We start from the raw sequence: 72,089 nt of genomic DNA on the forward strand, positions 1-72,089 counted from the left end.
AATTAGCCTTACTAAAAAGTTGCTTTTATGTTTTAAAATAAATACAACTTAAATCTGCAAAGTAAGCACTTGGTTTATGAGACATTCAAAGAATTATTAGCTTTTATTTAAAATGTGTTGGAAGTGAACTATATTAAGTTTTAAAAAGACATGAGGGGATATCCACTTATGCAGTCAAAGTTTTAGGAGGTGTATTTTTTATACTCGATGACTTAAAAAAATATTTAGGGCTCAAATTCAATTGGAGAAGTTTTTTATCCAAAGGCTAATTTGCATGATCTAAAATGTACTTCTTTCAGGTGCAGATTCAGTTTGAGAACGTTTATATCTAGAAGCTAATTTGCATAATCTAAAAGAGTCTTTGGATTAGTTGTTGTGTTAAATTTACACACAGTATTGCTTCTGTTTAGAATTTAAGCATGCTTAAGCTCGCAACTTCTGGAGAATTTATAGCTATTTGGCGCTGAGTTTTTGTTCTCAATTTAAGAACTGGCTAATTTATTTCATCGAGTAATATGTATGGCATGAGGTATGATTGAAATAATTGTTCAAAATTTGATTATAGCTTTTGAATTTATTGAATATATTCCATTTAAATGTTAAAATTTGTAATTTAAAATAAAATTTCTTTGATACTCAAAGAAAATTGCAACTGATATTGCATCTGATATAAAAGAAATGTGGTTGAATTTCTTATTTTAGATTATATTTTAGAAGCATCCATGTAATAAATACTGAAATTTGGCAATAAAATCAAAATTGTTGGAAATGCACAGGACTAGGCATAGGCTAGGCATAGCTCAAATACCATCTACAAATTTGCTGACAATACAACTATTCTTGGTAGAATCTCAGGTGGTGAGGAGAGGGTGACGAGAGGGTGTAGAGGAGTGAGATATGCCAACTAGTGGAATGATGCCTCAGCAACAACCTGGCACTCAACGTCAGTAAGACGAAAGAGCTGATTGTGGACTTCAGGAAGAGAAAGACAAAGGAACACATACCAATCCTCGTAGAGGGATCAGAAGTAGAGAGAGTGAGCAGCTTCAAGTTCCTGGGTATCAAGATCTCTGAGGATCTAACCTGGTCCCAACATATTGATGTAGTCATAAAGAAGGCAAGACAGCAGCTATACTTTATTAGGATTTGGCATGTCAACAAATACACTCAAAAACTTCTATAGTTGTACCTTGGAGAGCATTCTGACAGGCTGCATCACTGTCTGGTATGGACGGGCTACTACACAGGACTGAAAGAAGCTGCAGAAGGTTGTAAATCTAGTCAGCTCCATCTTGGGCACTAGCTACAAACTACCCAGGATATCTTTAGGGAATGTTGTCTCAGAAAGGCAGCATCCATTATTAAGGACCTCCAGAACCCAGGGCATGCCCTTTTCTCACTGTTACCATCAGGTAGGAGATACAGAAGCCCGAAGGCACACACTCAGCGATCCAGGAACAGCTTCTTCCCCTCTGCCATCCGATTCCTAAATGGACTTTGAAGCTTTGGATGCTACCTGACTTTTTTTAATATACAGTATTTCTGTTTTTGCACATTTTTAAATAATCTATTCAATATACGTAATTGATTTACTTGTTTATTGATTATTATGTTTTATTTTATTTATTATTATTTTTTTTTTCTCTCTGCTAGATTATGTATTGCATTGAACTGCTGCTGCTAAGTTAACAAATTTCATGTCACATGCCGATGATAATAAACCTGATTCTGATTCTGATTCTGACATGTTCCCTTACTAGATTTTAGTGGACTGGTTTCAATGCATGTCAATCTGTGGTGTTACTAAACCCTCCTCATTTTTGTCGCAAACCTCTCGTAAATGTGCATGATATTTTAAAGGCAGGAAAAAACGACATTTATTGGCTTACTCTGTGAGCATATGGGAGAACAAAATTGTGGTGTAGGCTTTGAGTAATACTACAAAGAGTCAATATGGTTGTCAAAGCAAAGAGCCACCAGCTATGGGAGATGTGGAATGTGTTCGCTGTTGATAGTCCTTCAGATTTGCTATTGAGAAATATTTGTAGTAGGAAGTACCATCTCATCGACCCTTAAAAATGGGATTCTCTAGGTAGAATACTGGAGAGAATTGGTGGCTAGAAATCATAGAGACCCCAACCACTTTAAGTAGTACATCAGAAGCATTCTGACCGATAAAATATTATTGATTTTTCTTTCCCACAGACACTACTTTACCAGTTTCTTTTGTTGTTATATAAAATGTCCAGCATTGCAGTTTTATGAATTTCAATGAAAAATTTTCGATGCCCTCAACAGAGTGGTCCAAGATCTTGTGCTAATTTTCACCCTTTAAATCTCATTTTGGCTCTCTCAGTTCTACATCCAATGTACCTCGGTGACAAAAAAATCTCACTACTCCACAGAGACACCTTTTCAAATCTTTCTATCTATTCACTTTACCTCCCATAAAAGATTTTGCTGTTTAGTGAGGATCTAGTATGCATAATGATGGGAGACATTTTAACAATTTAAGCAGGAGTGTGAGGAAGTGGTAGACTTTGTGTATTTATATAATGATGGAGCTGGGAAGGGCAGTAAACAGCAAGTATGAAATAGCTATGTTTGTTGCATTAATCATTGTAGAAATTTCTGGACTCACATGGTGTGTTTTCTCTGACAGTCCCTCTTCTGATTCCCTTCAATTTTGTGCAACATTCATATCCAAAGTGAATGTCAAGTCATCTTGATCTGTTAATTCTGGTGAATGTATATGGAAGATAAATCTTTAGAGCCTAAAATTTGACCATTTATCCTCCTTCATGAAAAACAATCAATATTTCCATAGGTAGCAACTGAAGTTCTGATTCATATCTAAGGTATTAAATGAGTCATTATGCAGACCAACTACATCAGCCTCTAATATCAGAACACAAAATGGTTTCCTCACTGTAGTATCAAGGTAGATGCTGTAGTTCTTATGAGTAGCGAGAACTGGGTCAAATAAAGAATTATATCTTGTTACTATAATGGTATATAAAATGAATTATCTACTAAATATCTACATAATTCTAATGGGATTTTAATACAAAAATGCTTTATGATTTAATTTGGAGGGTTTGCGAGTGAAATAGTGGTATAATTAATTTGTGGACTCTTTCACAGTATAAAATGTGATGTCACTCTCCAGAGTCCAAAAGTTGGGCTTTGTTGCCTCTTTAATTAGTCATAAAAGTTAATTGAACAATGTCAAAGAAAGATTGTTTATAAGGATTACAAGTAAAATTGCTCTTTTTGTGATCAACCATTGTTCAAATGTTAAGATAAAGAAAGAATTGCACAAAGGATTAGGGAAAGTGTTTTTTAAAGGCCAAATATCTTGTAAGTTTTAAGTTCTCAAAACACCGAGGCATAAATGACACATGAACACGGATCATGACTATGAATAAAATACATGAATCATATATTGCATGTACAATAAGAGCATTCAGTGCCTGTTACTGCTGGGGTAAATGTTTTAAAGTGGACTAAGGATACTTTAAACCTGATGCCTTTCTTGCAGAGGTTTCAGACCTGGAATGTTAACCTACAGTATGTGTTCTCTCTACAAATGCAAGTCAGCCTGTTTTAATCTTCGAACAGTGTTTGAGTTTGTTTTGGAATTTTGAAATTTGTATTCTTTTTGCTTTTTATTTTTATTTTAAACCTAATCTTCTGAAGCGAGCAATGTATTTTACACCATGATATACATATATATAAAATCACAAAATGAGGCCATTCAGCCTGTCAGCCACATGTGTGCTCTCAGTAGAGCAATCCTACCAATGTCTTTCCCCTCATCTTATTTCCCAGCACTGAACTCTCTCCTACACATGTGCTACAACTCCCTTTTGACTCTTTTTTTTTAACCAATAACCTCCAGCAAATATAATTTACAGTCACAAATTAACCTAGCACACATTTAAGCCTGTGTATATAAGTGGATGGGGTGTCAGGGAGGGGTAGCACCTCTGGTGGGGGAACATGTCACGTCCTTTTCAAGGCGGTTAGTCCACCTCTGGTCCCCAACCGGCACTCAGCTCTCACCTATGGCTCCCCGTAGCTGTTTGCATGTGACAGTGGCCGCACCCCGGGCAACAGCTTCGACAAGCCAGCTAAAACAGGTGAGGGTAGCCGACAGGTCTCAAACCCTCGGTGAGATAGGGAGTTGTCTATCCCAACATGCGAAGACAGACTCCGACGGATTGAGCGGACGAGACCAATGGAAGGTTCAACGGTCAAGAAGGCGGTCTCTGCAAGCGGCGTGGAACATGTAGAGCACGACAAAACACAGAAGACGTCCTGGTCATCCACTGCACCTAGTCCCATCTCCAGCCATCTCGACTCTTGTCTTGCCACTGAATCCAGGTGGGAATTGGGAAGAGAGAGTGAGGCTGACACTGCGCAACTCTCCCTCACTTAATTCCAAATGAAGCGCTAGTCTCGACACCATCAATGGTGTCAAGGTCTTCATCGACGACGACGATAGACAAACATGGATATAAGTAGAATATCTGGACCATTTTACAGCTATTTTCAATCGAGGTATAAAGGAAATTATTCAATTTTGTACAATATTTGACAGCTACTTGTCAATAGTCTTTGAGGTGGGGAGGGGGTTAGGGAGGAAAGCATACCTGCAGAGAATGATGAGATTTTTTTCCACTTTCCACAGACGCTCTCTTTAAGTACGATAGTCATAGCCATAACTGCTGGCAATAATACAGTACTTAATCTATGAACTGCAAAGTATGAATTTCAGTCATATACTTGAATTGTGGCTAGGCTGCACACAGAGTAACCTTGAGTGTTTTTCATCTGTCTGAGTTAATTTTAATGATTGCTCTTTTTCTTGCAAGAATACATCCAAATCTAAAAATGCTTCATTTCTATCCAAGATGAGGTTCATGCCACATTTTGCAACCAGTCCGATTAGCATTTATTATTAGGGGGTGAAACTTTCTTGGTTACACATTTATTTATTTATATTAGACCATAAAACATAGGAGCAGAATTGGGCTATTCGGCCTATTGTGTCTGCGTCACCATTCCATCATGGCTGATTTATTATCCCTCTCAATCCCGTTCTCCTTCTTTGTGTAACTTCGGATGCCTTTACTAATCAAGAACCCTTTAACCCCTGCTTTAAATATACCCAATGATTTGGCCTCCACAACCATCTATGGCATTGAATTCCACAGACTCTGCCCTCTGGCTAAAGAAATTCCTACTCATCTCTGTTCTAAAGGGATGTCCTTATATTCTGTGGCTGTGCCCACTGTTCGTAGACTCCCCAATATAGAAAACATCCTCTCAGCATTCTATGTAGGCCTTTCATTATTTGATGGGTTTCAAAGAGACCCCCCTCCCATTCTTCTAAACTTCAGAGTACACAGGCCTAGAGCCATCAAACACTTTTCATATGTTAAACCTTTCCTCTCCAGGTCATTCTTATGATCCTCCTCTTAATTCTCTTCAATGCTACCACATCCTTTCTTAGATAAGGACCCCAAAACTGCTCACGTTCTCGGACCGCATTTTCATAATATTAAATAATAAGAATAAATTGTCTCAGATTTCTGCTTTATCAAGTTAATCAATAACTGTATCAGTGATCATTATTATGACAAAGAGAATACAATTTTAAAATATATTATTTCTAAAATAGATAGAAAACTTTAAAGCAGAGAAAGCTTTCCCATGAACTCAAATTACTGACCTGATGATAATAGTAGATGCTTTGTAAAGATTAATTTCATGTTAACTGGATGGTTTTCTAATTGAGGAGGGAAATTACCTTGGAATGCTGACATTATTTATTCTGCATGGCTCGGAACTTTAAGCCCCGGTGCTGATCGAGGATCATATCGCAGGAAGCTATTGGGGGAGGTTAAAAATAACTTCAGTATAACCTTTACCATACGAGTGTTATAATCAGTAATAACTGATCTATGTTATCATAAAATAATCAGTATAAGCACGTGAGAGGTTTAAGTGTTTTGTTTAAATCAATTTATAATCAATTCATCTACAGATACTGAGATCGGCACTGACTTTTTTAAATTTAAAAGAACATGTTCCTTTAGTAAGAAGTATCATGCAATTAGGTTCAACATAAATAAAATTTGATTAAAGAAGATATTAAAAATAGGATTATACAACTATTCAATTATGCCCTGATGTAATGCGAACTCAGCTCAATTGCCTCTTCTGCTTTCAAACATAGTTTTAATGAAGTCAATCCTTTAAAGAGGTTTGTGTTATTTATCACAGATTAACTTTGCATTCTCCTGCAGCTGCTGTTTCAGTAAATAAAAATAGTTATAGATTCATAAGTTTGAGACAAACCCTTTTGTAACTTAGGCTCTTGATGGAGGTTCTGGTGCATTTAATACAGGGTTCCACACCCTGCACGGGAATGAGGTCAGGTTTCAGGTAGATGTAAATACCTACATTTGGTGTAATTGATTTACAATGTCAAACACAGGTGTAGCAATAATCCAGTTAGTAATACTCTAAAATTGGTGGCAGAATATTAACGTTCCTATTGTCAATAATGGCTAGTTAAGGCATGATGCTCCCTTCAAAATACCGATTTAGAAAGTTTATTTGATCTTGCAACTGAAAGGGGTAAGGTTTAAAATGTTACAGAAGCTCTTGTTAAATTGCTGACATAACATTGGTGTCAAGCCCTAGCAATGAGGGTAAATAAAATCTATCATTGATCAGAATCCCACTTAAACGAAACACTGATTTTCTAAATTCCTTTTATGTCAAGCAATTACTTTTGAAATAAGTACTCGGAGCTTGAGATAATATCAGTATTACTGGATGATAAAAGTTTCTTACCTTGTTCTGTTTGTCAGAACTATTTTTAAATCTGTGGAGGAGTTGGGTCTCTTTTACTGTTTCACTTACCTCTTTAGGAGTGAGACTTGAAATTATTTTCTGCATGTTCATGCCTCATGGACAGAAGCTTGCGGACGTCACTGTGACATAAACAGAGTCAGACAGCTGATTACTCCATCTCAGCTGATGCAGCCGCAGTGCTGTAAATAGGTCTTTGCTTTCCATCTTAAGTGCCCCTACTTTAATCAGAATCCAGACTTTTAATAACTCACATTGTAACTGTCTGTGGATGGAAGTATCATTGGGGAGATGACAGGCTGTTAATTTTCAAGGATGTTTTAATGGGACCTAATGCTCCACTGTATCATAGAATGAAGATGCATAACTCTTTTGCAGGAATCACTGTATTCCTCAGCCAGCGCTGACTCTATAGATTAAAGCTATCATGTCTGAGCTGGTCAGCAGTTGCAGGGCACTAACTACGACCTTTTTTAATGAAAAGAAACACTCCCACTGACAGCTATTTGCAATAATCCTACTGTCAGTTTGATTCTGGCAAGTGACTTCTGTAAGAAGCTGTAATCTCACAATACAATGACAGCAAGCAACTGTTTCTTTACATGCTTTTTTAAAAATGCACTTCGTTATAATGTACCTGCTGGCATATTGACAGTGCTTTCCATCACTTAACATGGTGAAGCTCCATTAAACAATTCGCTGACTCCTTGTGAAACTACTGAGCATATTCCTTCCCCACCCCCCACCCCCGCACTGCTTCCTTGCTGTGAGTTTGAAGCATCGTTTGCCTTGCAAATTAATCATTTTTCTTGTAGATCCCAATTCATAACCTTCTTTGCATTATGTAACCTGGTAAAGGGCAACACTGTTCTCCATGCTCTTAGTTCTCTAGGTAGGGTAACTAGGTTACAACCTATTCTACAGCAACTCTTGAAGTTATTCTTCCTCTTCCGTAAAATAGGGGAATTTCAAGTCAAATATCAAGTCAACATCACCATACATCTGACATCAACTGATATGGTTTGGGTCCTGCTAGTTAGTTAATTAATTAATTAATACATACATACATACATACATACATACATACTGAAGTTACTAAACAGGTAAGATTGTGAGCTATCAGGTTCAGTTTCAAAATTTACCTTCAGATATTGTTTTGCTGCCCTGTGAAAGAAAATTGAAAACCTGAGAGCAACACACATCAAAGTTGCTGGTGAACGCAGCAGGCCAGGCAGCATCTCTAGGAAGAGGTACAGTCCTCGTGTTTGCGTGAAAACCTGAGAGTTAGGTTCCTTGTAAAGTTTTCATTCTTCTAATTGCTAACTGGCTTGATTTGTGTTTCTGATGTTTATTATTAACCAGCTATAATCTTCCTAATAATCTATTGGTTTCCTGTAAAACAATGCCTCTTTTTAAAAAAGTTTTCAACCTTGTTTTCAATTCGATTCCAGGATCTCATTCTTTCCTACATCATAGTCTCCTGCATCCTTGTATCCTGTGAATATCAGTATCCTCAAATATTAGCCTTTTGGATATCATTTCTGGTATTATGTGCCCTCAATCATTGGAACTGTTTTCTTGGAGTCTATCTGAGCCTTCTATTTTGATTTCTCCTTTAGCACACAAACCTGCCCCTTTACCAAATATTCAGATAGCTAATGATAGGTCAGTACCAGTTTTTGCCTATAATGTACAGGCAAATTTTGATTTTTTGAGTGATCAGTCTTTTTTTAATTTTATTGAGATACTATGTTAGTTACGTCATTAATATTTGTGGTCTTGGTGTGTGTATTTTGAATGTTACATTGGCCCACATCACAAGTGTCAACTTTTAAAAATCTAATTTACTAGAAAATACTTAGGAATACCATAACAGCTACAATAGATATGTAGTTTTTTCCCCTCTAAATGTTTTACAAGAAAGGAACACACTTATCGACGTGCAGAAGGCAAAGAAACAATTTAAAAAAACAGTTTACTTAATTCTCTCTTGTGAGATTTGTCAAACACTTTCTATGCTTTTCCAGTGGTGATATGCATGCATCCTGCAACCACTGACTCACTCTGTTATGCCACAGAAGATCTTTTCAGGATGTGAAACATTACTAAACAAGGCAGCATTTACAGACTTGATGGTTAAATCCCTCCATTGACTTCTCTTTTATCAATAGTGCAGCCTGAGTGAGCTAACAGGAAACAGGACAGCTGCAAGCAGGCAGTCAGGAAGTGTGTTGTTGTCATTACTCTGTTGTTTTCCTTTGTGATGGTGAGAACAGACTGGAATATTATGGTTTACCTTCCCTTCCCATTCAAATGCACAGTTTTTTATTGGTGTTGTTCCCGAGCTCTATCACTGTGAGTGATAACAGTCATGTAGATTCCATGTGATATGTGGACACAGCACTATTCATGGTCTAAATAACTTGATGTAAAATATTACTTATTCATGCTCATGTAAAATGTTGATAATCTGACTTTTCACGTGACCTGTAATCTTTTTCAAATCAATCCTGATGCACCACACCACAATTACTTTTTAATTTATTTAGAGATGGAACAGGCCTTTGCAGTCCAATCAGTTACACCACCCAGCAGCCCACCAACCTTACCCTAGCCTAAACACAGGGCAATTTACAATGGCCAATTAACTTACTGATCGGGATGTCTTTGCACAGTGGAAGGAAACTGGAGCAGCTGGTGAAAACCCACATGTTTTCGGGGAGGACGTACAAACTCCTCGCAGAGTATGACAGAATCGATCTCCGAACTCTGGCATCGTGAGCTGTGAAGTGTCATGCTACTGTGGCACCTGTACTTGCTGGAATTCCGAAGAATTGGGTGGGGGGGGGGGTGGTAGTGTATTTAATATTTGAGTAATATTCTAAATATACTGTTTGACTAAGCATTCTTTGTTTACATAATTCATTACAATTTCTATGTAAAAGTATGCAAATGGCATACATCATTAGGCCACCGCGTCATATGTGAACACCTCAGTAAAGAAGAACTAAATACACTAGTATTCCAGGGGTCCCATGTGTTTCTTTCACTTAGTTTCTGGAGCTACAAAACAAAACAATGGCAATGAGGAAGTTTCAAAATGAACCCGAGATGTACAAAACCTAACAGCGGTGATGAGGAAGTTTTAAAACAAAACTACCTGTCGAAGCAAGTTTTTGTTTTCTTCACAGGGGAGAGAGGAAGATGTTTGAGATGAGAAAAAGGCAGAAAATGAATGAAATTCGTGGAGTCATAAACAGGGAATACTGGGTAATAATAATAAAGAACTAAAAGCAGAGATGGCTGGCTACTCTGGAAAGACAGACATCTTCAGTTGCACAACAGATAACTGGATGTCGTATATTGAAAGAATTGAGCAATATTTTGAACCAAATGGAATCGCCAAAGGAAAATAGGTGTCATTGTTGCTGAGTGCAATAGATGGAAGAGCATACAGTTTGCATAGAGGTTTAACTGCTCCAGCCAAACCAGCCAAAATGAGCATTGCTGACATCCTGAACGTAATGCAGGGACATTTAGAACCGAAACCAATGTTGATTGTCAAAACAACACACATAAAAATTGCTGGTGAATGCAGCAGGCCAGGCAGCATCTATAGGAAGAGGTACAGTCGATGTTGCTGGCCAAGACCCTTCATCAGGACTAACTGAAAGAAGAGGTAGTAAGAGATTTGAAAGTGGCAGGGGTACTTACAGAAAGTGATGGAAGAAGATTCTAAGGTGTTTCTCACCATAAGTACTCACAAAGGGCTTTATCGCTTTAATAGGTTTTTTTTGGAGCAACATTTGCACCTGCACTCTGGCAGAAAGCTATGGACCAGGAGTTGTGAGGCTGCCCAGGCACCCAGTGTTACCTGGATGACATCATTGTTACCAGTGACGGTGACAAAGAACATCTCCAAACTCTCAAGACTGTGTTAAAAAGATAAGAAGATTGTGGGCTCACAGCATGATGCAAAAAGTGTGAACTCTTTAAACCAAGCATCACTGACTGGGTTACACCGTTGACGCACACGCGTGCTGAGAAAATTCAAGCAGTGGTGGATGCCCTGAGCCCAAAGAACATGTCACAGTTATGGTCCTTTTTAGGATTTGTCAATTACTGTAATAGGTTCTTGCCAAACCTGGCTGCTGTGCTCCACCACTTGAACTCATTACTACAGACCGAGGAAAAATAGTAAGTGACGTGGCTTTCCAAAGGCAAAGGAAATGGTGATCTCAGACACTGTACTCACAGATTGTGATCCTCATCGCCCAGTGAAGCTTGCCTGTGACGCTTCACATTGTAGTGTTGCTGCAGTCATGTCACATCCTATGAGTGATGGAAGTGAAAGCCTTTGCATCACATTCCTTTAATGCTGCAGAGAAATATTACACATATTTTTGACAGAGAGGCCTTGAATCTGGTTTGGGATGTAAAATGCTTCAACCAGTACCTGTATGGAAGAGAGTTTACCCTCACTACTGATCATCAACAACCAGTGTCTATTTCCAATTCACAGACGGGAATTCCACTAACAGCAGTTGCAGGAAAGCAGAGATGGACTTTGTTTCTTGGAGCACACAATTACAAGATCAAATTCGAGAGGACAGCTAATCATGGAAATGCTGATGGTTTGTCCTGTTTACCCTTGTAAGAGGAAATACCCGAAAAATTTACAAATGAGGTACTCCTCTTGACCAATTCTCCCTAATGCAAATCAAAAGTCTCTCCATTACGGCAGAGATGATCCAAAGGGAAACCAGAAAGCACCCCAGACTCTCTCAAGTCTATATGGCAACTCAAAATGGCTGGAATGTTCAGTAGAAATTCCAGTTCCCCCCATTTTTATCACAACCAATGATCTCACTTTAAGGACTCTTTATCTTGTTATGTCATGCTCTTGTTATTTATTGCTATTTATTTATATTTGCATTTGCACAGTTTGTTGTTCATTGATCCTGTTTACAGTTACTGTTCTATAATTTGCTGAATATACCTTCAGGAAAAGGAATCTCAGGGTTGTATGTGGTGACTCTGATAATAAGCTGAACTTTACCAGTGCCGGAATGAACTTGTCCTTGACGGGGTTGCCTTATGTGGGGATTGAGGATTCTTGTAACATCGAAGCTGAGAGCTAATGTGTTGGAGGAGTTATTGGCTGGTCATCTAGGCATGGTCAAAATCACAGCCTTGGCTCAAAGCATTGTCTTGTGGCCTGAGATAGATCCACAGATCAAGTAGCCTGCCATGCACTGTTCGGGATGCCAGCACATCCAGAAGATGCCAAGGGCAGCACCTCTCCATCCCTGGGAATGACCTGCATTGCCCTGGCAGAGGATGTGGATTTGCCAGATTATTCATGGGCATAAATTTCTTGGTAATCATGGATGCAGCTACAAATTGGCCAGAAATGTTTCCAATAGCCTTCACTACAGCCTCTGTTGATGTGTTGAGAAGCCTCTTCTCAAGGGCTGGTGTTCCAGACACTTAATCAGTGACTATGGACCACAGTTTGCTGTGGAAGATGGTCAGTCATTCTTGAAAGTGAATGGAATAAGAAATATTACACTCAGCTACAAATGGCTTGGCGGGCAAGTTTGTCCAGAATCTAAACAATACACTGCGAGCAATGTCAGCAGAACACAACAGGCAAACACTGAATCAGCAGCCCGCCATTTTCCTCCTTGCATATCGCACACTCTACAACCAACAACTCACCTGCTATGCTGTTCTTGGGTCGTCCCTTACGCACACTCTTGGGTCTCCTCAAACCCGGTCTCAGAAGGAGTATGCAGGACAAACAGCTGAGACATATTGAGGAGTTTTGATGTTTGACTCCTGGACGAGCAGCCCTGGTGAGGGATGACAGAGGTGATCAAAAGTTGGGTACTTGGAAAGGCTAAGGACAGAACAGCACCTCTCTCCAATACAGTGGAGATTGCCACTGGAGTCATCTGGAGACAACGCATCGAGCAATTGAAGAGAGCAGAGTCAATTGTTAGTGAAGAAAGGTGTGCAGAGGTGTCAGAACCACTTCCTGCAGTCCCAGAGTCAACTCCTACAACCCCATGGAGAGGCCTCAGTGGAGGAGGCCTCAAAATTTGAGATTGTTTCACAGCCACAAATGTCACCTACCAAACAGAGTGACCACTCCACCTTGTCAGAAAAGATGCTATCCCACAAGAGCCAGAAATCCTCCACAGTGAATAAATCTATAGCCTGAATGGTACAATTTAAGATTTACTATGCCATGGATATCTGTATATAGTAGTTGCATTATATAGAATACAACTATATATACTGTACTGTGTATATAGTTGAGATGTATTCTATATTAAGTTGGAGCTTATAGCTAAGCAGGGAGGAGTGTACTGTATTTAATATTTTAGTAATATTTGAATGATATTGTAAATATATTGTTTGATTAAGCATTCTTTGTTGGAGTACGTAATTCATTATTGGTTATATGTAAGAAGTACCATACATGAATGGCACATGACATTATGCCACCAGGTCATATGTGAGCACCTCACTAGTAGAAAAATGAACTTTACTTTTTTCCCAGCTCTTGTGTTTTTCTTTCAATTCATTTCTGGAATTACAAAACATAGCTGCAAGGAGCACTTAAGTATCTAGCCGTTTGCTGCAGACCCTAGGCATTCATATTATTAGGTGGCACAAGAGGGGCAAGAAGGGACAGCACTTTTAAAAATGTTCATAATAAGTATGTAGAAGTTTTGAGTGGGACAGGAAAACAAAACTCTCAGAAATGTAATGTGGTTGAAGAAGTTTAAAATCTCTTCTGTGGACCTCTAAATAGTGAGGGGTATAGTTAGTTCTTATTATCACTAAGAGCTGGGTGCATACAGTTTCTGTGTTTAATCAATAAAAAAACATATTCCACTAATGTCCCTTGTAGACTCATTAAATAATCAAATATTCCCTATAATAATTTTTAAATATTTACATGCCTTACTTAATAAGTAAATGTTTAAAAACCTGAAGGCAAATGATATTAATTAATGGAACAGTACATGATAAGTACTGCAGATGTTTTGGGTAATGGAGCAAATTTTTGTGGATGCTTAAAAATGCCAGAAAAACTGTAAATCAGCAACCACTGACCTGCAAGCAGAAAGTATGAATCCAATGAAGCATGTTCTTGCCTGGATGACAGTGAATACAAGCTAAGTTAAGAGCAAAAAGGGTGTTTATTATTAGTGCCACATTCAGAATAAATCAAAAATAAAGAATGTAGAGAAAATTCAAGGAAGAATATAGGATAATATGGTAACTTACATAAAAAGGAACTCAAAACCTTTTACAAACAGATAAAAAGGCAGTTCAATGATTGCTGTGAACTATTAGGAACAAATATTAATAGAAGTACAGGAAAATGATTCATGAATGAATAATTCCTTCTCGACAAAAGAAGCAGATGAAGTTAATGAAAGTAGGAAAGGGGAGCAATGGGAGTGGTAGATGCAGATACACAGTAGATTGTGGTTACTTGGACCATTGGTTAATTGAGGCAGCCACTTATTTGAGACAAAGAACAAAGACATTATCAAGAAAATAGCCTGGATTCCCTTTGTTTATTAGGGCTGCATAAATGAAGCAGGAGGTTGTTGCCGAATAGTTTCAACATAGCATCAGAAACATGCATTTGTGTGACTGTTAAATACTACACCATGCTTAAAGTAAACAGTTTCTAAATAGCGTCAGTTGTGTGTGCTTGTGCTCAAAAAGCAATGACTTTTGTCACTGATAGTTGGCGAGAAATAAGCAGTAAGACAATGCAGAACTGTCTTGCTTCCTGTGGTTTCAAGCATTCAGGCTTGGAGATGCCAGAAACAGCTGGGAGTGAAAATGAAATCATCTCACTACTTAAACAAGTTATGAACTATAAAGAATTTGAAAGTATTGACAATCATCTTGAATGTTACAATGAAAATGAAGATTTGGAGGATGCAATCATCGATAGCATTGTATGAAGGCAGTCCAATATCTACACTAGGTGTCTGCGCTGATTTTGTTCATCTACATTAAATCAAAAGAACACTGGATGAATTCCTCCATCAAAAACTATTAGGAGATAACATTTTATAGTGCTGAATTGTATTGATAGTGTCATAATTTGTTTTGTATTTCACTTAAGTACATAATTCATTACTTAGTTAAATGGTAGTTTGTCTTTTGTATATCTTTCTTAACTATTTCCATGAAATTTCGGCTAATTGGGAGAACTGCTTACTTGGGCCAAAATATACTGGTCCCAATGTGTCCCAGTTTACTGGAATCCACTGTATTTGAAAGGACACAACTGATGAAAAAGAGGAACTAAAAGGTTGGAACCATTTGAAATGAATACTCACCTGGCGCAAAGCAATTATCTGAGGAATCTAGGGAAAATTAAGATGGACATAGCTGCAGTTCTCATGCAATTTTAGTATTTATTTTGGTTATTATAGAGATGCTAAAAACTTGAAAATTATAATGTGGTTTAAGAAGGGAGAGAGATATAATACATAACTACAGTGTCTGTTGTGGGAATACTAATAGAGATGATTATTAAGAACAATTAATTTTCTGTTAGAGATTCATAAAGGGGAAATGCTAGCAAAATTTGTACAGTAATATTAGACATGTATGTCTTCAAAAGGCCTTTGATGATGTACATATAATCAGTTTATGTCAAAAATAGATGCATAATCTGTTAACTGGGAGTTGCATAATTGTCTCAAAGATTAACTTTTCTGACTGGGGAGAACGATACACTGTTGGAACATTAAAAGTTGCTATTGAAATCATTGTTCATTCTGACATGTAATAACGATGGTCAGGTATAGGGAATACAAACCTTGGCAGTTTGTATACGGTTTTTCCAGTATAAAATTTAAGCAGAATAGTATATTGTAGCTGCAAATGCTAAGATTATAAGCTTATTTTAGTGTGTCATTCCTTGTTATAAATAGCTTGGGATTTGTTTTTCATTGTTTAAGGCATATAATACTGTAATACAATTATAATAAAAATAGAAAATGTTGGAAATACTTAACAGGTCAAAATCTTGAAACTCTAACTCCTTTTCTCCTTGTGAATGTGCTGCCTGACCTGCTCAGTATTTTCAGAATTTCCAGCTTCTGAAGGATTTAATGATGGATTCCACTTTCTTGAGGATATCTTCGATGGTGGGGAGGGTAGTGCCAGTGATAGAGCTGGTTGAATCTGTAACCCTCTGCAGCTTTTTGCGAAGTGCTTTGGAGGCTCCATACCCGCCTGTAATGCAACCAGTCAGAATGCTCACCATCATACATTTGTGGATATTTGTAAGGGATATTTGTAAATCTCCTCAAACTCTTAAATTTGATCAGAGACTCTACATGTATGATTCTCTCCTCACTGAAAGTTAGTGAGTGAAAACCCTAAAACTAAGTGAAAACTGTGCTTTAAATCGGTGGCACAACGGCATAGTAGAGCCATTGATTCACAGAGACTCAATCCTGACCTCAACGGCTGTCTGTGTGGAATTTGCCAATTCTACTTGTGAAAGTATAAGTTCCCTCTACACCAATGAAGTGCAGGCTGGTGGGTTAACTGGCTGCTGTTAATTAGCCCCAGTGGGCAGTTAAGTGTTAGATTCTCAGAGAGAGTTGATGAGAAGGTGGTGTTGTTACATGAACAAAGTCACCGGTGAGACACTGAAGCTAATAGATATAGAAGTGTTTTATTCAGCAAAAAGAGCCACAGGCATGATATTGAGACACACTTGGAAGAGGCAGCCTGCCCAACCCAATATTACGTGACATTTTTATATGCTAAAGATCAAAGGTAACAGCAGGACAATTTTATAGTTACAATGTAGCTATAATGCTTCCTTTAAATCACATACAGTTTTCAAACACCTCCTTTTTCGCATCTACACTCTAGCCACGCAAAATGAATGTTAACTCCCACCGATTTCGAGCCTCATTCATGCACTTGCAGGCTTCTGCAGTCAAATGGAAGGTCATCGCTCATGGAGTTGTTATTTAAGTTCAATCTACAATCCACATTCAGACCTGGAGAAGTGCTGGTGTAATCAATGCACACTGAAGATCGATCAAAACTTTACATGGTTGCAATTTGCTCATTGTTTAGCCAGAAACACTAATGTCCCTGTCATAATGAAGCCATGGTGAAATTGCAATTCACCATGTTTCAAGGAAAAGTCGAAAGATTTTGTGAAGCTGTACCGCCACAGGGGAAACTTTGCAGTTGCCAGAACATACTGAGATCTGAGCTCGCATTACTAAATAGTTGAAACATTAAACGTACAGTGCAAACTGAGTTTCTGATAGATACTGCCAACTAGCAGTGTTCGATGCCAGCAATATCCACTCATAAAATTCACCATTATATCTTTTATGTGGGATTTCAGCTCTGCTGAAGCTGCCAAATTTGAACCAATTTCTTTAACTGCTGACTGCATGGATCCAATTTTGTATTTGATTGCAAGAATTGTGCATGTGTTTTGAATAAATACTCCCCATTGTAACCATAAGCATTCAAGGTTGATTAATTTCTGTTAACTATTAGAGAAAAATAATCTTATCCTTAGCTTGTATATAGAAATAAGTACCTTGCTGTGATATATACTTGGTGGCAACTTCATTAGGGACACCTGTACACCAGCTCATTAATGCAAATATCTTATCAACCAATCATGTGGAGGTATCTCAATGCATAAAAACGTGCAGACATTGTTCAGTTGGCGTTCAGACCAAATATCAGAAGGGGAAGAAATGTAATCTAAGTGACTTTGATCATGGAATGATTTCTGGTCCTTATGTACTGGAAATAACATTAAACAATCCTGTGAACTTGATTATCTCAGAAACTTTTGATCTCCAGGGATTTTCACACATAACAGGCTCTAGAATTTATGGAAAATGGTGTGAAAAACAAAAAAAAAATCCAGTGAGCAGCATCTCTGTGGGTGAAAACACCTTGTTAATGAGAAAGGTCAGAGGAGAATGGACAGACTGGTTCAAGTTGACAGGAAGCAACAGTAACTCAAATAGCCACACGTTACAACAGTGGTGTGCAGAAGAGCATCTCAGACTACGCAACATGTTGGACCTTAAAGTGGATACTACTACGTCGACTCAGGCCTAGGGGGCTGGCATCAGGCATGATGACGGACTCTCCACTTCTCCCTCTCCCTCATCAGTGTGTTCAGTTCATCTATATTAGCCGTGCTGCTGTCTTCTAGGAGCGTGTTGACCATAGTCTTGGGAGGGCACCCAGGGTTCATCCTTCCATGCCTGGGCTCCCATATGATGACTAGGCTGGCAGGTAGCTCGGGGTGGTGTAGACGGTGCCCCGCTAGTTGCAGTCTTCTCACCTCGATTTTAGTGGTGAGCATCAGTAGGTCGTTATAGAGCTCGACGTTTGTCATGTGCTGTTGCCAGCTCACGTCAAGAGCCATCCGGAGCATTCGTGTATAGCAACCATCTAGAGACCTTCGCATAGTCTTGGCGAGTGTCCACGTCTTGCATCGGTACGTGAGAATGGACTCTATGATTGCTATGAAAATCCTCTTTTTAAGCCCTCTGGTCAGGTTCAACTTCCAGATTTCTTTCATGTCGTTCATAGCCCTCCACGCCAGCGCCTTCCGTATCTTTACGTCCTTCTCTGAACTCATCATTCTTGACCCAAGGTACTTGAAGTCAAAGAATTTCTTAATGGTATCATTCTTTACGGTCTTGAGAGTACCTTTGTCGCAGTTAAACGCCATGTACTGGGTGGGCACAGGAGTACATTCAGCCAGAGACTCATTCCACCGAGATGCAGCACAGAGCATCATAGGAAATCATTCCTGCCTGTGGCCATCAAACTTTACAACTCCTCCCTTGGAGGGTCAGACACCCTGAGCCAATAGGCTGGTCCTGGACTTATTTCATAATTTACTGGCATAATTTACATATTACTATTTAACTATTTATGGTTCTATTACTATTTATTATTTATGGTGCAACTGTAATGAAAACCAATTTCCCCCGGATCAATAAAGTATGACTATGACTATGACTATGTACTCGGTCTTTTTAGTGTTCAGGTGAAGTCCAACTTTATTGCACACAATTTCCACTTTTGTCAGTAGCTGCTGTGCTTCCTCCATCTGGTCAGAGAGCAGGACTATGTCATCTGCAAAATCGAGATCTGTGAGCGTAACTGGTCTGACCCTTTTGGTTTGTCCTGGTTTTATGGTAAAACCAAGCTTGTCATGATCTTTGATAGCTTGACGTAGAGCGTAATCAAGGACGATTGTAAAGATGCCAGAGTGTCTCCTTGCAGCACTCCAGCTAGGAGCTCGAACACTGCTGTTTCTCCATCTGGTGATAAACTTTCACCATGGTTTTGGTATAGCCGGACTCTATTGCTCTCAGTAAATGGTCTGGCACTCCGTAAGCTTTCAGGATCTTCAGCATCTTACCTTGGTGATTGGAGTCAAACGCTTTGCAAAAATCGATGTAAGTAATCACGGCTGGTAGGTTGTTCTTCTTGACTTCCTCGATGATCCTACGGAGAGCAAGTATTTGCATTACTGTTATGCGCTTCTGCCGAAAATCATTCTGATTGACTCCTAGCTGGAGTGCTGCAAGGAGACACTCTGGCACCCTACATCTTTATAATCGTCCTTGATTACGCTCTGCGTCAAGCTACCAAAGATCATGACAAGCTTGGTTTTACCATAAAACCAGGACGAACCAAAAGGGTCAGACCAGTTACGCTCACAGATCTCGATTTTGCAGATGACATAGTCCTGCTCTCTGACCAGATGGAGGAAGCACAGCAGCTACTGACAAAAGTGGAAATTGAGTGCAATAAAGTTGGACTTCACCTGAACACTAAAAAGACCGAGTACAATGGCGGTGCGAATCTGGTTCAAGATCATCCGATTGTAAAGCTTTGCTAAGATACAGGTCAAGCTGATACCACAGTAGTTATCTGTCTTCGTGAGGGATCCAGGCTTGGGGACTGGGATAATGTTTAAGACTGACCACTGTTCTGGTTTGTCGCCTTTCATCAGTGCCATATTACATATGTCCAGCAGGATGTCGTCCAGGTCGCAGTTCTTCAGGACATCTGGTGGTATCCCATCTGGACCAGCACTCCTGCCCTGTTTGAGTGCATATTTGGCCTTCTTCAGTTCCTCAATGGTGAATGGGCCGTCATCGATGTTGACTTGCGTTAGTATCATGGGTTTGTCCTCTTCTTCTTCCATGATCGTTGGAGGGCTTCCCAGCAGGTTCTTAAAGTGGATAAACCATGTCAGGACACAGTCCTCTGCTGTTTTACCACTTATTTGACCTGATGGGGACTTCTTCCGTCTACTGATCTCGTTGACTAGGCGCCATGCTTCTCCATGCTGCTTGTCTTCATTAGCAGCCCCTACCTCTCTAATCCTCTCAGCTAGTTCCTCTTCATTCGGTTGGTCGTAGGTGGCAAAGAGATTCTTCTTTGCTGTCTTGAACTTGTCTCTTAGCTGTTCTGTTTCACTCCTTCTAAGTTCGGCATGCATGATAAGCATGGACCACACTTCTTGCTGCAACGACGTCAGGATGTTTCGAGATTCGACTCTTCTTGATTCGCTTCACAGTAGGCAAACTCTTTGTTGCATCTGTGTGTGTGTCTATGAGCCGTTGTTAGCGGTCGGTGGCAGTCTCTTCCTCCCCCCTTTCCAGTGGGCCAAAGCGATTTCTCACCTCCACTGTGTACTGGGCTTGAAGAATAGTTTGTGAGGAGAATGCCTTCCAGTCTACCTTCTCCTTGGGACCTGTGGCTTTGGGTTGCCGCAGGCTCAGTCTCACTTGCTCTGTGGTCAGAACTGACCGAGTTGAAGGTGCTGTAGGCTTCTGTGTTGATCACACAATTACGCCATTTTGTTCTTACGAGGATGTAATCGAGCTGTTTCCAGTAGATGGAGGCTCTTTTTTCGTATGTCCACAGTTTACCAGCTCGCTTCTTGAATTGTGTGTTGGTGACAATGAGACTGTGTTCCTGGATGAAATCAACTAGATATTGTCCATTTCTGTTGGTAAAGTCTTGGTATGAGTATGGAACATCTTCCAGTCCGACCTGGGCATTAAAATCGCCGAGCACAGCCAGGAAGTTATGTGCCGGTATTGAAGTGACAGCTTTGTGAAGTTTACTGTAGAAGCCTCCACCTCCTTCTCTTCACTGCAGTTGTGCGAGGAGTAACAGATGATGACAGAGGTCGCTGGGTTTCCGTCAAATTCCGCAGTAAGGATTCTGTCACTGACTGAGACTACGCCCCTCAGTGCCTCCTTCGCCTTGCGGCTCAACATCAGCCCTACTCCACCTTGTGCTGACATCGTCGTCGGCTGTCTCCACGCGGACGAGGTGATGAGGTGCATCCCCTCTACCTCTGTGAACCTTATCTCTTTGTCAGGGTGTACATGACGGTGTTCTTGGATCCCCAGGATGGAGATCTCGTAGCTGCTCGCCTGTGATGTCAACTCTGTGCATCGAGGCAAGAGGCGGATGGAGTTTGCGTTGAAGGTTGAGATGATCGTTTTTACCTTACAACGCAAAAGATGTGCAGTTCACTCGGCCCCCTTGTCGGACTCAACCATCCCCGTGTGGTTTGAGGTTGCATCTTCATACTGCCTGTCTCGGCCAGGGTCTGGACGTTCCGCAGAGTTCCTGAGCACTCCCGGCTCTGGAAGTACAGGGTTTGTTGGGTTGTCTGTCATTGTAATGCCTTACAAGGTGCAAAACGAAAGTCTGTATGGCACGCCACTCCTCACACAGACAGTAGGTGGCCGTTGACTCACAAAGAGTTCATCCGCCCTTTGACGGGTTTTGTTTTTAGTCCTGCTGGGTGCCTACACACCCTCCTCCCTGGTTAACCGAAGTGCACCAGGGGGTGTGCCAGCTGAGTCGCTGACAACCCGACCTGAGACAGGTAATACTGGGCTGCGTGGCACCTGTAGCAAGGCAAGGCCCTGACCTGACCTAATAGGATACAGCAACAGAAGACCATGAATGTACACTTGGTGGCCAATTTATTAGTTATGGGAAGTACTTCATAAAATGGCCACTGAGTGTATTTGCCATAGCAGTTAAAACAATGATGGTTTCATTGGTTACTAAACAACATGGTTACAGGAGGGGTGTGATTGGTAACTAAATAATCCCGGATTTAATTGCTTCAGGAGTGATAGAATCGGAGGGACAAGAGGGGGAGGAGTTGCATTGCTTGTCAGAGAAAATATTACAGTGCTGCTCTGGCAGGATAGATTAGAGGGCTCGTCTAGGGAGGCTATTTGGGTGGAATTGAGGAATGGGAAAGGTGCAGTAACTCTTATGGGGTGTATTATAGACCACCAAATGGGGAGTGAGAATTGGAGGAGCAAATTTGTAAGGAGATAGCAGATATTAGTAGTAGGCACAAGGTTGTGATTGTGGGAGATATTAATTTTCCACACATAGACTGGGAAGCCCATACTGTAAAAGGCCTGGATAGTTTGGAGTTCGTAAAATGTGTGCAAGATAGGTTTTTGCAGCAATACATAGAGGTACCAATGAGAGAAGGGGCAGTGTTGGATCTCCTTTTAGGGAATGAGATAGGTCAGGTGATGGAGGTTTGTGTTGGGGAGCACTTTGGGTCCAGTGATCACAATGCCATTAGCTTCAATATAATTATGCAGAAGGATAGATCTGCACCCAGGGTTGAGATTTTTGATTGGAGAAAGGCTTACTTTGAGGAGATGCGAAAGGATTTGGAAGGAATGGATTGGGACAATTTGTTTTATGGGAAGGATATAATAGAGAACTGGAAGTCATTTAAAGGTGAAATTTTGAGAGTACAGAATCTTTATGTTCCTGTTAGGTTGAAAGGAAAGGTTAAAAGTTTGAGAGAGCCATGGTTTTCAAGGGATATTGGAAACTTGGTTTGGGAAAAAAGAGAGATCTACAATAAATATAGACAGCATGGAGTAAATGAGGTGCTCAGGGAATATAAAGAATGTAAAAAGAATCTTAAGAAAGAAATTAGAAAAGCTAAAAGAAGATATGAGGTTGCTTTGGCAAGTAAGGTGAAAATAAATCCCAAGGGTTTCTGCTGTTATATAAATAGCAAAAGGATAGTGAGGGATAAAGTTGGTCCCTTAGAGAATCAGGGTGGACGTCTATGTGTGGAGCCAAAAGGGATAGGGGAGATTCTTAACGATTTCTTTTTTTTCGGTATTCACTAAGGAGAAGGATATTGAATTGTGTAAGATAAGAGAAACGGGTAGGGAAGTTATGGAAACTATGATGATTAAAGAAGAAGTAGTACTGGAGCTTTTAAGGAATATAAAAGTGGATAAGTCTCCGGGTCCTGACAGGATATTCCCTAGGACATTGAGGGAAGTTAGTGTGGAAATAGCAGGCGCTCTGATAGAAATATTTCAAATGTCATTAGAAACGGGGATGGTGCCGGAGGATTGGCGTATTGCTCATGTTGTTCCATTGTTTAAAAAGGGTTCTAAGAGTAAACCTAGCAATTATCGGCCTGTGAGTTTGACGTCAGTGGTGGGTAAATTGATGGAAAGTATTCTTAGAGATGGTATATATAATTATCTGGATAGACAAGGTCTGATTAGGAAGAGTAAACATGGATTTGTGCATGGAAGGTCATGTTTGACAAATCTTATTGAATTTTTTGAAGAGGTTACTAGGAATGTTGACAATGGTAAAGCAGTGGTTGTTGTCTATATGGACTTCAGTAAGGCCTTTGACAAAGTCCCACATGGAAGGTTGGTTAGAAAGATTCAATCATTGGGTATTAATATCGAAGTAGTAAAATGGATTCAACAGTGGCTGGATGGGAGACGCCAGAGAGTCGTGGTGGAAAACTGTCTGTCAGATTGGAGGCTGGGACTAGCAGTGTGCCTCAGGGATCTGTACTGGGTCCAGTGTTATTTATCATTTACATTAATGATCTGGATGATGGGGTGGCAAATTGGATGAGTAAGTATGCAGATGATACTAAGATAGGTGGAGTTGTGGATAATGAAGTAGGTTTTCAAAGCTTGCAGAGAGATTTAGGCCAGTTAGAAGAGTGGGCTGAAAGATGGCAGATGGAGTTTAATGCTGATAAGTGTGAGGTGCTACACTTTGGTAGGACTAATCAAAATAGGACATACATGGTAAATGGTAGGGCATTGAAGAACGCAGTAGAACAGAGGGATCTAGGAATAATGGTGCATAGTTCCCTGAAGGTGGAATCTCATGTGGATAGGGTGGTGAAGAAAGCCTTTGGTATGCTGGTCTTTATAAATCAGAGCATTGAGTATAGGAGTTGGGATGTAATGTTGAAATTGTACAAGGCATTGGTGAGGCCAAATTTGGAGTATTGTGTACAGTTTTGGTCACCAAATGATAGGAAAGATGTCAACAAAATAGAGAGAGTACAGAGAAGGTTTACTAGAATGTTACCTGGGTTTCATCACCCAAGTTACAGAGAAAGATCGAACAAGTTGGGTCTTTATTCTTTGGAATGTAGAAGGTTGAGGGGGGACTTGATAGATGTATTTAAAATTATGAGGGGGATAGATAGAGTTGACATGGATAGGCTTTTTCCATTGAGAGGGGGGGAGATTCAAACAAGAGGACATGAGTTGAGAGTTAAAGGGCAAAAGTTTAGGGGTAACATGAGGGGGAACTTCTTTACTCAGAGAGTGGTGGCTGTGTGGAACGAGCTTCCAGCAGAAGTGGTTGAGGCAGGTTCGATGTTATCGTTTAAAGTTAAACTGACAGCTATATGGACAGGAAAGGAATGGAGGGTTATGGGCTGAGTGCAGGTCAGTGGGACTAGGTGAGAGTAAGAGTTCGGCACGGACTAGAAGGGCCAAGATGGCCTGTTTCCATGCCGTAATTGTTATATGGTTATATGGTTAATGAAAAGTGCATTTAATTTTAACTTTTTGCCAATGTAAAATGGGTGAAGCTGCCCATTATATATCTGGGCAACATTTCATTTAACATTTATAAAGGCAAAACAGTCTGAAAGCAGAATTCAGCCAATAATATGGGATATCTGGTTGACCAAGATGGCGCCGGCGTACTTTGGCGATACTCTGTGGGCTACAGAAAATTGTACCAGTTTTCCTCTTAAATATACTATTTTTGAACTACTTTCACTGCAATCTGCAGCAAGTAAATTTCCTCTTAACAACAGACTATGAAACTGCATCAATGATCTTCAGATCTCATGTTCAATGGTTAAATGCGGAGCAGTTAAGCACAACTCCTTTAAGAGTCAACGCCGTGGCCAAAAATGCGGCAGGAGAGGTAGAATTTGAACCAGGTGGAAGTGCAGGGAGATGAGGCCTCCTCTACACACCAACTTGTTGGCAAACGTACAGACACTTGAAAATAAGATTGATCATCTCAGGGCAGGGTTGCTGAATTAGATGCAGATGAAGCAGATCTCAATTGCTTTTTGAATTGTGACTTGGTTAACAGCAAACATGCCAGAAGCCCCAGAAGGTTTTACGGTTTTCAGAATGGATTGAACCTCAAATTCTGGTAAGGAAAAAGGCGGCGACATATGCTTTTTAGTCAATTTTTGTTGGTGCACGGACATTGGGATTATGTCAACTTCTTGTTCCCTTGACCTAGAACAAATAATAGTTAAAAGTGGACTATTCTACTTGCCTCACAAGTTCTCATCTGTGATCCTGACCGCAGTTTACATAATTCCAGCAGCCGTTTATAAACAAGCACTGACAAAACTGCACCGTGCTTTCTGTAAACAAGAAATGGCCCATCCTGACGCATTTCAAGTCATAGTCAGCAATTTTAAACATGCCTGTTTGAAGAAAACCCTACCCAATTATCACCAGCACATAACCTGTTGCACCAGAGGTCCTAATTTACTAGACCACTACTACACTACGATAAGGAATGCCTGTTGTTTCTTCGTATGACCACATTTTGGCAAATTGGACCATTTGGCTATACTCCTACTACCTGCATACAAACAGAGCCTAAAGAGCAAGACTTCAGAGATCAAGACAACCAAGAGGTGGTTGCGGGAAGCTGAGGATTGCCTTGAGTCAGTGGTCTGAGCCATGTTCAAGATCTCATCTGAGGGCCTGAATGACTACACCAGGGTCATTACAGACTTCATTAAAACAGCTGTGAATGAGTGTGTCCCCATGAAATTGTTCAGGGTTTTCCCCAATCAGAAACGCTGAATGTACAATGAAATCTGGATCCTTCTGAGAGCCAGATGAGAGGTATTCAAGTCTGAAGATCAAAGACGCTACAAGAGGTGCAGGTATGATCTCCGGAAAGCAATCTCTTGGCCGAGGTGGAGATTCCGGACCAGACTGGAATCAACAAGGGATGCTCAACAGCCGTGGCAGCATTTGAATGCCATAACCTCCTACAAAGCTAAACCTTGCGACATAGGGGACAGCAGAGCTTCACCTCCAGATGAGCTCAACGCCTTCTACGCTTGTTTTGAGCACCAGAACAGGAAGGAACCATCGCGCACCCCCTTGTTTCCCAATGATTCTTTGGCCTCAGTGTCCGAAGGTGACATGCAGGCTGCCCTCACGAGAGTGAATCCAAGGGAAGCATCTGGTCTGGACAGAGTACTTGGCCAAGTACTGAAGACCTGTGCTGATGAGCTGGCTGGTGTATTGAAGAGATCTTCAACCTCTTACTCCAGCAGTGTGTGGTACCCACCTGCTTCAAACAGGCTTCAATCATACCATTGCCCAAGAAGAGCATGATAACCTGTCTAAATGACTGTTGCTCAGTGGCACTTACATCCACAGTGATGAAGTGTTTTGAGAGGCTGGTGGTGAAGCACATCAGCTCCTGTCTGAGTGGCCACTTGGATCCACTCCAGTTCACCTACGGAAGCAAAAGATCCACAGCAGATGCTGTCTTGTTGGCTCTTCACACAGCCCTGGAACATCTGGACAGCAGAGATGCATACATCAGGATGCTCTTTATCGATTACAGCTCAGCATTTGACACCATCATCCTCTCATCCCCTCAAGACCTGGGCCTCAATATCCCCTTGCATAACTGGATTCTAGATTTCCTCACTTGCAGACCTCAATCGGTTCAGATTTGCAAAAACGTCTCCTCCACAATCTCCAACCGCACAGGAGCACCACAGGGATGTGTGCTTAGCCCCCAGCTCTACTCACTTTACACCTATGTCTGTAGCTAAGTACAACTCCAACACCATATACAAGTTTGCTGATGACACTACTGTGGTGGGCTGTATCAAAGGAGGTGATGAATCAGTATACAGGAGGGAGTTGAAAACTTGGCTGAGTGGTGTAATAACAACAACCCCTCACTCAATGTCAATAAGACCAAGGAACTGATTGTAGACTTAACGAGAGGGAAACCAGAGGTCCATGAGCCAGTAATCAGAGGTGGAGAGGGTCAGTAACTTTAAATTCCTGGGTGTCACTATCTCAGAAGACCTGCCCTGGACCCATCGTATAATTGCAAAAAAAAGCACAACAGTGTCTCTACATGTCAGGAGTCTGCAGAGATTTGGCATGTCATCAGAAACCTTGTCAAACTTCCATAGATATGTGGTGGAAAGTGTGACGACTGGCTGCATTACGTCTGGTATGGGCACGTCAATGCCTTTGAATGGAAAATCCTACAAAAAGTAGTGGATTCAGCTCGGTACATCAAAGGTAAAACCCCCTCTACCATTGTGTACATCTACATGAAACATTGCCGTAGAAAAGCAGCATCCATCATCAAAAATCTTCACCATCCAGGCCATGCTCTTTTCTCGCTACTGCCATCAGGTAGAAGGTACAAGTGCCTCAGAACTTGCACCACCAGGTTCAAGAACAGTTACTACCCCTCAACCATTAGGCTCTTGAACAAAAGGGGATAACAACACTCACTTAAGAAACCTGTTATATTGTTATTTAATACTTTTTATTTATTTATTATCTACATATGCACACTTAATTTACAGTTTACAGTACCTGATGTTTACAGTTACTGATCTATAGATTTGCTAAGTATGCCTGCAGAAAAAGAATCTCAGGGTTGTATGTAGTGACATATATGTACTCTGATCATAAATTTTACTTTGAACTTTGAACGAAGCAGAGTGTGTATGGAAATCAACAGGATGAGCAAAATCTGCTGCATAATGTATGCTATGTCATTTGAATCCAGGGACATCCTAATAAAGGCAGTAACTTTCTGTAGGCCAGCAGTAATCCCTATATTTCACCTTTCCCAAACTACAGATTTAGCAATATGTAGATTAAAATAAGGATATAAGAGATAAAGATAAGGATTAGCTTTATTTTTCACATGTACGTCCAAAAATACAGCAAAATGCATTGTTTGTTTCAAAACTAGTCAGCAAGGTTTATGTTGGCAGCCCACAAGTGTCACCGTGCTTCACACACCAACAAAGCATGCCCGCAGCTTACTAACCCTAACTGTATGTCTTTGGAATTTGGGAGGAAATCGGAGCACCCAGAGGAAACTCATGCTGTCACAGGAAAAGCTCTTACTGACAGTGGCGGGAATTGAACACTGATCTTATAGCTGGCAGTGTAATAGCAAGCGTTACACTAACAACTACTCTTCTGTGCCACCCTACCAGGTAAGAGCAGGGATAAGCCTTGTACCCTTCCAAACTGCTCTGCCATTAAATAAGTTATATTTGATCTTGGCCTCAGGTCTACCTTCCTGCTTGTCCCTTATAATCATTGCCTCTCCTATAGACCCATAGTCTATCTCAGTCCTAAGTATGTTCATCGAAGGGAATTCTGAAGACTCTTGGCAAACTGATGAAAGAAATCCCTCCTGAATCAATCATCTCTTGTTTCCCTCCCCCTCCCCAAATCAAGGGGAAATATCTTCTGAACAAATACAGTACCATGACAAGGCACCTCAAAATGTTATAAATTTCTCACTCCTCCAATTTCCAATGATTATAGGGAGATGTTCAATCTCTCCTCAGAAGATAACCCTTTCCTTCCTAGGAATCTACCCAGTTTATCAGAACGTCCACCATTGAAGGTAGTTAAGAGTCATAAATTGTGTGCAGTAAACCAGGAATGATTTCGCTAACGCCTCTACAGTTGTTGTAAGATTAGTTTTCTATTGTACACCATCACCTTTGCTATAAATGCTGACATCACATTTCCCTTTCTAATTATTACCATAAGGCCATATATAATATGTTTATGAAAGACAAAATCCTTTGAAAGAGCTTCAAGTTGTTACTGAAGCACTCCCAGATCCTTGAATACAATAGCTTCAAAGTCGAACCGAGCTATCGTGCAAAGCGCTATACTTGGAAACTGTGGTGTTGATCATTTATTGAATATCAAACTGAATTGTCTGCCATTTTGCTGCTTGCGTAGTTAATTGTCCAGCATTCCTATCATTTAGTTAAGATCATCTAAAAATGAACAGAGACTGCAGGCTGTTTTAAAGCTAGATAAAAGCCGCAGCCTCTGAAACAACTGTGTCAGCCGTTTTATGTCTTCATCTGACTAGTGCGTAAATGATGACTAAGTTGAATACAACCTATGGTACATTCCTTTCTAAAGACTGGTTACTAAATTAATACTGGATTGAAATATATAATGGTCATCTGAAATGTCAGGCAGAGAAGGAAGACCACTCCCCCCTCCCCCCCACAAATCTTTTAAATAATGCTTTCTTCCTAAAATATACCTTATGTAATGTTATGTTATTGTGTAATTAAGATATTACACAAGCCTTTAGCCTTTATTTTGCATATGAGCTTATTACACAATTTGCCATCTGTGGCACATACAGGGAAATCATTTTATAACTTGGATTGTAAAAAAAAAACCAACTTATTGTTTTTGTGTCAGAGTTGATGCAAATATTTGAGCGGCTGCCATTTATTTAACACTTTTATGACTACAGTTGTGAAAAGGTATTGACTCTTCAGTAAAATTCAAATGATTCAGATTTGTTTTGTCAGATTTTGTATTTATGTATTTGGTTTATTTCAGTAAATGTCTGTGCTTTAACATGTATGAAGGAGAGAGCTCCAAACTACAATTGAGTAATGGAACCCATTTATAAACCGTATCATTAAAGGTTATTTTTCTATGCATGCCAGAGACATTTATTAACCCCTCAGAAATCATATCTTGGAGATGACCTTTGACCTGCAATCCTGACAGTGTGCAACAACGTTCTCTGTGCACATCACTCTCACTCATCTGTGTATGAACTTCCTCCCACTCCTTGAGATACTGCCACTTCCAACACTGGATGTACATAATTAACACCTCTGTATTCTCATCTCAGCCGTTTTCTCTCACTTTCTATTCACTACCACAGCTACCACCTCGTCACCCAGGACAGGAATTATTTTCCCCACTCTGCTGCTTGGTTTCCATATCTGGAAAACAAGCATGGCTGCATGAAAAGGTGGTAGTAAACTGACTTGTATTTAAAATACTCAATCAGTACAGTTTTGTCAGAATCCAGCGTATTGACCTGTAATAATGAACGAACACCAATAGTTAAAATTGAGTGAATTTGGCTTCTGCAGTTCATGAAATCCCAAACATCTCAGTTCAAAGGTGGTGAGTTTGCAAGATGCTGTTGAAAAAGCTTGGATGATTTGGTGCCGTGCATTTCCTAGTTGTTACAGTGATGTGTTTGGTGCTAGTGGGTGCCAAGTTTAAACTGGAGGATTGGGTGTGAATTAAGTGGGCTGCTATCTGTATAGAATTGAGCTTTTTCAGTACTTTTGAAGCTGGTCCTAAGCAGCCAAGTGGAAGTATTCCATCAGATCTCTCCCTTGCTGAAGATATGTAGGGAGCAGTTCAAAGGAACATCTGTATCAATGTCTTGGGGGCTAAGATGATGAACCTCCAGCAACCTCAACCACCTCAACTTGTTTGAGTGTCTCATTCTGAGCTTTCCCCTTGATATCCAATGGCTCCAGTTTGACATACATTCTGTAGTGTTTACTCCAAATGAATTTGTACAATTTTTTGTGGACAGTATATATCAGAGAAATGTTCCACATATCTAGATGCACTTCAGTATTACTGGAATAGCTTAACTAGAGGTATGATCTGTTGGCACACTAAGAAAACGGAAAATTGGAGGACTTTACATCCATTGAAAGGAAAGGTAATTGTTATATTTGGAGCACATTTGTGGAAGAATCTACAGTAGGCTATATTGGCCTGTTCAGAACCCACAAACACAGAGTGGAAACAGGTCATCCTCAAAGCTGATGGATTACCTAAGAAGAAAGAGCCTGGAGCATAAATTTTCAGTATTACAGCCATATGGTCCTATATCCAGCTGTTTCATGATATTATGTGAATATAATGAATCAAACTGGGAGAAAACTGGATTTTTCCATTGTAAGGGCCTTATGGGAATGCGATGAGGTGGATTGTGGATCATCTACTCTACAATTCCGGCTAAAGATGGCTGCAAGCACTGCACTCATGTTTAATAGGATTATCATATAACTGGAAAATAGAAGATCAAACACATTGTAACAAATCTTGGGTCTGCACATGAATATGAATTTGATATTTGTGGTTCACTTGCTCTGTGGAAAATGTTGCATTTTGTTCTTCGTTACTTCTTCCCCTCAAATAGTCGCCAATTTCAAAACTATTCTGCGCAAATTAACTTATTTTGCTGCATTTTACACTTTTTCATTATCTTTGTAATGGAAACCTCTGAAGAAAAGCCAAACTCTCAGTAAAAGTAACAACGAAATCCATGTAGAGGGATAAAATAGGGAAGCACAGATGACTGCAATACCACAGTAATGGAAAATTCCTTTCAGAAGCATTACAAAGAAAGAGAAGAACCCTGACAGAATTCCATCACCGGCAAAAAGGCTCAACAAGCTGCAGGCTGATTGACTAAGAATTGTTGCATAATGCTATATTGGTAATTAACATATGAGTAATTGAGCTTGGCTAACTAGAAAGAAATGTTTAGTACCTCTCAGAGTCCATCCTATATCAGACTTTTATTTCACTGCTTTTAAATGTTTTATTTTAGAATCATACTTCTTTGGGTGGCTGCCATTGTGAACTGAACTAGTAATCATGAACTAAAGGCGTGGAGAATTGAATTCAAATCCCATCATGGAGATTGTTGAATTTAAATTTAGCTAAATATAATAATTTTTATATTTGCATATTTATATATTCTAAAAAGCTATTGTCAGTATTGGTATTGATGAAACCACAGGAAGTATGTAAAAGCTTACCTGTTTTACTATTGTCATTTATAGAAGACCCTCTCCTGCTATTACTTGGTTTGGCCTGAGTGTATTTCTAAATGGATGTGGCATGGTGGCTGCGAGCCCACAGCTCCAGGAACCCAAGTTTAATTCTGATCTTGGGTGTTATCTGTCATGCTCCCCACGACAGCATAGCTTTCCCCCAGTTCCCCCAGGTGCTCCGGTTTCCATTCACATCACAACAATGTGCTGAGGTTAAAAGTTTAGGGATAACATGAGGGGGAACTTCTTTACTCAGAGAGTGGTAGCTGTGTGGAATGAGTTTCCAGCAGAAGTGGTTGAGGCAGGTTCTATGTTGTCATTTAAAGTTGAATTGGATAGATATATGGACAGGAAAGGAATGGAGGGTTATGGGCCGAGTGCAGGTCGGTGGGAATAGGATAGGGTAAGAGTTCGGCACGGACTAGAAGGGCCGAGATGGCCTGTTTCCGTGCTGTAATTGTTATATGGTTATGTGGTTAACTGGCAACAGCAAATTACCTCTCTGTAAACATATCAAAGAGGAACTGATGGGCAAGCCCAAAGCAATGTAGTCGATTGCATACTGGCTGCTGATTGGCTGGCAAACTACTCAGTCATATCAAATTGATTACAATTACGTACAAGAAGAGTTTATATGGATAGGCCCTATGATATTGGCCAGGAGGCCAGCTTCTGGACCAACAAAGATACTCTTAGTCCTGTCAATTGAACCAAAACCTGTCAGGCAATTCTGGGGATAGGTTTATACTGGAGATCCATCCAACAGACCACTTAAATTATTACAGAATCATGCCTTTCAACCAGTGTCTGAAATCCAGGGAGTGTCTTCTCTTACCATAGGACAGAATCAATAAAAGCTGTAATGCAGCCATTTTGCACTAAGAAAAAGTGACCTTGGATCTTCTTAACATTGACTTTAGACACCGTGAAGATTAAATGGGATATATTTAGAATAGAACTACCAGCCCTAACCTAAGCTGTGGAGCATCAACCACTGTATCTACTGTAACTACTGTGTAGAGTAGAACTGTATCTACACTGACCTATTAACTCGCGATAAGGAATTCCCATCAGTTTCCCATTACTGTGAGTGAGTCAAGCTATGCCTCCTTCCAACAAACAACTCTGTAGTCACTGTTGATAAGACATGCCTCAGAATGTCTGAACAGGTCAGAGGCTGGGTTTTCTGTAATGAGTGAATCAGCTTTTCTGCCCCTAGAACCATTCTACATTTTAAGGGCACATTTTAGGAGTACTGTCCACTTGCCTGCATAAATGCAGCTTCAGAAGAATACGTGACCCATTTAATTCGCTCCTGAAACACTACCCTGAAATTAATAACCTCTACTGCCAGTGCACCAAGGTTTTGTCTGCACCATTCCACAACATACAACTAGTGTATAGCATCCTGAAAGTGATAACATGTGGATAGGGTGGTAAAGAAGGCTTCCTGCATGTTTGCCTTCATCAATTGGGATTTCTGAGTATAGTTATATTGTAGTTCCATAAAGATCTAACTAAATTACCCTTGGAGTATTGTGTGCAATTCTGGTTGCCATGCCATCAGGAAAGATATAGAGACTATGAATAAGGTGCAGAAGAGGTTTATCAAGATGTTGCCTAGATTGGAATGTATTAACTGCAAGGATAAATTAGACAAATTTGAATAGTTTTCACTAGCTTGTCAGAGGCTGAGTGGCAACTGGATAGAAATGTATAAAGCTATGAGGGAGTAGAGATAAGGTAGATGCTCACAGTCTTTTTCCCAAGGTGAAGAGGTCAAATTCTATGATGGTATTGGGTTTGCTTACCGCAATGTTCTAAACTCTAACGAAGACCTTAAGCTCTATCAACATAAATGGCCATGAGTACTCACACTAAAGAGAGATTATACTGTAACCATCTAATCTTAAAAGACATTTATTATCAGTGATATATGTTTAAATCCAAACATTCTTAAAACACATTAAAAACTCAGAGGTTTCTGGCTTAAACAGTTTCAAATCACAAACCATTTCTGCTGATTGGCTGGCAAACTACTCAGTCATATCAAATTGATTACAATTACATACAAGAAGAGTTTATATGGATAGGCCCTATGATATTGGCCAAGAGACCAGCTTCTGGACCAACAAAGAATTAAGGATTTCCAAAATGCAGGTACAATTCCTATAAACTAAACAGACATGCCGGGATGCAGACGAACAAGTATTCTGTTGCAGAAAACAAAGTTGGAGGAATGAATTCTAGTTCACCCTGTTTTTCTTTCATGTTTCTTCTTAATGATCCTTATCCCATTGCTAATAAGCCTGAACTGTTGTTTACATTTATCCCCTTTTTCTACCACTTGGATGACTTCACACACATCTGGTATTTCCTTAGATGCCTTTCAATAGAAACGGTCTAAAAGCATCTTTTGGAGACATAGTTCTCAACTAATGCTGTAAATGCTGTGAAGCTAACTTCCACTACAAATGCATCAGTTATTGATATGCTAAATGATATTATCCTTTTGCTCTGCAAGATTCCTTGAACTTAGCAGCTTAAGAGTCAGCTTGTCTATTTGAAACAATCCAACTTAAACAACCCATTGTCTTTTACTGCATCATCCAGCAGCAATAAAACAGGTGCAGTGACTCTTTACAGACAGAGCAACTTCAAAGCTGCTCTATAGATAATACATTTTTTTTACTTCAAACTAACTACTGCTTGTCATTTGCATTTCAAGAACTGAAGACTAACTTCCATTTACAACCAGAAAATAATCAAAGTGGAAGTTTACTTATATCTGTTTGCCTTACAAGTAGGAAATGGTGTGTTTGGAAAGCAAGCTTAGCAAAAGTGATACTTCCTGTCCCAGGACAGTGAATATCCATTACAATATGGAAGGGCATACATTTAAGATAAGATGTAGAGAACTTATATGAGATGTACAAGGCAAGTTTTCTTTACATTGAGAGTGGTAGGTATCTTGCAGACCCTGGTATAGAGATTGTAGAAGCAGATAAGATGGTGACATTTAAGAGGTATTTAGATAGACATATGAACAAGCACAGAATAGAGGATATGGACCACTTGTGGGCAGATGGGATTACTTTTGATTAATTTCATGGTCGGAGCACACAAGTAGAGTGATTAGCATGATTCTGTGCTGTTCTTTTTTCTAGTCTACATGAACAATAACTCAAGCCCCCAATGTTTCCAATGAAAAATGTAAGAGCAACAGTTATTACCTGCAAATTTTACCTACATACTATCTCTACCTGGAAACGTATTATGGTTCCTCCATCATCTGTCACCACCGGAATGTTCAAACATCTTGCATTGCAACATTAGAAGTACCTTATCAGAAAGATTATAGTAGATCAAGTGGCTCAACTCCACTTTCTCAAGTACAGTTGGAGATGGGCAAAAAATGCTGTCTTGCCAGCAGTAGGCAAACACCGTGAGAGAATTAATATCAATGTATTCTTGATTTGTACTGTTACCTGCACAATTCCCATGGGCCACTCTTAATTTATACAGCCCTGCAGGTCCAGTTTTACAGGGAGCCTACTGCCAATACCATCTCGTGAAACACAACGGGCTACAAACGAGAATTAGGGCTCCAGCAAGTGGTAACTTAGACTGTCCCCAGGCTGGTCCTTTGGCCCTTTGACACCTCACTATTGGCAAAGGCCTTTGAGTTACTTTAATTGTAATTGATGATAAGAGACATTTAACAGCAGATCAAAATAATTATAGCAAAATTTTAAGTAATGAAAATTAACTATAGGAAGTTGAGCGACAGAAATAAATTAAGAGTATTTAAGATTAAGTAAAAAGGAAAAAACATATACAGAATTCCCTGTTAAACTCATTAGGCAGCGTGGTGATACAGCAGTTAGTATTACTGTCTCACTCAGGTTAACTCTGAACTCACATGCCGTATGTGCAGTTTATGTGTAATTTCTCTAACCTTGCGGAGGTGCTCTGCTTTTCTCCCACACTGATACAATCACAAAGAGGGCACATCACTAGCTCTACTTCATTAGGAGTTTGAAGCAATGTGATACATTACCAAAGACTCTTGCAAATTTCTGTAGATGTGCAATGGAGAGCTTTGTGACTGGTTGGGTCAAAGCCTGGCAGGGAGGCACCAGTGGACGGGATCTCAAGGGGCTGCAGATGGTTGTAAACCCAGCCAGCTCCATTACAGGCACAAACATCCCTACCAAAGAGGGCATCTACAAGAGGCACAGCCTCAAGAAGGTGGCGTGCATCATGAAGGACCTTCACCATCTGGGATAGGCTCTCTTCTCATTTTTACCGTCAGGAAGAAGGTAATGAAGCCTGGTCTGCACTCAGTGATCCAGAAACAGCTTCTTTCCTGCTTCTGTCAGATTTCTAAATAGTCTATGACTACTAGTTAATTATTCCCTTGTTGTGCTATTTATTGAGTAATTTATAGTAATTTTATGGCTTTGCATTGTACTGCTGCCACGAAACAAAGAAATTCATGTCATATAAGAGTGAAAATCCAATCATTGGTGTAGGTGTATTAGCCACTGTAAATTTTGGCAAAAGGAATTAATGGAGAATTATGGAGCAAATGTGGGAGAAAAGAAATTGCAGAAATGCAGGACAATAAGAAGAATAGAGCTAAGTACAATGCTGCCCTGGGAGCTGGCAAAGAAATTATTGTCTGAGTACTTTCCAGCTCTGTCATTATCAGCATAGTAAAAGTGAATGAGCCAACACAGCATAAAATACATCCCTGGTTTAAACCTCGGAACTTGACGCTGAGAGCAGTATCCGTGTGGTAAGTCAAATGCATTTGCACCTGACTTTGAGCTCATTTCTGTCTCCTGTGTTGCAATGTGCAAGTGCTGGAGTTGACCTATATTCTGCTGTTTGCCATTGAGTGATTCTCTACAGAGCTGCTTACTAAAAACAGTATATTCCCAACCCATGGGTTCCCCATTAATGGTAGGGGTCCACTGCACGAAAGAAGATTGGGAATCCCTGTTCTAGCCCAACATATAAAATGATACTCTGATTTTGTGCAGTACATATCTAAAAATACGGCTACTGCGTTAAGAAGCAAGCTATTTCAGTAGGAATGTTTTATAAAAGCAAAAGTATTTAGTGCAGCTGCTGGGACAGAAATAAAAACGGCAAATACAAGAAACACGCAATAGGTCAGACAGCATCTGTTGGGAGAAAGAATAACAGATGTTTCAAGTCAATGACACTTTCATTAGAGATCTACTTACTTTGGGCTGAAATCCTAGTTATGATGATTAGCAGCTGGCAAGCTTCTTGTTAGGCGCTGCTGAAGGAGCAGCAATCGTGCTTTGTGCAGAGTTCATGAACTAGGCTTGAAAAAAATTGCTTATATACTCAGGATCCAAAAGGTCCAATCAGCTCACTGTCAGAAAGTCAGTGCTGGAACATGTAGAACGCCATCAATTGAAAAAAGCCTGAGGTGAGGAAGGAGAGCAGTCTGTGAATATAGCAAGCGTTGCAGCTGACACCCTACAAGTCCAGTAACCATGACAACAAACGTTGCCTTGTTCTTTCTCTAGTTATATAAATTTACAGCTAATTTTACCTGTGAAATTCAAATACCTTGCTCTATGGCATGACATTTTAAAAAAAAATTCTCTGGTTGCTTGCAAACTTTTTGGGGTGGTATGTTTTTAATAAAAATTGGCTTTGGATTTTTTTTATTTAGAGATACAGCACAGTAACAGGCCCTTCTAGCTCAACTAGGCCACGCCCCCCCAATTACACCCATGTGATCAATTAACCCCCTAACGCATATGTCTTTGGAATGTGGGAGGGAACTCACGTGGTCATGGGGAGGATGTACAAACTCCTTACTGACAGTGGTGGGAAATGAACCGAGATCACTGGTGCTGTAATAGAGTTGCACCACCAAAACCCCTCCAAAAATTTCACTTCAAAATGCTTTATAATTTAATTTTCACATAAAATACAAATAATAGCCATGTATAGTAATTTTCCCAGTTTAAATGTCAAGGTTAAAATGTATTTAAGTAAATATTTTATTGAAATTTATAATATTATAATTTGCCCAAAAATGAAGAGTATGGAACCATGCTTAGTTGGACTACAGTTATCAATTTCCGTGACAGTAAATACAAAGAAAAACTGGGGACAAAGTTATTTGCAGGAAGACTGCAGTTTTTTTTTTCTGTGGGGCTTGATGTCTAAACATGGCCAGTTGTACCTTTGGGGTTTTCGTTCACTGCATCAACCCCCACAATTTGAGATCTTTACTTAACCCACTTTTCTCAAGCCCAATGACGACCAGCTTTGACATCCCCTCCATTGACATCTCTGCTAATCTCTTTGCACCGACCTTCTCTGCCCAAACTGCTCTAACAGCGTACTCAGATTGAATACTAGACCCTGGTCCAACCCCTCACAGGACTGACCTCTCTAATAATCCCTGGTCTGACTCTTCTCCCAAACCTGACCTGACTCCTCTTACTGAGAGCAGTTCACAACTCCTGCCTTCAATCTCCGATCATCCTTTGGACTCCAAGTCAATTGAGCCGTAGCATCTGCAGCTCTAGCACCCACTCCATTCCATCTCAGACAGAGTTCAACATTTCCTAGTTTGCTTTGCATGTTTCCAATGAAGCACACAAAGGGAAGTTCTTTTCTAGTTTGAGGCTTATCAGTAGTTGTATTTGGAACTGGTCCAGAAGCCACAACTGAAGAGATGGTGAGTACTGCATAACGTAAACACATAGGAAATACCAAGAGCTTCAGAACATGTTTAACAATTGAGTACCAACCGTAACTACAAAACAAAATAATTTGCATTCACATATAAATGTGGTTGATGTAAACATTTATATGTGAATGTACCAGCCTGATATCCTTCCTGTAAAAGACCGTTTCATATATTTACAATTGCCAATTATTCTTTTGATGATGCACCCTTTCATAATTGTTCCAATGTCTGATTTGTATCCATGGAATGTGTGACACTTCAACTCGCCCTTGACTTGTCTCCTCTTAAGTGGATGGTTCTCTACACATCTGTAAAAAGTTTATCATCTACAATATGATCTGTTACATCCAAAGATCAACTGACGAGATGTCATCCAAGTGATTACAGTGAGAGCACCGCAATCATTTACATGACATCTCCTTAGTTGATCCTCAGTCTTTGTTAACTAATCATCATCTAGTAATGTAGTTAGCTATTGACGATATTGGCAACTTTAACAGTTGGGTATGTTAGAAGATGCATTGTTTTACTTAAGTGCTTCACTGGAATTTATCTTGAGACTAACTGTGCTAAATAGAACAAGCCTTTGCTGCACATATTCATGTCCTCTGAAAATCCAGAACCAAGGACTGGAGGCCTGTCTGTCGTGAGTGCGTGAGTGGGAAAGGGGTTGTTTTACTGTTGTTTTTTTTTACTTGTGTTGTTCTGCTGAACATTATGGGCATGCTATGCTGACACCAGAGGCAACACTTGCGGGCTGCCCCCGGCACATCCTTGGTTGTTAATGAAAACAATACATTTCACTGTATGTTTCGATGTACATGTGATAAATAAATCTGAATCTGAATCTACAGTGGCTTGTTTATCTGTATTTTTGTCTTGAAATCTTGCTGTTTCCACAATGCTTTACAAGAGTAGTTCTATTCTGTCTGAGAGCAAGTGAAAAAATGCAGATGTTAAAATTCAGAAATGTAAGCAGAAAAATGCTGTACATACTCCTGACTTGCTGAGTGGTTCCAGAATTTTCTGCTTTTATTTCTATTCCATAAAATTTCTTTACAACGTAGAGGGAGGCCAGTTGAACCTTCCAGTCTAGGCTGGCTCACAGTAATCCAATTTACGACTAATTCTTTCTGTAACCTATTCTTTTCTCCTGTTCCTGTTATTTCTACATTTCTCCCAGATTCTACCACTTGCCTATGCACAAGGGACAATTTACACTAGTCAATTAACCTACTAACCAGCACATCTCTGGGCTGCAGTGGAAACTGGAGCAATGAAAGGAAGCCCATTCCGTCACAGGGAGAATGTCAAAACTCCACACAGATAGCTCCGGAGGTCAGGAATGAACCTGGTTCATTAGAATTGTGAAGTAGCAGCCCAGTTAGCAGTGTGACTATGCCACTCGACTCTGAATGAATTTCAAAGCTCCTCTTCTGTTTTTACTTGCTGAAAGTATTTCCCTCTAGGAAGGGGTATTGCTTCTACCTCAGTTTGGATTGATAGGCCTCTATGCTACAACATGCTTTAGACACGCTGCAGACATGTTTCCTGCTTAAAGAAATAGTTCTCTGGGAAATGGCTGGTACTACATCCGTAGCAAGAAATTGGTGCCACGTGCATTCATGTGATGCTAGCATTTTGCAGCTTGAGTTTTCACTGCTGCCTTAGGACTATAGACTACAGTAACTTGAGTACCTGATGATAGGTGAAATACCTTGGTGTTTTTCAACGCTATTCCCACCAAGATTACACGGTAATACACCAGCTCTAATGCTTAGCATGCTGCTAAAGTAGTTAGTACGGCTGTCCTCCCAGCTGCGGAGACCCAGGTCCAATCCTGACCTTAGGTACTGTCTTGTGGTATTTCCTTGTGACTACCCTCCTTTATCTCCCACATCCTAAAAGGCATGTTGTTAGGTTATTGGCTACTTGGTTTAGCTATGTAGGTTAAAGAGTCAAAGAGTAATTGTTAGGCATGTGAAAAGAAAACTACTTGCAGGAAAATTACTTTATAGGAAAGATGTCAACAAAATAGAGAGAGTACAGAGAAGATTTACTAGAATGTTACCTGGGTTTCATCACCTAAGTTACAGAGAAAGGTTGAACAAGTTGGGTCTTTATTCTTTGGAACATAGAAGGTTGGGGGAGGGGGCTTGATAGAGGTATTTAAAATTATGAGGGGGATAGATAGAGTTAACGTGGATAGGCTTTTTCCATTGGGAGTGGGGAAGATTCAAACAAGAGGACATGAGTTGAGAGTTAAAGGGCAAAAGTTTGCGGTAACATGAGGGGGAACTTCTTTACTCAGAGAGTGGTAGCTGTGTGGAACGACCTTCCAGCAGAAATGGTTGAGGCAGGTTCAATGTTGTCGTTTAAATTTAAATTGGACAGCTATATGGACAGGAAAGGAATGGAGGGTTATGGGCTGAGTGCAGGTCGGTGGGACTAAGTGAGAGTAAGAGTTCGGCACGGACTAGAAGGGCCGAGGTGGCCTGTTTCTGTGCTGTAATTGTTATATGGTTATATGACCAACTGAAATTTAAGAGAGGGTGAATGGGACAGACAGAGTTGCACCTGTGGAAATCAGTTCAGTTGTTATTCTATTTATTCTCTGTCACAATAGTTGAGATTGTAAGCTTAACAATTTTTTTATTCTTTATTTAAACCACACACAATTCTGTATTGTAGCACCCAGGTTAAGATATAACTAAAGGGGCAATGTCTTGGTCAGGGTTTCCCACCTTTTTTATGCCATGGACTAATACCATTAAGCAAGGGGTCCATGAACCCCAGGTTGGGAACTCCTGGTCTAGGTAAATCCCTTAATTTAACAATATAATTGCCAATTGTTCCTCTGACTCTGATATGCCTTCTTCTCATTGCTGTCATCAGGGAGGAGGTACAGAAGCCTGAAGATCCACACTCTATGTTGTAAGAACAGCTTCTTCCCTTCTGCTATACGATGTCTGAACAGTCAATGAGCACTAGCTCTCAGTTCATCTTTTGCAGGACTATTTATTGTAACTAATGGCATGAACATTGACTTCTCTAACTTCCGTTACTGCCCTACCTCTCCTCGTACCCCATCCGTTATTACCCATCCTCTGGGCTTCCCCCCTTCTCCTTTCTTTCTCCCTAGGCCTCCCATCCCATGATCCTCTCATTTCCCTTTTGCCAATCAACTGTCCAGCTCTTGGCTCCATCCCTCCCCCTCCTGTCTTCTCCTATCATTTTGGATCTCCCCCTCCCCCTCCCACTTTCAAATCTCTTACTAGCTCTTCTTTCAGTCAGTCCTGACGAAGGTCTCGGCCCAAAACGTCAACTGTACCTATAGATGCTGCCTGGCCTGCTGCATTCACCAGCAACTTTTATGTGTGTTATTGTAACCTATAGTGACTTCTATGTCTTGCACTCTCTGCTGCCACAAAGCAACAAATTTCACAACATATATCAATGATAAATAACCTGATTCTGATTCCAGTAGCAGAACTTCTACTAAGATGTTACAGGGACTTGAGGACCTGAATTATAGGGAAAGATTGTAGAGGCTAGAACTTTTTTCCTGGAGCACTGGAGAACAAAGAGAGACATAGAGGTAAGCAAAATTATGTGGGTTATAGACAGGGCAAGTGCAAGCAGACTTTTTCTACTGAGGTTGGATGAGACTAGAACAAAAGGTGATAGGTTAATGGTGAAAGGTAAAATATTTAAAGGAACTTTCTTCACTCAGAGGGCTGTGTGAGTATGGAATGAGCTGCCAGCAGAAGTAGTGGATGGGGGTTCGATTGCAGCATTTAACAGTAGTTGAGATACGTACAGTACATGGATGGAAGGACTATGAAAGATTTTGATTCAGGTGTGAGTCAATGGGACTAGACGAAATAAAATTTCAGCATGAACAAGTTGAACTAAATGGCCTGGTTCTGTGCAGTAGTGTTCTTTTACTATGAGTATGCCTGCAAGAACATAAATCTCAGGATTGCATATGGTGACATAGATATACTTTGATAATAAACTTACTTTAAGTTTGAACTTGATTACAACCCTAAGAATCTGGCAGTCTAAGTACATGGTTTGCAAAAGGCTGGTATATATTTAATGCAACTAATTAAAAAAAGCTAAGAAGACATTATTGTTTATTGCTGGAGGAAGTGGGTGAGGTGTGCTAGAAGGACTTGTTTCTGTTCTCTGTGGTTCTATACTAAGTAAAATAGGGAGGTCATGTTTACTTATGTAGGGCATTGGTGAGACCACACCTGGAGAACTGTGTACAATAGTCACCTTATTCAAGGAAGAATGTTAAGGCATTGGAAACACTTCAGGAGAAGTTTGCTAAACTAATACTTTGAATAAGTGTTTTGTGAAGAAAAGGTGGATAGGCTATAAGTATTTAAGAAGTATGAGGCAACTTAATTGAAGCATACAGTATAAGGTCACAGAGGAAGCACACACAAAATACTGGAAGAGCTCCGCAGGTCAGGCAGCATCAATGGAAATGAATAAACAGTTGACGTTAATGAATAAACAGTTGACGTTTCAGGGTGAGACCCTTCATCAGGACTGAGAAGGAAGGGGGAAGATGCCAGAATAAAAAGGTGGGGAGGCAAGCTGGAAGGTGACAGGTGAAACCAGGAGGGAGGGAAAGGTCAGGAAGGAATCTGATAGGAGAGGGGAGTGCACCGTAGGAAAAAGGAAGAGGAGACGCAGTGGGAGGTGATAGGAAGGTGAGGAGAGCAAAGAAGGTCAAAGTAGGGAATAGAGGAATGGGGGGGGGTAATTTTTACCTCAAGGAGAAATCGATATTCATGCCATCAGATTGGAGGGCACCCAGACAGAATATATGGTGTTGCCCCTCCACCCTGAGGGTGGTCTCAAGGGGTCTTGGTAGGATGGATTAGAGGGGATACTCTCTTGTGGGAGAATCTGGAACTTAGGGCCACTGTTTAAAAATGAAGACCTCAATGACGCAAGATATTTTCAATCAGAAGTCATGGGGTTTTAGAAATCTCTTCTTCGAAAGGTGGTGGAATCAAAGCCTTTGTTTTTTTATGGCAAAGTTTGATAGATAAGCAAGGGAGTGAAACATTTACATGGGTAAACAGGAGCACGTTGAGGTTAGAAACAGGTCAGCATTGATGTTATCAAATTCTAGAGAACACTCAAGTAGGCAGGTGACCTCCTTCTGTTTCCAATTCGTGCGTAAATCAAAAGACTCTTAAAATCCAATTGTACTGAAATCCATAATGTGTAGCATAAAAGAATTGTTCAAAATGGTTACCCACATTTTATCTTGACTATCCATTTGTGTTACTAATCAGTAACTTCTATTTAACCACATGAAGATTAGGTGAACAATTACCCCACCCCCTTACACCTGTATTATTCGTTGAATCATGTGCTGCTATTGTCTTCATTTTTCTCTGGATCTTATCCTCTTAGTTAAGTTCAGAGTACTCTATTATAAATATCTATCATCTAGGCCTAGGGCAGGGGCTCCCATCCTGTGGTCTGCAGACCCTTCGGTTAATGGTACTGATCCATGGCATAAAAAAAGTTGTGAACCCCTGATGTAGGGTAAAAGATCCTAGATCTCCCTCACTGTGAAACGGAGACACCTTTTTTTCCCCTTTTAAGGGAGAGAGAGAGAGCCTGTGGTATGTCGAATTACCAGGAGAACAAGTAGTCATTGGTGAACTGCAAGTCTGTGTCTTTATTGAAGCTTTGCTGCACGCTTGAGTGCTCGGTGGGGGGGAGGGCGGCGCTGGTGCTTTTTTGCTGGTGGGAGAGGGAAGATCGTTGCTTGCTGCCTACACGTGGGGGGTGGGGGAGCGGGGGGTGGTGCTTTGGGGTTCTAACATTTAACTGTCATTCATTCTTTGGGGCACTCCTCTGTTTTTGTGGATGGTTGTGAAGAAAAAGCATTTCAGCATGTGTATTGTATATACATTTCTCTGGCATTAAATGTACCTTCCAAACCTTTGAAGCACTCTAATGTCATTCCTAGTCACATACACACAGATTTCATAGATTAACGAATGCATCTCACTTCTTCTCTCTCATCCATTTATACAACCTTGATGAATTTACTCTGTACCAGGACCAGAGGAAAGTGGTATTCCTTAGTTTTCTTAATTTATTCGAATTGTTTTGGCTGGTGATTACAGGGTAACAGTCTCACAATGCATTCAGCTTCCTGTTTCAGTCTGTCACCATCACTGTTGCTGTTTTGAAAGAGAGGTCTTACAGGTGATAGGAATATTTGCATAGGCAAATCATGATCACTAAATCCTGTTGGGTTGACCCTGAGATATCACCCGTACTCCACTGCGTCTGAGTCATTTCCTTTTAGCCTCAGCCATCCTCTATTATGGCAGTTAGCCTTAATTCAAGCTGGGTCACGATGACTGTTTGGCACCCTACAGACACAGTGTCAATGAAACTGGTGCCTGAAAATTGTAACTGGCTCTTTGCCATGATAATAAGCAATGAGATAGCATGCCTCATCAATTAATCACCAAAGTAAAATTTGATCCTCTCAGCAAGGATTTCATGGTTCATTTCAAATTGCTTTAACAGCAAATTATAGCATTTTCACCTATCTAACTATTTCGTAGTTTCGTGCTGTGAACATTCCTGCCGAAAGAAATCATTCTGGTTTAATCAGACACAGTGGCATCCAATATCTTATAAATAGCATTCTCCTTTGCTGCCATTCATTTTATATATAAAGGAAAGGGTGCCATTGCGTTTGTTCATGAACACATAATGTACTGACAGGAATTCAGGTTAAAATAGTAATATTGAAATACATCTTTTATAACTCCTAAACTTACCTTGCTAATTACAAAAAAGTGGTTCTGCACATCCTGAGAAGGGTAAGTAGTACTCTAAAATAAACAAATGATCAAACTACAAATCAAAACATGTTTAAGACCTGGTGGAATTCCTTCCATAAAGGAGTTTAGTTTTGATAACATATTTAGTTTAAAAATTAAGAAATTTTTAAATAGAAGATGACTCATCCTGAAACTGCATTCGCAACTGAACTTCATGCTTAAACATTGCTCTCCTAGGAAATGTGGCTTCCTGGAATTGAATAATTGCTTTCAAAGTATTTTAATTTCTCATTTCAAGCATAAATAGTTAAAAAAAAGACTGATCAGTTCCAGTAAGTGGCCATTAGCAGAGAACAATAATTGTGTTCTTTTCTCTGCAGATGCTGCCTGACTTGCCTCATTTTGCCTGTTTGCTCAGTCAGCCATTGTGCTAAATACTAAATCTAACCTGACAATTGAAAGGACTTCAAAGTGCATTTCAAGGATTCTGTAATGGATAGAAACAAGTATTTCTGATCAAATATAATGGAATTTGGGATTATAAGCCTCTATTTTCCAATGTTTTGGTTTTAATTATCAAAATTATGGATATTTTTATTTCAAGAAAAGAATTGGCAGATTTAAGACATTAAGTGAATGAAAAGCACAGTTATTGGATGCAAGCTCAGACATCAGGGGCCAAATCTTCTCCTGTCTGCTGTCATTACGTGAATATGAACATGAATAAAAGAATGAGTGAGAGCAGATAGGTTAGCTCTCACAGCCAGTTTGCTGCTCGAGAAGATGGTGCAAGATTATGTATGAGTAAAGGTAGATACAGTATGCAGATGAACGATTTGTAAATGTATCTGACAGTCAAAGATGAAGGGAAGGGGAAGACTCAATCTAACCATTGAAATAATACATCCAAAAGATTGTGAACATAATCTAAGTCTTTAAAGTCCAAGATCCATTTATTTCTTGAGAAAAATCCAGAGGTATTGTAAATATTTCTCTTTAGTAGCAACTTTTTCATGAGTAATAACAACAAATTATGATCTTATGAACATAGATTTTAACATACTTCCTCACAACATTTGGCCCATCAAGTTCTTGCTGATTCAATCAGTAATGAGCATGTGTGAACCAATGACTAGATAAAAATCTTAGTGCAATCCCATACTCCCATTTATTTTACTTAATGTATTATATCTCTCACATTGCTGATTAATATTTCTCTGATCCTGTCATCATGTACACAGCGTAACTTACAACAGCCATTAATTTAACAACCAGCATGACTTTGGGATGCAGGAGCACCAAGAAGGTACCTTTGTAGTCATTGGGAGAACTTGCATGCTCTACACAGACAGCATCGGAGGTCAGGATCAAATTTCCGTCCCTGGAGCTGTTGCACCACCTCTGCCATTTCAGTGATGCTACATTAAGACGATTGCCATAAACTTGTATAAAATTTGCCAACTGAAATAATTCCTGGTTCAAAAGTAGCACTTATGATTGGCTACAGAACAAATAGCGCCTAAGGTAAAACATCTTAATGAATTGAGTGATTGGGACTTGGTGTGCACCACGTGACATGTATTCAATCAAAGATTTCCCAAACAAAATAGTTAGATGGCAATTTGAAGAGAAAAGATTGCCAGAGGTAAGGGAAGGAAGCAAACAAAAGGATTAACTGGTTTGAATTTCAACAGAGCTGAAACTGTCTTGTTGGGCTGAATACCACCTTCGTTTTGTTATCCCATACTCCAGTACAGAAAGTGGGCCTCAATGTTTTCTGACTAAAATTCCAGTTGTTTAGGGTTTCCAGTGTACCAACAAGGTTTATTGGAATGCATTTTTAGTACCCACACCTCTTAGCAAAATGGTAATGAGACCAGGACAAACTCGCTGTAGACAGGCCAAATTTCTGACTCTAGTCGTAATCTCAGTTTAATCAGAAGAGTTGCATTTTTGGAGGCGATGCTTTCTTGAGGGAAACATTAATCTTTGGCCACTTTCTGCTCAGGTAGTTTAAAAGACCCTGTAGCAAATTCTAAAGATAGTCAAAGGATCAACTTGTGTAAAGTTCAGAAAAAGTAATAACAGTTTGAAGAAACTTTCTGAAGCATTTGCTAAACACAGGTAGTGGGCAGCGGGGAGCACAAGACCTGGCAGGGAAGAGAATCTTACTTGCATCAAAGTTTACCCAGAGCAACTTACAACCTGCTGGAGAAACTCAGGAAGCTGAGCAACATCCGTAGGAGGAAAGGAATTGCCAGCACTTGGGCTGAAACCCTGCTTTGGGACTGTTCCAATGCAGGTCAAGTCCTGATTCAGGGTTTCAATCCAAAACATTCACACTTCCCTTCCTGCCACAGTTGTCGCTCGAACCCCTGAGCTCCACCAACGGAATGTTTGTTGCTCCTGATCTCAGCATCTGCAGCCTCGTATGCCTCTCAGAGTTTTCCTGGGTGCATAATGAGTCAACAAATCTGCAGCTTCTGCTTAGACGGCTATATTCAGTAACAGTGTGAGAGCCAAAGAGAGGTCGTACATAAGGGTGAAACACTTAGGAGGACGTAGAGCAGAGAGGTCTTGAGTGCAGCTCTGCCGCTGTTTACACATGAAATGATAAATAATGGCAGCTGAAGTGAAAGATAGAAAAGCACCTTGGAATGTAAAGTTAAGAACATAGAACATTGAATAGTACAGCACATTACAGACCCTTCGGCCCACAATGTTGTGCCGACCCGCAAACCCTGCCTGCCATATAACCCCCCACCTTAAATTCCTCCATATACCTGTCTAGTAGTCTCTTAAACTTCACGAGTGTATCTGCCTCCACCACTGACTCAGGCAGTGCATTCCACACACCAACCACTCTCTGAGTAAAAAACCTTCCTCTAGTATCCCCCTTGAACTTCCCACCCCTTACCTTAAAGCCATGTCCTCTTGTATTAAGCAGTGGTGCCTTGGGGAAGAAGCACTGGCTGTTCACTCTATCTATTCCTCTTAATATCTTGTACACCTCTATCATGTCTCCTCTCATCCTCCTTCTCTCCAAAGATAAAGCCCTAGCTCCCTTAATCTCTGATCATAATGCATACTCTCTAAACCAGGCAGCATCCTAGTAAATCTCCTCTGTACCCTTTCCAATACTTCCACATCCTTCCTATAGTGAGGCGACCAGAACTGGACGCAGTACTCCAAGTGTGGCCTAACCAGAGTTCTATAGAGCTGCATCATTACATCGCGACTCTTAAACTCTATCCCTCGACTTATGAAAGCTAACACCCCATAAGCTTTCTTAACTACCCTATCTACCTGTAAGTGTATGAGTCCTTCACACCTTATATGTCAAGAATGACAAGGGGCAGTATGGTAGCATAATGGTTAGCACAACACTTTACGGTGCCAGCAAAATAGGTTCAATTCCCGTCACAGCCTGTGAGGAGTTTGTACGTCCTCCCCACGACCACATGGGTTTCCCCGGGTGCTCCAGTTCCCCCCCCACCACTACAGTCCAAAGGTGTACCTGTTGGTAGGTTATATGGTCATTGTAAAATGTCCCGTGATTAGGTTTAAGTCAGGGGTTGCTAGGTGATGTGGCTCAAAGGCCCTGAAGGGCCTATTGCACGCTCTTTCTCAATAAGTAAATAAAATACTTAATGCTGATAATATTTTGGAAGTAGAAAACCATAAGGGGTGTGGGAGGGATCTACAGATACAAAAACTGCCATGAGGGAGCATAATAAGGCTGTTCCCCTATAGGTGTTGCATCCGAGACTTATCATATTTTTACTAACCTGGTAGCACTAAAGAAACATTTAAAATGTTCCACTGTTGACGTCTTGCAGAAATTGGAATAGTATTTGAATGTACAGCTGTTGGCAATTACATGTGGATTGTTCGTGAGGTAGTACAAGTCAAACGTAATTCTGCTTCTGACAAGGTCTGCAGCTCCTACCATCTCGGAGCTCATAAAACCAGAGTGGAAGCAAATAGTCCTCTCTCCAAGGGACTGCCTAAATAAGAAGACTTGACCATTAGCTTCAATTGGCATGTTGTCTTAGGTTGGGCTGGGTAGGGTTTCAACCACTGGGATTTAAAAGAGTCGAAGAGGATTCTATTGAAACCATTTAGGTGATATTGGTCTAGGAGACGGCACTGAACCAGCTTTCTCTGAATTGCTTCTGGTAGATTAATAATCTATCTTGTTTTAGTAGTTCTACACTGTATAGTGTTTTAGTAGTCCAACACCGTAGAGGGTGGCAGGGTGGAAATACGTCTCTACCAAAGGAAGTGTAAGACACTCCTTCCCTCTGTTAGCTTGTAGGTCACCCTTGGGCAAGGTGTAGCATCTGCTTAATCCCCAGATCATGGTCACCTGAAGCCATGGGAGCAGGTGGTGGATGGTCATATGAGCAGCTGGTGCACATCACAAGTCCTGGTTATGCGACCACTGATACCAGGCAGACAATCTCTGAAGAGTATTGATAATGGATCACCTGCACAGTACTCATACCTATGTCAGGACGCTGTTTATTGACTACAGCTCAGTGTTTAACACAGTTATTCCTACAGTTCTATTCGACAAGCTCCAAAACTTGGGCCTCTGTACCCCCATCTACAACTGGATCCTCGACTTCCTAACCGGAATACCACAATCTTCATGGATCTCTGCCTCACTGGCGCACATCAGAGATGTGTACTGCTCTACTCTCTCTATATCCATGACACACAGCTCAAATGCCGACTATATATTTGCTGATGACGCAGTTATCGTTGGTAGAATCTCAGATGATGATTAGAGGGCGTACAAGAGTGAAGTAAGTCAGCTAGTTGAGTAGTGCTTTGCATTCAGCATCAGTAAGACCAAAGGAACAATTGTGGACTTCAGAAAGGGTAAGTCGAAGGAGCACACTCCATTCCTCATAAAGGGATCAGAGATGGAAAGAGTGAGAAATTTCAAGTTCCTGGGTGTCAATATCTCTGAGGATCTGTCCTGGGCCCAAAATATGGACACAGTTACAAAGAAGGCAAGACAGTGCCTATACTTCAATTGGAACTGGAATTTAATCATCAAAGACACAAAGACACTCGCAAATTTCTACAGATGCACCGTGGAGAAAATTCTAACTGACTGCATGGTGGGAGGGAGAGGAGGGGGCTACTGCACAGGAACGAAATAAGCTGTAGAGAGTTGTAAGCCTTGTCAGCTCCATCATGGACACTACCCTCCGGAGCATCCAGGACATCTTCAAGGATGCCTCAAAAAACGTGGCATCTATCATTAAGAACCCCCATCATTCCCTGTTCTCATCTCCACCATCAGGAAGGAGGTACAGGAGCCAAAAGGCGCACACTCAATGATTCAGGGAACAGCTTCTTTCCCTCTGGCAACCATTTTCTGAATAGTCATTGAACCCATGAACACTACTTTTTTTAAAGTTTAAAATTTTTCCACTACTTAACTATTTCCTGTAATTTACTTTTTCCTGTATTATTATGCATTGTACTGCTGTTGCAAAGACAACAAATTTCATGACCTATGCCAGTGATATTAAACCTGATTCTGATCCTGATAATGGCTGTCTTGTAAAGACACTGCCCAGGAGAAGGCAATGGCAAACCACTTCTGTAGAAAAATTTGCCAAGAACAATCATGGTCATGAAAAGACCATGATTACCCTTGATACGACACGACACGACACAAAATGAATGAACACTGTACAGAGTTTTTGAAAGTATCCTATATGATTGAAGGATAACCTCCCTACTATTCAACCTGCAGGCTTTCTGAATTTCTTGCATTACCTAGATACTAACTTTTTGTGAAATATGTACTAAGAAACCCAGATCCTTTTGCATGTCAGCTCTGCAATCTTTCACAATTTAGACTATCTGCTCTTTTTTCTGTCCTGCCTGCCATTTACACATTTTCCCACATTACACTCCTTCTGTGAGATCTTTGCCCACTCACTTAAACTATTTATATCCCTTTATAATTTCCTTGTATCCTCTTCATAGCTTATTTTTCAATCTACTTTGAGTCATCAGCAATTTTAGTGCTGTACCTTCAGTGCCTTCTCCTAGTTATTTATATAGATTGTAAAATGTTGCAGTCCAGCACCAGTCACTGTAATGCATAACTCATTACATCTTGCCAGCTGGAAGAAGATCCACTTATGTCCTCTCCTGATTTCCTGTTAGCCATTCGTTCTTTTATCCATACCAACCTCCTGTATCGACAGCATATGTTAACTCTTCATTGGTTAAAATCGGCTTCTCTGTCAGAGAACTATGTTGACCAGTCATGATTACCTTGCAAATTCATGAGCGCCCAGCTGCAATACCTTTAATAATAACAGAAGATTCTTGATTGGTCAGGGCATGAAGGAATACGGGGGCGGGGGTGAAGGCAGGAGATTGGGGCTGAGAGGAAGAAATATCAGCCATGATGGAGGAGCAGACTCAAAGGGCCAAATGGTCTAATTCTGCTTCTATATCTTATGGTTCATAACAATTTTCTTTTGATAAATGTTAAGCAAGCTAGCCTGTAGATTCAGCTTTCTCTCTCAATCCCTTTTTGAATAAAGGAGGTTCATTTGCTATTTTTGAATCTTTCTCAAATCTGGGGAGTTTGAAAATTTCAAATCAATATATCAACTCTCCTCCCAGCCTCTTGACTCAAGTCTACACAGGAATTCTACTTCTGAGCAGTTGTTCTGCTCCAGACATGTATCATACAGACAGAGACACTAAACAGGATATGAATAATCATGCCCCAAGAAATCCAAGGCGCACATAGCTGAAGTAATTAATTCTTACGGCTAAGATATGTGACCAAAGAATTCTCTATGGCAGTCAGTGAAGTTAAACTGGTCGGAGTCCATCCAATTTCTAGCAGGCATAAAAGCATAGGATAAAGATTCCTGCTCAAAATGGGCAATAGATCATGCCACTCCTCTATTGCAATAAAGCAGTGAATTTGTTTCCCGGAACACTTGAGGATTTAAGAAAAATGCCTAAAAATGAGATCATAGGGCACTACATTTTTAGCAATTCAATTACCTTGTAAAATAAATCGTGGATTATTAGGGGCTTATAGCATGGTTCCTGATGCCCTTGATTATCATTCTGAGGCCCTTAATGCTTCTAGAGGGCATAGTATAGCTACATCCCAAGGCATGCAACAAGTCTGGGTAATGCTTACATTCACATAGGAATGGTTTGGGATTGTCCATGGATATAGGATCTTGCTTGATATAAAGGGAGTTTCAGGTCAGCACTGGAACTCCACGTCCCCTTTATTGGATTAATAGCTCTCTACCACTACCTCTTGTCCACTGACCCCTACCCACATTCCAAGTTAAAGACCATTACCATATCAGAATCACCCTTTCCATCCACTCGTCAGCCAGTCACCAGCCATCCTACTCATCAGTCACTTTCTAAACTAAACTAGACCCTACATCATCATTGCAGGCTCCCCCCAACCCATCACTAAATCACCCCTCCAACCCCAGCACTTGATCGGACAGGCCTAGGCCATCACTCTGTTGCATCCTTGTGAGATGTTGCATCCTGTATTCCCTGAACAGTACCAAGGAACAAAGGGACATTGTTCTACAAAACTAAAGGTTCCTGGTGGTGGTAGCACAGAAAGACAGGGTGGTGAAAAAGCAAAAGGGATGTCCATCTCTGGTAACCAAGTCATGGAATATAAATGCAGGGCAGACTTGGTGAAATGTAATAAAACGTTAGTCAGGCCACAGATGGAGTATTCTGGTCAGCATGGGAAAGGAAAGAAGTGATCACACTGGAGAGGGTGAAGGTGAGGTTCATGAGCGTGTTGCTAGGATGGAATTTTTCGGAATGAGGAGATATTCAATAGGTTGGACTTGTTTCTCTTGGATCAGAGGAGGGAGAAGGGGAACGTTTTAGGGGTATACAAAATTATGAGAGGCTGAGCTAGGGTAAGGTCAGAAGAAATTTTTCACCATGCCAGTGGTACCTAAGACCGGGGTGTTTGAGGTGAGGACTGAAAAATGTTGAGAGGATCAGAGAAAGTTTTTAAAAAAATACTTGGCCAGAGAATGGTTGCAATTTGGAATACACTGCCTGAGAAGGTGGTGGAAGGAGGCGCCACATTTAAGTAGCACCTGACAGATACTTGAATCAACAAGGCATAGTGGGCTATGGAACAAGTAGTAGTAAATGGGATTAGTATCGATAGCAACCAGGTTGCCAGCATAGACATGGTAGGCCCAAAGGGCCTACTTCTGTGCTCTATCACTCTTGACTCACAAAGGAAGGCCTTGGGCGATATCTCTAAGTGGGCAGGCCACACCTGAACCAGAAATATTTCAATACATTATTTTTTCCATCACTGAAATACTAATATAATAATTTATTCTGCGTTTCTATCAAATTTGCTTGAAATGTACAGATAGAATGAAGACCAATTTATATTTTTAACAAAGCCAATTTTTCAAATTCCGTCTAACAGAACAGCAAGGTGGCAATGTTCACAGTTCAAAGTACATTTATTATCAAAGTATGTATACATTATATAACCTTGAGATTCGTCTCTTCACAGGCAGCTCGAAAACAAAGACACCCAAAAGAATCCATAAAAGAGAAGACCATCAAACACCCAATGTGCAGAGAGAGAGAAAAAACAGATTGAGCAAACAGTGGAAGTAAGCAAATAGCATTCAGAACAAAAGTGAGTCTATAGACATGAAACTCAGAACAGTCAGAGCAGGTCATAGCCTCAGCCTTAGTCTCAGTTGAGCACAGAGCTAAATTAGCATCACTGAGCAGCGAGCAGAAACGACCCAACCCTCGTCTCTTGTTCCAACACGCTGCCTTCTCAATCCATCTGGCCCGGCGTCCAAATCATCCAAGCATCAGATCGTTCCTCACACTAGGACCTGGGCCCTGTAGTATTGATATACTCTGGGCCTGGGCCCCGCTGCCACCTCTCAGCCCGTACCCGACCTTTCCAATTCAGCCTGGGGCTTAGATCGATCAAAGGTAGGTTGGAACACTAAATTGTGTGAGGTGAAATTGTGAGTCCCCAGTCTGCTAATTCTGTCTTGCAGAGTTGGAACAGAAACAGAATGATAATCACCTCTCCTGGATGATTTAAGAGAGGCGTTTGCAATGGTCAGGATGATGAAGAATGGAGGGATGATGAGCCCTTAAGCAGTTAATCCCAGTTATGAGTAAATGGAAAAGCATCTTTGCAGTAAAGACAGGAACTCATCAGTGTAAAAATTGAAGTGAATATATTTAAATAATAAACTCAAATGAAATTAGTTTTAGTCAGCCACAGGAACAGGAGGATCTGTGACATCATACCATTGTACTAATGTCCCAGTTAACCTTGGCAAAGCAGCAGATGGGAATAAAAAACATGATAAGAAAGAATGCTTTAACTAAAGAACTTCCACTTTCTTGACACCCTGTTCATCATTTATCGTCTGTAATGTGAAGAACTGCCTATTCAACAGAGTAAGGAAATCAGCTTTCTAATTTAAAATAATTCCTTGCGGAGTTAAGTGTGAGGCAACAGATTTAGCCAAAACAGGTGGAGCCTATTTTATAATTACTTTTATGATAAGAAGTAACTCCATTTCAAGTGAGTATTTTATTATAGGCTGGTTATTTGATGTTTGTTATACTGCACATCAATAAGACTCAAAATTCATCTTTCAAAGAAAATCATTTGCATTCTTCAGATTAGAGTCATGGTTAAAATGATAATCCATTTAAAATGAATTACTGTAAAATAATTCTTGAGCATGACAAATGAAATTGCTTTCAATTCTTACAAAGCAGATGAGTCTGAATGTTGTTTTCCATTTTATCACCTTGCTAACCATGATAAGCTGCCTGATTCCAGCAGGCACTTTTTAAAGGTTCCAGCAGATTCTCAGGATCTCAATGATGTGGCTGTTCTTCACATACAATACCAGACAGTAGCTAGTCTTCTCCTGGCCCTGCTGGTGCTCTTCTTGTAGCTCTTCAGCTTGCAATACACAGCTGACATCACTGCTGAGCGTGTTCCATGGGAAGTGACAAGAAAGCAGGTGCTGAATCTAACCTCACCCTATGCACTTCCCCGATGGCTTTTTGGCAGCTCAGGCTGTGTAAGACTTCTACCTTCCTTCCTCTCTATCCAAACAACCCTGATGATCACAGACATTGAGAAACATTTCAAAAAAGCTTAATTGATCCAAAAATATAAGTCCGCAAATACGAGGAAATCTGCAGATGCTGCAATTTCAAGCAACACACATAGAAGTTGCTGGTGAACACAACAGGCCAGGCAGCATCTCTAGGAAGAGGTACAGTCGACGTTTCGGGCCAAGACCCTTCGTCAGGACTGACTGAAAGAAGAGCTAGTAAGAGATTTGAAAGTGGGAGGGGGAGGGGGAGATCCAAAATGATAGGAGAAGACAGGAGGGGGAGGGATGGAGCCAAGAGCTGGACAGTTGATTGGCAAAAGGGATAAGAGAGGATCATGGGACAGCAGGCCTAGGGAGAAAGAAAAGGGGCGGGGGGGGGAAGCCCAGAGGATGGGCAAGGAGTATAGTGAGAGGGACAGAGGGAGAAAAAAGGAGAGAGAGAAAAAGAATACACACACACACTATATATATATAAAATATATATGATACGAGGGGGAGGTGGGGCATTAATGGAAGTTAGAGAAGTCACTGTTCATGCCATCAGGTTGGAGGCTACCCAGATGGAATATAAGGTGTTGTTCCTCCAACCTGAGTGTGGCTTCATCTTTACAGTAGAGGAGGCCGTGGATAGACATGTCAGAATGGGAATGGGACATGGAATTAAAATGTGTGGCAATTGGGAGATCCTGCTTTCTCTGGCGGACAGAGCATAGGTGTTCAGCGAAACAGTCTCCCAGTCTGCGTCCGGTCTCGCCAATATATAGAAGGCTACATCGAGAGCACCAGACGCAGTATATCACCCCAGCCAAAATATAAGTTATTTATTTACTGCCCATTATGCTGCTGGCATTTAGGGCAGTGATGAAGATCCTCCATCGTTGTCTGTCCATACCGCCACACACAGACGTAGAAGGGTTCTTCATTGCTGTTTCTGTAACCCACTCTAGGTTGTTCACCCTGAGCTGAACCTCCAAACCTGGAGGACTGGTGGACCATTCTTAGCCTGGCCTTTACCCTTTGATTTGTTTGGCATGGGTGACCCTACAAAGAGCCAAAGTATAAAGCCCTGACTCCAGCCAGCATAGCTCTCCAGGTCATTGAGGCATGCAAGCCTCCAAACCCCATGACAAGGCTGTGGTTCTCTTGGAGGAAAAATACAAGCATTATAATAAAAATCTAAAGTTTTTTCAAAAACCATAAATCAATTTGGGAAATATGTTAAATTGGCATAAATTAGCTTCACATCTTATTAATTAAGTTTTGTGACTACATTCAAGTGATTGTGGTGTGTTAGATGCATCAGTTATAGTTAGTGTAAATCTGAAGGGTCAGATACCAAGTATATTCTTGGCACAGAAAGCAACAGAATGCCTTGGCCCCATTGGTAATCCCAGATGAAAGTTAGGCACTCAGATTAGGGGTGAACTTGATTTCCAGCACCTTCTATAATTCTACATTGCAGGGCACGTGAATGAAAAAGTCCAGAACATTACAGCTGACCAGTGTTTTCTATGGAACCGCTTGTTATTGAATGACATGGTGTACTTAATCATGGGAATTAAGTTTTGAATTTCAACAGAGTTCACCCAACTCTTTGCTCAGTGAGAAATTGACAGGCAGATAAAGAATTAGAATAAACAAACCTTTATACTCTATTTCTAGCAGGTGGTCCCTCAATTTCCAATTTCTTAAATTTAAGCTTGGGACTAATTGAGGTTAATTTTCCATATTGAGATGAGGGTGCAAAGGGATTCATTTTGTGTTCTAAATCTCATGTAGGAGTCATGCATCAGTTTCCTATCTACATTATATTCTGTTTTGCACAATTATTACGTCGATTATGGTAACTAGTTCACATGAGTGGGAATGTGGTAAAAGCAAAGGGAATAGGTCACGCATACGTACTTTGTGTGGTAAATGCAGAGGGAATAAGTCACACATGCGTGCTTGGCGTTGTAAATGCAGAGGGAATAAGTTACACATGCATGCTTAGCTCCTCGCAGTGTGTAGTAGCTGGGGACCGGTGGATGTCTTATCTTTTGCTGACCACTCAATAAAGCTCAATTGTGCTTAGCTTACACCTAGGTATGCTTAAGTTTCATCGCTTCAAGACTGTATTTTACTAATTGCAAATAAAGGGTCAAATATATATCCTTGACTTCTGGAGCAACCATTATTGGAGTGAGGATGCGTCATGCAAGTATAACAAATCTGCAGGGTTGCTGGCAGCGGTAATAGTTTCGGTTTTGGTTTGGTTTGGCTCATACCAATACTAAATGCATGCATGCATGGAACAAACAGAGAAAAGGAGTTGCTACTTAAGATGTCTGAAATCTGGAATAAAATTAAAAAAAAATTCTGGTAACACTCAGCTGATTGAGATGTATAATGGAGGGTAAAAGGGGGTTATTGGTGAAGAAAGCAGACATTATGCTGTGGAACATTAGAATGGCAGATATGACAGATGAGTGACATTCGAACAGGCACAAAACAAGGTGAAGCAGGGGTGCACAATCATACACACGGGGCTGAGTAATGGATAAGCTGAAGTACAATGGAGAACAGGCTGAAGTGATATTGGATCCAGATAGTATAGGATAGTGTCAGATGGTCTATTTACAACATAGGACACAGCATTATCCTAAGAACACTCAAAAAGTTAGAGAAACTCAGCAGCCTAGACAACATCTTTCGGGGGAAATGGACAGTCTAAGCTTCAGGCCAAGATGCTTCATCTGGACTGAAAGGTAGCCAGTATAAAACTCTGGAGGGAAGGAGGAGGCAGCAATTAGTCGATGGATCCGGGTGAGAAGGGGCAAAAGGCAGATGAAGGAGGGGAGAATAGGAATAATACCAGAAGCTGGGAGGAGACAGGTGGAAGTGATAAAGGGCTAAAGGTGATGAAATCTGTTAGGTGGTGACGATGGAGCACAGAATCATGGTAAGGGGTAGGTGGGGTGAATGGGGATAGAGGAGGGGAACTACTGGGATGAGGGGCAGATGAAGAGGGTGGAGGAGGGGAAAGACTGATGGAGGCTGGATAGATCAGGAGGTGAGAGTAAAGGTACAGAGGGGGAGCAGTTTACATAGAACATAGAACATAGAATAGTACAGCACAGTACAGGCCCTTCAGCCCACAATGTTGTGCCGACTCTCAAACCCTGCCTCCCATATAAGCCCCCACCTTAAATTCCTCCATAAAACTGTCTAGTAGTCTCTTAAACTTCACTAGTGTATCTGCCTGCACCACTGACTCAGGCAGTGCAGTCCACCACCAACCACTCTCTGAGTAAAAACCTTGCTCTAATATCCCCCTTGAACTTCCCACCCCATGTCCTCTTGTATTGAGCAGTGGTGCCCTGGGGAAGAGGGCTGGCTATCCACTCTATCTATTCCCCTTATTATCTTGTACACCTCTATCATGTCTCCTCTCATCCTCCTTCTCTCCAAAGAGTAAAGCCCTAGCTCCCTTAATCTCTGATCATAATGCATACTCTCTAAACCAGACAGCTTCCTGGTAAGTCTCCTCTGTACCCTTTCCAATGCTTCCACATCCTTCCTATAGTGAGGTGACCAGAAGTGGACACGGTACTCCAAGTGTGGCCTAACCAGAGTTTTATAGAGCTGCATCATTACATCACGACTCTTAAACTCTATCCCTCGACTTATGAAAGCTAACACCCCATAAGCTTTCTTAACTACCCTATCCACCTGTGAGGCAACTTTCAGGGATCTGTGGACATGTACCCCCAGATCCCTCTGCTCTGCCACACTACCAAGTATCCTGCCACTTACTTTGTAGCCTGCCTTAGAGTTTGTCCTTCCAAAGTGTACCACCTCACACTTCTCTGGGTTGAACTCCATCTGCCACTTCTCAGCCCACTTCTGCATCCTATCAATGTCTCTGCAATCTTTGACAATCCTCTAGACTATCTACAACACCATCAACCTTTGTGTTGTCTGCAAACTTGCCAACCCACCCTTCTACCCCCACATCTAGGTCGTTAATAAAAATCACAAAAAGTAGAGGTCTCAGAACAGATCCTTGTGGGACACCACTAGTCACAACCGTCCAATCTGAATGTACTCCCTCCACCACGACCCTCTGCCTTCTGCAGGCAAGCCAATTCTGAATCCACCTGGCCAAACTTCCCTGGATCTCATGCCTTCTGACCTTCTTACCAGAAGATATTTCCTTTCTGTTCCTTCCAAAGTTATCGCGGTTTACTGTAACTAACAAGAAAAAATCTGCAGATGCTGGAAATCCAAGAAACACACACAAAACATTGGAGGAACGAAGGGTTCCAGCCCGAAATGTCATCTGTATTCTTTTCCTGTCTGCTGAGTTCCTCTAGCATTTTGTGTGTGTTGCAGTTTAATAGGTTTTTTCGCAAAGTTGGTGTCCTTGGAATAAGTGAAGCAAGGGTAGCATGTATTCAAAATTAGGTAAGTGACAGCAAACTGAGTAACAGTGTATGAACATCTCTCAGATTAGATGAATTTCTATAATGCTGTTCCCTGTTCTGGGACAGCCTCTTTTCTTCATATAAGTATATTTATAATTAAGATCTCAGTGTATAAAACTTGCTCATCACATCAAAATTGGAAAATCGTAAGAGTAAGTAGACAGTGGTGGACTTCAAGGGTACAAAGACCAGTGTGCAATGGGTTGCGACATTGCAAGTTAAATTCAGCAAGTAGGCATGAGAAAAATGATACATGTTTGTTGGAAGAATGATGAGGTATAACATCAGACAGTTCAATTTTAAAGAGAGTTCAATAACAGTGACAATTAATTGCATATTCACATAAGATTTTGAAAGTGGCAGGGCAACTGGAGAAGTTAGTTTAAAAAACGGGGTATCCTGGACTTCATAATTTGAGGCACAGAGCATAAAACAGTGAAGTTACAATGAACCTTCACTGGTTGAGGGCATATTGAGTTACTATTTACTATTCGCGGAATCAGAATCACAGGCAGGTTTAATATCACTGGCATATGTCATGATATCTGTTGTTTTATGACAGCTGTACAGTGCAATAAATAAAAATGCTATAAATTACAATGAGAAATATATATACAGTATATATATATTTTTTAAAATTAAATAAGTAGTGCAAAAGAAGGAAATAAATATTGATGGCAGAGGGAAGAAGGCGTCCTTAAAACATTGAGTGTGTGCCTTCAGGCTCCTGTACCTCCTCTCTGATGGTAGTAATAAGAAAAGAGCAGGTACTGGATGATAGGGGTCCTTAATGATGGATGCCGTCTTTTTTGAAGCGTTGCCTTTGGACGATGTCCTCGATGCTGGAGATTCTGGCCTTTGCACTTCAGGAAGAGTGTGAAAATCTCTGAGCCAGACGCAGAGAAGAATTACTGGAATGGTTCCAGGAATAATTTACGTTTATCCCTGATTGCTTTAGAGTAGAAAGCTGAGAGGAGATTTGATTGAGGCGTTAAAATATTGATGGGTCTTGACTGAGAAAATACTTCCGGTGCTCAAAGAGAACCAGAGGCACACATACTTAAGTTAATTGTTAAAGAGCAAAGAGCAAATAAAGGTGAAACATTATGCCTGATTGGTCGATGAAAGCTGGTTCAACTGTAGCTTTCAAAAGGACATTGGAGTAGTATCTGAAAGAGAACGCAAAATGCAGGTCTCTGTGAAGAAAGAGTTAGCATGGACTGAAAGGGCAGAATGGTCTTCTAAACTGTTACCATTCTAAGATTCCATGAGGAACTTGATCATCAAGCTCGAGTCTTGACTGATGCGCCATATTCAATTTTGAACTGAACAAAGGGTTCACAGAGATGAAAACAACGCTTAACTGAGATCTGCAATGTAAAGTGCAATGAACACTGAATAATGCATTGTTATTTGTGATTTATGTGTCATGGGCAACAGATTGGGGGTAGTTACATGACTCACATTTATGAAATTCTTTGGCTGATACTCATAGGTGCAATCTGAATCATTTTGAAAAGTTCATCACTAAATTACCATTTTATACAGTAAGTATGAAAAGAATGACTCATCATTTGGAATATTTATTACAGAGAGGTCTCACTGTGCGATACTTTGATGGCAATCTTTGCTCACTTCCTGAAGCTACTGATTTCTTACTGAAATGTCATTCCATATTGATTGATTGGTTTGTGGTATTAAGCACAAAAGGCATTAGGCACATGGGGTTGTTGCAATGCTGCTGTTCTACAAAAGCGGACAGTTTTTCTTCCTGCATCCTGATGCAGAGAAGTTCCAGTCACAATTCATAAACACAATGCTGGAAATCCAGAGTAACACACACAAAATGTTGGAGGAACTCAGCAGGTCAGATAGCATCTATGAAATTAAAAAAGAACAGTCAATGTTTCAGGCCCAGACCCTTCGGCATTATTGGGTTCTGATCACAATTGTGGCTTTGATTATTCAATACAACGTTGACTTGGGATTAAACTCGGCTCTTCTACATCTAGGTAGGTTAGCTATTCACTCATAAACTCATACTGTACAATCTGGGAAGGCTTTTTCAGAAACACATGATAAATCTTTGCTCTCTCTTTGCTATGTTTCTTATATATCATGCATGTTCAAGGTGCAATTTATTTCTGATTTCCAATAGATCAAACTGTAATTGAGAAATATGAAATAACAGTGAAATGATTTTTAAACATGCCAACTTCACAAGCTAAGCACAAAGCAGAGGCCTCCAACATCTTAGTCTAAGATGTACAATTTCCACAGCAATTTGCAGGAAATGTTTGAGGAACTCTGTAGAAAAGCAGATATTTCATATCTGAGGGGAACTTAGTCAAGAAGCTCAATGATTAAAATTCATAAATAACGCTTAGAAAAAAACTTTCATATGGAAGCATCAACATAAAAAAACTTGCTGACTCAATTAGATAATAAATACAGACCAGAAAGCTCCTTTGAAATGCTCATTTAGTTGTCCTTGGTAATAAGGGGCTTAATTTGATCGGGGAGCGGGGGGAGGGATATATGTACTTACAACGCCCATTGAATAGCTCACACACTAATAATAACTATTAGAAATGGACATGGATCCAGCTTAGCAATAATGTGGAATGGCAGGATACCTTGCTGCGTGAAGAACAGCCATGAGCTAATGAATCGAATTATGTCTACAGTCCATATACTGGTACCTTAATGAATCTTCTTTCAGAAGAGATAGGAAGATATTTGGAAATTCAGAAGTAATGGTCAGTACTTTTTAATCATCTTTGTCAACAGAATTAGAGTCACAGATCCATACATAGGGGAAGCAAGCCCTTTGGCTTACTAAGTGTACACTGACTACTAATCACTTGTCTATCCCCTTTCTGTGATCTCATCAAAGATTCACTAGAATGATTCTGGGAATGAGAGGGTTAACATATGAGGAACGTTTGTCTGCTCTTGGACTGTATTCCTTGGAGTTTAGAAGAATGAGGGGAGACCTCATAGAAACATTTCGAATGTTGAAAGGCCTGGATAGAGTGAATGTGGCAAAGTTGTTTCCCATGATGGGGGAGTCTAGTATGAGAGGGCATGACTTAAGGATTGAAGGGCGCCCATTCGGAACAGAGATGCGAAGAAATTTTTTTAACCAGAAGCTGGTGAATCTATGGAATTTGTTGCCACGGGTGGCAGTGGAGGCCAAGTCAGTGGGTGTATTTAAGGCAGAGATAGTTAGGTATCTGAGTAGCCAGGGCATCAAAGGTTATGGTGAGAAGGTGGGGGAGTGGGACTAAATGGGTGAATGGATCAGCTCATGATAAAATGGCGGAGCAGACTCGATGGGCCAAATGGCCAACTTCTGCTCCTTTGTCTTATGGTCTTATGGTCTTACACCTAGATTCTACCATTTACCAACACAATAATTTACAGTAGCCAGTTAACCTGCCAATCTGCACGTCTTTGGAATGTAGGAGGAAACTGCAGCAGATGGGAGGAAACCCATGCAGTCACGGGGCGAATATGTAAACACCATGCAGGCAACTCCGTGCAAAGAGCTTAGAATTTGAATCCAGATCTCTGGCACAGCGAGCCTGAAATTCTACTTCCAACTTGTTCAATAATCAGGCAGTAGTACATCTCATTATGTCATTGAATGAACCATCGCTAGGAAAGGTGAATGAAAGAATGAGGGCTATTAGATTTGCATTATTGTACTGCGATTTGCACAGTTGCTTTGATAATATCAGCACAGTAAGTTCCGTTTCTGTTATTTAAAAACAACATAACAACTTCTGACAGAAAAGATACAGATAAGAAAATTCCAGGGAATCCTATGTAAAATTATCACAACTAGTTGCAACATTACTACTGACCAAATCAAATGCACCATCTAGTGGACTGTGGTGATTACAGCTCTGACTTCAAGTGTATTTGCTCCAGGGACTGATACCGATTAGCAGATACATTTGTAGGGTATTTCCTCATCAGTGATATTTTTAGAAATTAAATTGTTTCAAAGAATACCTCTTGACATCTGTTTTTTAAGTCGCTTTGAAAGTAAAGCTAATGGAATTGAAGGTTTTAACACTCCCATAGCCTTATGGGTTTTTTAAAAAACTCCATCTGACTGATTAAAGTCATTTGAATCACGAACCAGAAACCTAGTGACTTAAATTTTAACCTGAACAGATGGCAAAATCAACCCAGAGCCAGTCAGGACTTTACTTGTGCCTTCCCTTCTTGGATTAACTTGAAGTCTGGAACTAATCTTGTGGGTATTGGTGCAAACAACCTGGGAGAATTTTGAGGCTGTATAGGATTAACAATACCAAATGTGAAAGCTACTGCAGATAGTACATGATTCATGAGGAATGCAAGACTGCATTGCAGTCCCTCATATTCTCTGCTCCAAAATTAACCATAATGCATTGCAGTCAGGCCTTAATAGGATAGCTAAATGAATCTACTATGACTGGTAGATGCCCATATGCCGAATCCGTGGAGTATTAGAATATTGACTTCCTATTTTAGAGACGGCTAGACCCTATTTCTCAAATCTATTCATGAAGCACTTAATCCAAGCTTGAAATTCACATTTAGAGACAAAAGTCCAAAACCTACAAAACGTTTTATTTATGACCTGTTAATTTAATTCTTTACCTCGTGGAATGAATCATCTCAGTATTACAATAAAATGGCCAATATCAGCATAATACACTAGAAAAAAAATCAGTTGCTAGTCCATGGTGTAAGTCATGTTCTTTAAACTCATAATAAAGTGCTCAATTATAGTTTAATTATCATTCATTTGCCAGCATTGAAATACGACATGAAAGAAATTGGTGACTCAAAGTGTTTTGCCTCCTGCACACAACGTTCTTACTCAGTTTCCTTTCATATTGCTACTACTAAGTTCTCTTTGGATTTTTTTTTATGAGACCTTCAGGAAAAATCCACCAAAAACATTGGAAAGAAAACATCTGTACTGAGGAAAATCATTTTGTTTTCTCATGAATACCCTGAATAAAATTATTGAACTTCAATTTTGCAGTACTCATTATAAATTTTCCAGTATATGTTACGCAACTGTGTCACAAGTTAATATTTTATATTCTTATAACCGTAACTCAAAGGAGCAAAATTACTAGGTGATTCGGATTGTAGAAACAATGAAAAAAATTCTGCATATTTAGATTATTTTGAGGAATAAATAAGGAGGACAAGAAGTTTAATATACCTAATTTGACAACATGTTGGAGGAAGATTCTCCATGACTTCTGCAAATTAACTAAATGGATGATTGTTTGATGAATAAGCTTTGTATTCTCTACAGTAATACAATCTCAAAGATATTGCCTTTATAGGCATCTTAAATCATATTTTAAATATTGAAAACTGTCATCATTTGGCTGTGTTTTAATTGCCTAATGGCTGAGAGGGGGAAAATAAATCAAATGCCTGTCACATGGTTACAGATGAGATCTGACACTATTCCTTTGGTTTGAGAAATATTGCTTTCCCCTGAAAATTAATTGGCAAAACTGTTTGTAAAAGATGTGTAAAATTAATATCTAAAACCCGAAGAAGCTGGTTTGAAGTGGCCAGGTAGTTCCATGTAATGTTATTTTAAAAGGAATATTTTTCAGTCAATAAGTCTGTTCAGCTAGTTAATTGTTGTATATTATTCAACATGTTGATATAAGCAAGAAGCAACATGTTCTAACTCAGACATCCCACCCTGCAAAAACTCATTTCAGGGAGGTAGCACCATCAATTTGCAGGAGACTCCTGGAACTTCCGGGAGAGGTGGGATGTCTGCAATAGAGTAGCTCCTTAGCAGCTAGCCAGCTAGTTTAACTAACGTTAGCTATGCTAATGAATGGACGACACCTGTTAAACTCACCTCAACATGTCTTTTACAGTCTTAACCCACCGTAGGCAATAGAAAAGTCACTGTTGCAAACAGTGCAGCAAGCAACACTGTCATTATTTTTGACCCCTATTAGGCAGGGGTACACTTTAGTGTAGTCTGGGGTGACGTACGTTTTATATTTTCTTTTTTTAGAACACTCTGCTATGGTGCTCTCTCTCTCTCTCTCTCTCTCTCCCTCCCCCTCTCTCTTGCTCTCTCGCTCGTTCTCAAAAAAATCAATTTCCGGGATATTGTATATAATTTGCGGGCATCAGGGAGCTACTATCAATATGCGGGAGATTCCCGGAACTTCTGGGAGAGGTGGGATGTCTGCTAACTCCAGATCATTGACAAGTTGTGCCAATCTTTGAAAATTGCTGTGTCATACTGTAAGATCATAGATCATCTGATCTTGGCTTCAATTAATAAGCTCCCAAATGTCGAGTTGGAATTGTTACGTACCCCGTAACTGGGTTGCCAAACCAGCAGAAATGGATCACTCAGTTGGAGTCTGGATTACTAGAACCAAGAAAGTTTTATTAAAGAAACAAGCAACACAGTATTCTAATCAAAAGAATAATAAATGCAACAGTTCAGCAGTGATAAACATACATGTGCACAGAATTAAGATAACAGGATCAATCAAGCTCTATCGTTGTCTAGGGGTAAATGACCAGGTTCAAAGTGACGCAAAGTTCAGTTCAATTTAGTTCAGTTCGCAGTAATCGCTGCCATGAGAGATGGACAGTGGGGGGAAGGAGAGAGAGAGAAAAACGAATGAATATTCAAGGCTTCCACACAGACCTTCGCAGTCAGCTTTCGGGCGAGTCCTTTGTGATGTCATTTGAGGTCACCGACCGTGACCCCTCCGTTTCCAGATACGATCGTCTCCCTGCGGTGAACCTGGCACCCAGGCAAGAGTGGACACACACCAGGTTCCCGCCGATCGTGCCTTTCCACCCTGTGCGTCTATGGCCCGGTACTTCCCACCGATTTGTGAGAGACGCACCGTTTCCAGGGTCTTGTTACCTCGGGTGTCGTGTGTGCCCTGCCTTAGCGAACCTGTCCCTTTTTATCCCCCTGCTGGGGTATCGCCTGTCCATCACTTCAAACAGTTCAGGGTTCAAAGGGGGAGCCGATCTTGACAGCTCTCCTTCCTTCTTTAACATCTCCAAATGCTGCTCCATTGTTTTCCTTATCTCTCTCTCTCATGAAAACAGGTGGCAGACCAACTGCTGATTCCACTGGTGCCAGCCCAGGCCAGCTACATCTTAATCTATGTGTATTCTTGTCACACTTCCCCCCTTTAAGGATTTTTACCGGGGGTAAAAATTACAAACATGAATACATTATTTGATACACACAAATATTCATCTTTATCAGCTATTTGGCTAATACAGCGAATTTGAAGTTGTCAACACCTTGACAGACAGTCAGCCATCACATTTTCTGTTCCTTTTATATGTTATTAATAATCCCTTAGACCAGGCTCCAACTTAGCAAACTTCATAGTGGCCAAAAACACTGATGAATTGCGATCAATGTAACCTCTCATTTGGTTTCGTCTCGGACCACAATAACAAGGGTCATCCCATTCCGACTTAGTTTTCTCTCACAAGGGCTTAGTAGGAGGGGGAGGGGTAGTAACCACAGAGTTATTGCAAAACTTCCTACAGTACCCCACCATCTCCAAGAGCCTTCTGAGGGCCCTCTTGTCTGTCGGGGTTGGGATGTCAGAGATAGCCCGCACTTTAGCTTGCATCGCTGCCAGCTGCCCCGTGTCACCACAATTCCCAGGTAAGTGAACTTCGTGTGGCCGAACTCATTTTTTTCAAGGTTCACTATCAAGCTGGCTTCAGACAGCTGTATTACATCGCCAATACACACCTCTGTGTTCGTCAGCCCTTTAGTCACTGAATTACTCATTCTATATAGATGCTGTTTACTAGGCTGACCTATTGTAACAGACACCCCCCAACGTCCCAGTTCTTTGCATTGCCTCGGGACAATCAAACATACGTGTGCGAGTCGTTTAATTACTTCTCCTAAAGAGTCGCTTTGTTTGGGGATTAAGGGAGAGACCTTATCAGCAGAGCTGGCCAAAACAATAGCCTTCTCCCATCTGGTCGATACCATACTCATCTTTTCAAGATGGTTTTTTTCTCTTATCGGGGGGCCCCTAGCTTCATTGATTTCCGCGCTAACACCAACTAGGTTTGTTAGCATATCAAAAGCCTGTGACCGTCTCAGTTCGCGTCGACCATAATCAATAACATCCTTCCCCCTGGGCAGCCGGTAAACCTCTTTCATGATTCCACCAACTGTTTCCTCCAGCACCGCAAAATGTCCACCGGGGGGGGGGGGGTACCTTGTGGGCCAGGTTAAAAATCTCATCCCCATAACCCTTTTGCACCAACCCCCATTCCTCATCTGCGGGTACGGTACTCGGTTTCCCTGTCTTCCTTAGCACTTCCACCTCCACACAATAGCCTACTAGTTCCCTTGTTAAATCTGTGTCAGGAAGAGCTGTCTCTGCCAAAACCATCAGCCCCTCGTCTCGCTCCTGCGCCTGCACAAATTCTTTCCTGGCTAACGCTAAGTCTGTCTCAGCTCCCTCACTACCTCTTGTCTCACTACATTCCTTCTTTTCACTTTCTACCCCCTTCTCGTACAAGGCTGGCAGAAACGCCTCAGCTAAATTCACTACCGCAGCTAAATTCACTACCGCAGCCCCATGATGAACCTGTGAGTCCATGGGCGGGGCCTCAATGCTGGCAGGCTGACCTGTCAATCTCACTGCTTCGAACACGATTCCCCCGGCGAGGTCATTACCAAGCAAGACTTCCACGCCTTTCATCGGTAATTCGGACCCCACCCCAATCGTGACTAGTCCAGGGACCAGGTTGCTTTGTAAGTATACCTGGTGCAAAGGGACTGTCTCTGTCCCTTCTCCAATATCTTTGACCTTGACCTCCCCAGTCTGGGTCTCTGAGCTAAACTCTAATACACTCTTCAGTATTAGTGACTGACACGCTCCCGTGTCTCTCCAGATCCGCACTGGAACTGGTTTTAACCCCTCCTTCACCGACACCAATCCGGCCGAGATAAACCTCTCGCGCCCTCTCTGAACTTTGGCAGACCTGTCCTGTCCTAGCGGTTCATTTACCAGCTCGATACAGCCAGTCAAAATCGCCGTTTTTCCTTTTCTCGTCTCCTTCTTTGGGGCAAAGCACCTGGACGCAAAGTGTCCGACTTTCCCGCAATTATAACAGACAACCCCAGGAGACTTCCTATCAGACTGCTCCCGGTCTACCTTATCCTTCTCACTAGTCCCCGGCTTACTTTCTGACTTTCCCGGCAGACTCTCCCCGCCGTCCTGACTACCCTTCTGGTAGCCTTTACTCGGGGCAAACTTCATTTTATGCGTCAACGCATACTCATCCGCTAACTTAGCAGTTGCGGCTAACGTGGCTGCCTCTTTCTCATCTAGGTAGGGTCTCATACCCTCAGGGACACAACCTTTAAACTGCTCAATCAGGATCAGCTGTAGCAGTCTGTCATAATCCCCCTCTACCCCCTTCGAGGCGCACCAACGCTCACAATATGTCTGCATCTCACGGGCAAACTCTAAATACGTGCAGTCCCACTGCTTCCTCGCATTCCAGAACCTCTGCTGGTACGCCTCTGGGACCAAATCATAAATCCTGAGGATGGCCTCTTTCACCACCTCATACCTCTGGGCATCTTCCGCGGACAAAGCTGAGTAAGCTTGTTGGGCTTTCCCTTTCAGTACACTCTGAAGCAAAACAGCCCACTTATCCCTCGGCCAGTCCTGACTTGTAGCAACTTTTTCGAAATGGAGAAAGTACCGATCCACGTTGGTATCGTCAAATGGGGGAACCAGCCTAACCTCCTGGGTCGCCCGGAACCCTCCACCTTGGTTCGGCACAGGCCCCTGCTCTGCCCTTATCCTTAACTTCTCCAGCTCGAATTCCCTTTCCCTCTGTTTCTCCTCTCGTTCCCACTGTCTCTCTCTCCCTCTCTCTCTCCTGCCTTTCTAACTCTTTCTCTTTCTCTTGCCTTTCTAACTCTCTCTCTTGCCTTTCTAACTCTCTCTCCTTCTCTTGCCTTTCTAACTCTCTCTCCTTCTCTTCTCGTTCCAACTGCCGTACCCGGAACTCGTGCTCGAGTCTCAGTTTTTCAAGCTGCACCTGTACCGCGTCTCCGGCAGGTTTTTCAATGGACACCAACTCCAGCTCGCCTTGGGGAAACACACTTTTAGATACATAGTGCTGTACGATAGCTCTGTGTATCTCCTCTCTCCTCATTGTCGACTTCCCCTTAGCAAGATTCAACTGTTTGGCCACAGCTACCAATTCCGATTTCCTGGCATCCTCTAATGCCTCCAAGGTCGGTGCCTTTATAATTTCCTCAGCCTCCATTTCTGCTGTTTGTCTTTTCTTTCTTTCGGGAATTTTGACCCAATCAATTTACTCCGTCCCAAATTTAGCGTTCAAAATCCCGGACGAGAACCCCACTTATGTTACGTACCCCGTAACTGGGTTGCCAAACCAGCAGAAATGGATCACTCAGTTGGAGTCTGGATTACTAGAACTAAGAAAGTTTTATTAAAGAAACAAGCAACACAGTACTCTAATGAAAAGGATAATAAATGCAACAGTTCAGCAATGATAAACATACATGTGCACAGAATTAAGATAACAGGATCAATCAAGCTCTATCGTTGTCTAGGGGTAAATGACCAGTTTCAAAGTGACACAAAGTTCAGTTCAATTTAGTTCACTTCAGTTCGCAGTAATCGCTGCCGTGAGAGATGGACAGTGGGTGGAAGGAGAGAGAGAGCAAAACGAATGAATATTCAAGGCTTCCACACAGAACTTCGCAGTCAGCTTTCGGGCGAGTCCTTTGTGATGTCATTTGAGGTCACCGACCGTGACCCCTCCGTTTCCAGATACGGCCATTTCCCTGCGGTGAACCTGGCACCCAGGCTAGGGTGGACACACACCAGGTTCCCGCCGATCGTGCCTTTCCATCCTGTGCGTCTATGGCCCGGTACTTCCCACCGACTTGTGAGAGACGCACCGTTTCCAGGGTCTTGTTACCTCGGGTGTTGTGTGTGCCCTGCCTTAACAAACCTGTCCCTTTTTATCCCCCTGCTGGGGTATCGCCTGTCCATCACTTCAAACAGTTCAGGTTTCAAAGGGGGAGCCAATCTTGACAGCTCTCCTTCCTTCATTAACATCTCCAAATGCTGCTCCATTGTTTTCCTTATCTCTCTCTCTCTCCTGAAGTCAGGTGGCAGACCAACTGCTGATTCCACTGGTGCCAGCTCAGGACAGCTACATCTTAATCTATGTGTATTCTTGTCACAGAATCAGTCTGGAATTTTTAATGGCCTTGTAAACAAAACAACTGCATGAAATGTTGTCATACTGGTGAGAGAAAATGCTTGTGGGGGGCGGGAGGGTCATGATGATCTGTGCATGCAAGCATCACCCTGACTATTTGCTCTTGTCCAGCCTCATGCCATGGCAGGTGCGCTATGCTCAAAGGCAGAGACGACAGTTGTAGTTCTAATGTGTATGCTATCAAAAGAGCTGATTGCAGCAAATGTGCTCTTTTGTTTTCTTAAGATATTCAGTGAAGACTGTCCTCACTGGAGGATCAAAGGTTGAGAGCGTCAGCAATTTTAAATTCCTTGTTGTTGTCATTTCAGAAGA

The 72,089-nt window shown here is 41.0% G+C and overlaps 1 pseudogene; it reads right to left on the bottom strand.

The window, feature by feature from the left end:
* Window positions 1-16,015: 16,015 nt before the first annotated feature.
* On the bottom strand, window positions 16,016-52,093 carry LOC140187857 (uncharacterized; annotated as a pseudogene).
* Between the last annotated feature and the right edge of the window lie 19,996 nt (window positions 52,094-72,089).

Source organism: Mobula birostris, chromosome 25 (assembly GCF_030028105.1).
Source record: "Mobula birostris isolate sMobBir1 chromosome 25, sMobBir1.hap1, whole genome shotgun sequence".
NCBI lineage: Eukaryota > Metazoa > Chordata > Chondrichthyes > Myliobatiformes > Myliobatidae > Mobula > Mobula birostris.